This window comes from Trachurus japonicus, chromosome 7, assembly GCF_045865225.1.
Source record: "Trachurus japonicus isolate A0001 chromosome 7, Traja_1.0".
Classification (NCBI taxonomy): Eukaryota; Metazoa; Chordata; class Actinopteri; order Carangiformes; family Carangidae; genus Trachurus; species Trachurus japonicus.
The window spans coordinates 15468527-15540615 of record NC_140913.1 but is presented as its reverse complement, the minus strand read 5'-3'; the positions used below and the strand labels follow the sequence as shown (position 1 = coordinate 15540615).

Genomic DNA, 72089 nt, shown 5'->3' with positions numbered 1-72089 from the left:
AAGGCTTCAGTGAAAAAGATAATACTGTATATTAGGAGGCTAGTTAGCAGCTAGCAGCAAGCCGGCTTGCTAGTCTAAACATAATATCCCGTGCGATAGATGAGTTATTTCTATAAAGAAAAGTACAGAACGACCTTTGAAGAGAAACAATGATTATTAAATATAATGTGACAGTTGAGGTTACAAGTTTCAGGTATGGAGAAGAAAGAGAGTGACAGCAGCAAGCGGCCTCCTCTTTGTCCCACTGGCAAAGGCCAGAAAAAAAACGCAAGTCTGCCACTAAAAAGGCAGACGCAAAGAGGAGATGCAACAAATTGAGGGCTCAAAGCCGAGTAAAAATCAGGTCATCGTTTGACCGATGGAGAAAGCTCCACCAAGATATTGGTGACTATTAAGATATTAAGATTGTGACACGTGATTCCGACATTACTCCGCATTAAAAGCTGGCGCCGTGTTTGGTTTCTGCCGGCTGGCTTAATGCTCTGCGGGAGGGGGTGTGTCATTAGGAGGCTCCGAGAGGAGAGCGACACAAGCTTTTTTTCAATTCTTTCTCATCATCTTTCTCATCGTCTTTATCAATGTCGATTAGCCTAGAAATCTAGATGCATCATGCACCCTAGCGGCAGCAAAAATATTTGCTCCGTAGGTGGGTCTAGAAACGAGCCATAGGAACTTTTTGAGTCTCGAACACCGATTGTGTTCACCAATCACAGCGCTCTATCTGTTTAGAGAGTCGTTGGGCGGGCTTAACGCGATGGCAACATACATTTTAATTGGCTTGTCAGGCTAACGTCATCCTGCTCTTTGCTCTGATTGGTCGTAGCGCTACCCTATTGGTGCAGAGGCAGTTTGAAAGACAGCCATCATCCCGCCCCCTGGATTGAGCCAAGGTCTACCGGTCGTTTCTAGACAATACATTTTAGTGATATAGTCTGGCTTGTCAGGCATGTCGATCACTTTAAGACCTGAATTTTCAAAAGCTCAACTTAAAGGTTGAATATAAAGAATGAACAAAGAACAGACACACCCAACAGAGGAAAGGAGGAGAAACTCAAAAAACACTAGGAATCCTGAGGTACTCTTACTTGAAATTATGTCAATGTCATTATGTTTTCATGTTACTGCTTATTTTATACTGTTGTTCCAGCAGGAATCAAATGACCTGTCACCGAGGAGGACGAAAAATGGGCAAAGAATGAGTTGAGGTGGATTTTTAGTCCTGAAACTTTATGTCTTTATCACACACACGCAAACATCTATCTATTTCAGACCAATGCCCTTTAAAACCTTTTTTCTTCATCACCAGCACTCACCCAATATGAAACTATGACTAACCATCACCCTTTTATTTAAGGAAATTATTTTCCTGGATACCACTCACTTTTGTGAAGACATCAATAACCTCTGTAACCATATTACATATAATATCCATCACAAAAAGTTTTTTAAAAAACAAACAAACAACTTGTATGTCTCACCTGCAAACCACAGAATTATCTCAGAAATTTGGAAAATAAAAAGATTTGGAAAATGTGAAGTTTTGCAGGAAACAGGTGGCTCATCAGAGAGGGAGGTTTTCACCAACGCAGTACCTATTTACCCCTCTCGGGGGAGCTGGTGCTTCAGTGGTGGAAAAAGTCCCTCTTCACACCTGGAATGTAATTTACAGTCCTGTAACTGAGCCTTAAGCTGCTGCTTGTTTTCACAACTTTTCTGAATGACTGTAGATCATCTCAATAGCCTGAACTGTGAAGGCCTCTGAAACTAAACTATCAGGCCTGTCAGGACTAAAGTTTGAGTCGTTTTTGAGAGGATGTAGAAGTATTTTGGATCTTTCCAGGCAACCGAAAATTATAAAAGGAATACAATCTATTAGTGAATGTAATTTAGCTAAGGTTGTTGTCATATGCAATAGTAACCTCTACTAGAATAGGTTGCCTTTAATGAGGTCTCAAAAATGCATTTCGACAGTACAGTCCTTCTAAGCTATGTATTGCAAATGAGGTTGTTCCATTTCTTTTTCATTTTAAGTTGTTGTATATTTTATTCTTTTGTGTATTTGTATTCTATTGTTATAAAGTTTAATCTTAATGTGTAGGATGAAGAGATGTGTTACAGGAGTTTAGAAGTCCCCCTCACACAGTGAAAATTGTTAATTACAGGGACGTTTTATGGTGTTAACATTCAGGAAAAGCAGCATAAATAGTCTAAACACATAGAGTACAGTTAGGAGGTGAGAAAAGTTCAAAGGCTGCTTATGTTCTCACCTCCATACTGAAGGTGACCATGTTTGATGGATTGTTTCAACAGTTTCACCTGATCAGTCACCTTCAGTCCTCATTACATCCTTCTGTCTCTCCCCATCACTCTGCTGTTCACTCTCTCCATCTTTATCTTTCTTACATTATGTCAGTCCATCACTTCATCACAGTTCATCTGTTCCTTCATCTCAGCACCGACGTACAGTCCAGCAGTTGTCAGACATGATTTATTTACTTTTCCTTCCAGACGGAGGGAAAAAACTTCTGTGACTTGTCCTGTGTTACATAGAGAGACGAAGCCTGGTCAACGGAGACAAATAAATGGGTGAGTGAATGCAGATGCAGTGTTCAGACTCCAGATCCAGGGCACATGTACATACGAGCACGCGCGTGTGCACACCCACACACACATAGGCCTACACACACATTCACAAATAAGGCAAAAACCTAAAGTGTTTTCATTTTCAAGATGATACTTTATAGAGTACCTTATGAATGTATTTAATCTAAAGATTTACTGGTGTTTTCCAAAGTTTCCCAAGTTTTCCAATCTGCAATTCAACCATCGACATTGATTTTATCTGCTCCACTTTTACTTTTAGAACTACTACAATTACACAACATGACCAATGATTTTGACACCGGTTTCCTTCCCACAGTGAACAGTCTCCAAACCAAACACTGAGAAACAAAATGGCAAATATCCTGAACATTATTCAATAATTCCAGCTCACTGTAGAAACTCTTTTTCTTGCCCAGGGGCCAGTCCACCACTATAAACATACAGGGTGGTGCTCTTAAAATAGGCATCGGACCAACGTGTATTTTAATGTCTCTGACTACAAAGTCGTGGCTTAGGCTAGGGCTGCTCGTTAATACATCTTCCTAAAATTTGAAACCACTCAACCAAAACTTAATATGAATGACACATTTCACGTATTCATGCCCATTCTTTACAACCAAATGTATGTGCAAGTTGGCATGTGTGTTCAAGTCTGTGTGCATGTGTGTGAGCAGCTGAAAGTAGGCGGTAATGAATTACACCCATGACGGACAGGCCTGAATGGAAGTTGGGAAAACTGAGAGCTGAAAGGAAACGTCCTGGACAATGTGGCAACCAGCTCTCCAAGGGCCTCTTCACACAAGCTGCCTCATTGTTTCCAAAAACCTAATTCTTGACCAAATCTTTGAAGAGGCTGAAAAACTCACAACTGAACATTTAGTTCGACAGACCCGTTTGATCCATTCACAACCTTCACTGTTTCTGCTCTCTCAGTCCAGACCATTGATCTGCTGCTGCTAATTGACAACACATTGGCAGCGCCTCACATTCGTTCTGCCTCTGAGGATTTGTTTTGATTAGAGAGCTGCACATTAAAGACGGAGCTGAATGAATGAGTGTTTGTGTGGGTTCGATGAAGGAGACAAGGGACTTTGTGTGACAGAGGAAGTGACTGGTTCCTCCTGCACAGATCAAACATCTCTCTAAATCTATGTTTCAGTGCCTTTTGTGTTTCATTTAAAGCTTCTCTCCGAGTTATTGGTCGTGATTTAGATCTGTCAGCTGTTGGAGCTCAACAGTCATAGCTGATTGGCTGAATGTACAGAAAAAACAAAGACCACTCAGACATTTGTGTCACAGCTCTGTTGATTTAGGGCAGACGCCAAAAGCCGACACAAGCAGGGTGGAGATGGTTTAAGGTGGTTTCATTTAAAATGGTGAAAGCTGCAGACTGGAGGTGGCTGGCAGAGGAGATGAGCAGGGTTAGGGAGGTGTGAGCAGCACCGGCTGGCTGGGTGTAGGCACCGGCATTGTAAACATGAGGTGATGCAGGAAAGTTACAGAGCTCGAGGAGACAAGAAGCAGATCAACAAGCAGCAGTGACAGAAAACTCAGTGGACTGAAACGACCACGAGTGGAGAGTACGAGTGTTTGAACTGCAGCTTGATTAGTAGATGAGTTGCAGGTGGAGCTGGAGGTGAGAGGCCACGCCCACATGCAACACAGACACACAGGAGGGCAGCAGCTGTAACAACTCACCTACCTACATACAGCGAGACACTCATCAGGATCTTTATGGTTGACACAACTCTTTTCCCTTCAGTCAGATTCAGAGTAGATAATTTAGATTTGAGATAATTATGGTTATACACATCTTCACAAAAAGTGCTCAACGACTGTCTCACCAAACACTAAATATCACATTAAAGTCACATTGGTTTTTAATTTGTACCATGTATTTTTAATTTATCATTAACATTATCATTGAACATGTATTAAGATTTTCCGAGCATTTGATTGGTCATCAGCTTCAGTACTGACCAATGAAACCGCTCAGAGGGGTGAATGAGACCTGAGGACAATCCAGACTGTCCTCTGAAGACAACCTGGTCTGTGCAGGTGAAAGGGCACAACAACACACAGCAGATTTATTATGACAACAGATATTAAATCAGCAGAAGGAATTTACACCCTGAAGCAACTTAGACTGAAACTCAGCAACAATCAAACAAAGGAGAGACTTTGACTCGATCATATTTCCAATGATAGTTTGAGCTAATACTATATATGGTGTAAAAATGCATGGAAAAGGAAATCAAAGTGAAGAAAGTGAAAGCTAACCTCAAGAAGCAAAGAGAGCTTTTACAGATCTATGTTTGCATATCTGCCAATCTGAAACCATAAAAATTCCCCTTTATAGTCGTGTTTGTGGTGAAATGTGGTCTGAGTTGAAATACAAGCATAACATCCTGCCAACATTTCACTTTGCTTTCTGACTTCAGTCTGCTCCCTTTTCTGTCAAAACTAAATATTTAAACTTAAACATGTCTCTCAACATGAACCTGTATGTTCATTCAGAGCATTGAGCTGTGGTGATTTGTGACTTCGCCGTCTGTTCTTGTTCGACCAGGCCCGAAGGTTTACCAGACCCGGCCTCATTCATCAGCAGGGTCAACTATGTGAAGTTCACTGATGGTTTAACAGTTAAAAGGAAGCTGTGATTTACTAAAGTGCAGTAAAGTGAGAACAACTGAAGTATTTAAAATGTCTCACTCATTGTGTCGTTGTGTTGACCAATGCAGCCTGGACACACACAGTCAACTAGACTCTTCGGTATGTGGCTATCACGATCTGTGTGTGCGTGTGTGTGTGTGTGTGTGTGTGTGTGTGTGTGTGTGTGTGTGTGTAAATCAGTGTGTATTAATGTATACGTGTGTGTTTGTACGTGTGTGTGTGTTTGGGTATATAGCTTCAGGATCCAGTGTGTTGTGTCATCTAATACTTTGCTAACAGAGATAACACTGTGTGTGTGTGTGTGTGTGTGTGTGTGTGTGTGTGTGTGTGTGTGTGTGTGTGTGTCATTTAATCCATCCTCAGGTTGCTCTGCTCCCACCCTCTGCGTCCACTCTGTCTCTCGTGGACCAATCATAATCCACATTCCTTCACCTTCCCAGGATCCTGAGGACCCAGGGTGCACGGCTGCAGGGCGTTACCATGGCACTGGGGTGATGAGGTCGCCCCCCCTTCGGTACTTCAGTGATTAGATGTGCTGATGGCATAAAATAGGAAAGGATAAAGAGGAGTAGTGGGGGAAGAAGAGCATTAAAACACTACATGTTTATACTTTTGTAATCGTAAGAACTCTCATTTACTTAATTCATTTCCTCATGTAATGTTTTTCTTTGGTTTATGCGGGAACTAACGGGGGTCTAATGATAGAAGGTAGAACAGAAAAACTTTATTATCATTGTTCAAAATATGTAAAGAATGTGTAAGCGCCGCCTCAACCAGTGAAAACAGGAAACAAACGAAGAATTTAAAAATCACAGGACTATGAAATTGCACTCGGGTGATAACCAAGTCTGCTCTCGCTTTACTCGCCCCCTCTCTTCGTCTCCCCTCCAGTGAATCTATCAGGAAACCGGTGCTCAAACATTCTTCAAGAATCTGGGCTCAGTTCAGAAAATATTTTGTTTTGCAGAGCTTCTTTTTCATGCCATTGCATCTAACTTCTGTTTTAAGCCTTCAGTCCAGGATGTGATGTTTCTTGAGTGGAACAGGAAGGGCATTGTGTATCTTTTCACAGATAAGACTTTGGCATCATTATTTTCAACTCTGTTAAGACATATACCAGATCTTCCAAAAATAGGCCTTTTTCAGGTATTTATGAGTGAGATATTTTGAGCTTTTCCATCTTTTCCATTCTGCTGTGCTATCTGACCCTTTACTTGCCAAAGCAATACTCTCATTAAAATCCATCCCACAAAAAGCTCACCTCTGTCCTCTACAGCTAGAGAACAAGTTTAGGGACGTCTTGGGAGGAAGAGTTAGGTTTGACCAACAGCCAACATCTCTATGCATGTCATTGTACAAAGGGCTCAGATCTTAAAAAACAAAACAACTTTCTTTATTGTATTCTGATGTGTCCCAGCCTCAACAAATAGGCAGAGGTTTCTCAAATCTTGAATATGAGGCTGGAACCAAATGTTATAGTTGCACTGTTTGGCATCACCAGGGATGGGGTTTACTTATCTTCTAGAAAGTGTTGTAGCTTATCTTTGACTCCCTTCTGACAAGTGAGGAGATGTTGCCCCTCCTTTCCCCAGTGGTTGATGGATCCCATGCCCTGTTTAAAGAGAACTGGAAATCAACACCCACAAGAACTAATTCAAAGAGGTAAAGTTTGATGACTATGTAAATCTCTCTGCTGGAGCTTTGAGTCTTCAACGTCTCTGTTTCCTCCTGTGTCTGTTTGTTATATGACCCACTCCATTTCTTTATAGGCTCATCACACATGTTTAAAGTGTGGAGACGTGGCCGCCTGCTAGGGAACAGTGAGGTTATCACAGAGCCAACATGTGTTTCCATGTAGCTGCTGCGTTGTTCATGTGAGGCACACGCCAAGAACATACAGCAGTGACCTTTTATTTATGACTACCACACAGACACGCACACACGCACGCACGCGATGAGAAACAGAGTGCAGACAGGGAAGATAAAGATGAGAGGTGAAGGGTGTTGTTGGATATATGACCAGGGACCAGATGTATAAATGATGCATATTGCACTAAAAACATTTGTTGCCATTTCCCACACATGAAAACATTCCCGTGTTATGAACACACCTCACATACTCCAGTGACCATGCGAGCACAAATAAATAAAATTAATAAAATGGAATAAAATAACCAATGTCAGCTTCATTCATTATCACCATTATCATGATTATCATCCACAACATGTTTTTAGTCAAAAATATATAAACTGATTTTAATATTGATGTTTTTATGCCCAGTGAAACACTATGTGACTGTAGCAATGTTTTCACTCTTTGGGTCAGAGACTCTTCACTGAGAAAACATGATTGTGTGTTGATGTTTTTATTCAAATTGAATAAGGTTCATGTCCTTATCCATTTATGGATAATCATGCATGAGGAAATGAGGCGTGTGCTCATGCACCCAATTTCTCAGTGACTGAGATTTATAAGGTGGAACCAAGTGAATGCATGGTTTTATGATTTTGATGAAACAAATGTGTTTGCACATAGAGTCTGTGTGTGTGTGTGTGTGTGTGTGTGTGTGTGTGTGTGTGTGTGTGTGTGTGTGTGTGTGTGTGTGTGTGTGTGTGTGTGTGAGTGTGTGTGCAAGAGCGAGAGAGTGAGGGGGAGAGATAAACACATTGTCTTTTCTGCAGACCTTTCATAACTACTCCGTCCTTCTCTCCCTCTTCTCCCTCTCTCTCTCTCTCTCTCACACACACACACACACAGGCTCATGTTGATTACCCGTGTCGAGACACAGTGTGTGTGATGAGGGTCGCTTGCAGCCTGCAGGTAAAGAGTAATTGGTTCCAGATTGTGTGTGCGTGTGTGCGTCTGTGTCTGTGCTGGTCAAAAGTGCAATAACAATTATCACTTCATTAACAGTTATAATGGAGCTGATACTGATCAGTAACAACTGGAAACTTGTCGACTTTCTCTTTTTATTTATTGTGGAACTTTTCCTGTGGTCTCTGTTGCCATCTTCTCGGTCTTTTTTCAGTCGCCATTGTGTCATGTTTCTGTAATATTGAGTAATATTGATTATTGTGTTGTATTATTTCCTCCTTCTACCTTAACACTTGTGGTGGAGATGTTTCCAAACCTTCACAGTGTTCATCGCTATGAACACAGCTCTGTTAATCTAACGTATCGCTACACTGAACCATGGATTTAAACCCCTGACCTGAACCCTCACTGAGGGAGTCGGACTCTAAACTGACCTTTGTTCCCTCTGTTCCTCTGTGGCCTTCAGGCCTGTGGAGACACATGTGTCAAAACAACATTTATCACCTCTGAAACATTTTATTCCCTGAGCTCCTCACTTCTTCTCATCCCCCCTCCCAGTCTTCGTTTGCTCTTTTTTGTTTCAGCCCAGTTTCATCACTTCTTCCCTCGTTTGTCTTCTGTTTTCCTGATCCTCTTCAAACCAACATCAGTGCATCAAACTTGTTTAAAGACTTTTCACATGTTCAAACTAACTTGAAACAGGTATAACACAAGTTATACATGTAATCCTGTTTTCTTTTCTCCTCCTGTTCATCTCATTTTCATCTTTCCTCTCACCTCTCCACACCTCCCTTCTTCAGTCTGACAAGCATCCTCTCTTTTTCCATTTTATCTTGTAGGTTTCCTTTTTTCTGTCCCACTCTGTTCTGCTTCTCCTCCTGTGCTGTGGAGAGATGAATCATGAGGTGATAAATCAGAAGAGCGGTGCTGAGGGTCAAAACTCCCTCTGGGATTACCACATTCAATTTACCATAGACAGCTCTCTGTCTCTTTATCCTTCTCTCCTCCTCATCCTTTGTTCAGTGTTTCTTTCCTCTCATTAGCTATGTACTTTAACTTGTAACTTTTACTTTCTTAATTCTAATTTTCAATGGTTTGTGTAAAGGTTAGTTTCTTCTTGGTTTGATTATATCAGAGAAATGTAGGACAATGTTTTTTGTTCAGATTCACGGAGAAGTTCAGGACAAAGCCAAAATCAACATCAGCTCCTGTTGAGCACAAATGTTGGAGAGCAGGACATAAAGGCCATGTGAAGGGTTAGCGTTAGCAGCTGTGCTAACAAACATGTTAGTCTCTTTCATGTCAGAGATTTTGCTGATGCTCACATCTGTCTGAAACTGGTTTCTATCAGTCACTTCTGGATGACCTGAAAGAACCAGATGAAGTAAGAGCACTTTGGCTATTGTGTCATATCAACTATAACAGGTTTTTGAAAATACATGTCACATATTTTACAGTCTGTGAAACAAATATCTTATATGGGAAAATCAAAAAAGAAACAAAAATGTACATAGAGATGCACAGATATAGATAAAATCCAGTGAAACAACTTTGAAGAAGTGAACACAACAGAAAAGCAACAAAAGATTTCATGAGCTCATACTGTAACAGGATGAGCAGGAAGTCATCAATCAAAGCTCCAAGGGTGAAATGACAAGATAAACCTGTGAATGAAACTGTGATAAAGAAGTGAACTGAGAAACTAATGTACTATAAATCAACTGACCAATAAATCCTGAATATACAACCTTTAATAATGTAACGAACCACAACACAAGAACAATAAAAGTTCAGATCTGATGTGCAGAAATGTCAGTACTTGGCCGCTCAGGCCATAAATCTGTTCAACTAATGATTGATTTGTTCTGTGGGAGTAACCCCCCAACCCCCCAGGACAGGCCGACGTACCCAGGGAAAGATTATCATGTTTCTGAAAGTGTGATTAATGTCCCACCTGCAGGCTGAAAGCAGCAGCGCTGGTGCTGTAGATGGTTTGTGGGGAGGGCTGTCTGGGGTGTACAGATGCCTGCTGGGTATTTTCATCTCTGTCTAAAGAAGGAAAACATACAGACTTACATTAGATTCTCCTGAGCAGTGATGGGAAGATCATGGTGGAAAACTTCTCTGTGTTTGTGTGAGAAGCTTCTAAAAACAGCTGAGAATCAGAGAATCTGCTGCTGCTCAACACAAATAAACTCTGAGACGTTTCTGTTGGTTTAAATGTTTCAAGGCAAATTCCTGCTGAACTCAGAGACGCCCCATACCAGCTCTGAAATATGTTGGTCCTGAGACTGTGGACAAACCGCTCAACCCATGGCCTTGAAGTTCTCTCCTTACAGACAGACCACCAGGGGACAACACAACGACGACACCAGGGGACGACACCAGAACATGATTTTGCTGACGCTCGGCTGAATATCTGAAAAATTGTGTCATCATGTGTCAGTCAGAGAGCGCTGAAACTCTGAAACAACCACAACTTTGATTTTCGATTGCTCCTCCCACATGTAATAAACCTGTTATAACATGTTATGAAGCCTAATGTGTGGTCAGGGTCAGGGGTCAGAGGTCAGGTTCAGTGTCAAGATCTGGGTTATACATAGAGAAACAATCAGCAAAGAAAACTTTCCAGTGGCAAAAGCTGAGGAGGTGACCTCTGACCCCAAACTTGGACAAACTGCAGCTCTGTTTCATCGACAGACTCGACTCTGAAGATTGTGTTGATTTTATGTGACGTGAAATAAAAATGCATGTGTGACTGAGTCAGACTGAGTTTATTGAGAGAAGCTTTGATGTGTGAGATTCTCTGGCTCAGATTGTGTCTTGTTCAGCCATGGGAAATGTCACCGTGACAACAGGCTTCCCGCTGAGCGCAGCCAATCACACAGCTCCGGTCAGACTCCACTGTGTGTGTCTGCATGTGCAAGTGCATTAATGTGCGTCTCTCCCTGTATATGTGTGTGTGTGATAGTATGTGAGTATGCAGGTCACACACACACTGGTCTGGATCATCTTTAACACGCATTCCTGCTGTGATTTGAGTGTGTGTGTGTGTGTGTGTGTGTGTGTGTGTGTGTGTGTGTGTGTGTGTGTGTGTGTGTGTGTGTGTGTAGCCTTGACAGACTGCCTCTTTGGCAGAGAGATTTGTCACTCAGCAGGGGGGTCATGGTAGAAACACATTGAGCAGAGTTGGTTCAGTTCTGGAGGTGATGACAGAGACGAACAACTGTATGAGGGTGTGTGTGTGTGTGTGTGTGGGGGCGGGGGGGTTACTTCATATTTTCAGGAAGTTTCTTCTTACATAATGATAATGACACAATGATTATTAACAAAAATCAAATGTGTTCATATTCATCACATTTTCTGGACAAGAATTGATGTCAGAGGTAATCAGCAAACTAAAATAAAGTCATGACTGGATTTAAAGTTCACAAAAATGTTCACACACCTTCCACTTTGTTCTCTTCCACCTCTTTTTGTCTTCATCCTCCTCTTCCTCTCCCTCTTTTCTTTCCACCTCACATCCCCTTCCACTCATTCATCCTCCCCTCCTTTCTCTTCCTCTCTTATTTCCTCTTTGTTCTCTTTCACTCAATTGTTTCTTTCCCTGATTTTGTGACAGAGTGTTAAAATCAGCTGTTGAGTTTCACTGTGACAGAAAATTAATGATTTATTGAGAATTATTGATTTATTGAAAATGAACAAATCAGAAACACAAGAACATGAAGGAAACAGATGGAGCTCATTAGTGTCACCAAGGCAACATCACTGTTTCATCATTAACAAGAGTCTCTGCCCCTCGAGCGGCAAAAACACGTATGTAAATGACCCCAGGGTGAATTTGCACGTGTGTGTGTGTGTGTGTGTGTGTGTGTGTGTGTGTGTGTGTGTGTGTGTGTGTGTGTGTGTGTGTGTGTGTGTGGGTGGGTGGATTCTGGAAAAGAAAAGGGAGTCGTCAGCGAATAGAAGTGGAGGAGGAGACGAGTGAGAGAAAAGGAGGAATAAAGGGAGGAGGAGGAGGATACAGGATAGCATGAGGCCCCATGTCATGAGATTCTCATTATCTATTTCCATGGAAACCAAGAGTCTTCCACTTTCTTTATCCCTGCTCCTATTTTCACTTTTCCTCCTCTGCTTTTTAACTTTTTTCCCTTCCTCCTCCTGTTTCGATTTGTCTCCCTCACTCCTCTGTTCCCCCCTCTCCCTCTTCTCTCCCTGGATGTGCCACTATGAATAAGAGTGGGCTCCCCCATCATCATCATCATGCAGACAGTCATTACAGAAGCTGGAGACGTTAGACTCTGGCATGAGGTGTAAGGTGTAAGGTGGTATTGTTCCAAGCTCACAACAGAGACCACCTTAAAAACCCACCCTGCAACTGGATATGGTAAAAATAATAATGATTTAGTTTGTTTTAAACTTTCACCTATATGTATGAAAAACATTTCTTTAAATTGTTGTGCGTGTTTCACTGCCTGTGGTGAATAACCGACCACCTACATGTGCTGTTAATCCTCAGCCACAGTGGAGGGACTCTCTTAGTGAACCCCAAACCACGGGGCAGATTCTTTTCTCCTTGGCCATTGTCCATTTTCAAGGCAGAAAGGTAATCCTTTAAAAGAGGGAGGGGTCACCTCTCTGTCCTCAGGAGCTGAACCAATAATCCTTTAAAAGTGGACGAGCTCTCCTTCTTTCGCTCTCCTCATCTTCTCAAGTTAAGAAGGAGCCGTAATCTGCTTTAAGTTCGAATCGATGCTGGACTTTCTCCCAACGAGCGCCAGAGGATCTGAGAGTAGGTCTCTGAGGGAATGGGTGAATAAGTCTTGGACGAACTGAAAGAATGACTGAAAAGAAAAGAAAGTGAGAAGCAGAAGGAGACCAAGAAAGAAACTGACACAAAGGAAGTGAAAGAGAGAAAAAATGACTTGAAGATGTTAATGAAACTTTTTCTCTCTTACTCACACACACACACACACACACACACACACACACACACACACACACAATGATGACTGAATGACACAGTGGAAAAAAAACAGAAGCTTTTGTGTGAAAAGGGAGAACGTCTGTGAACCAACAGACCTACAGGATATTGAGTTGGAGGAGAGTGATTGTTATAAAGTGGTGAAGAGGCTAAACACACACACACGTACACACACACTTTAGGAAACCAAATCTCCCAGTAGGAGCCAGTGTGGATTTAACCTTCGACCTTGTGACCTTGTCTTAGTTACGGTGCAGTTAGCTTAGCCGCTGTGCGAGGGTTAGGGTACCAGATACCTGTGGTAAAGCTCTAGCTTCTTAATGAGGCTGAAACTTACTCTAACTTTTTACTATATGCCATTATCATCTGAATCTGCAGTTGAAAAACAAGAGCAATGATGATAAAAACATTTAATTTCATAATCATTAGCATTAGTTGTCGTTGCCATGTGTGTTTACTGTTCACATCCGTTTGAAGCAGCAGAAACAGGAGGAGGGAGGTGGATGGAGGATAAATAACAATACTGGAGGAGGCAGATAAACCCACAGATCAACCAGTCAACACACAACAGCTCAGATGTTGTAGCTAGGTGCTAGCTCAGGTGATATCAACCTGGCTGCTGGTAGCTACTAGTTCAGGGTTGTGTTTAAAAGCTGTTAATAAACAAAGCTATTCATGAACCTACTGCAGGTAGAGACCAAAATATCCATCCACCTCCACTTAAACTGCATGACTGTACAACAATGATGCATTATTGATGTCAATCAATTTACTGTAGCCTACAGCACTTTGGAAACCTTTGTGTTTATTTAAATGTGCTTTATAAATAAAATGGATTGGATTGGATTGGATTGGATTGGATTGGATAGGCCTTTAATTGATTTGATTACAGAAATAATGGAAACCAAGGGCAACAAGCACACATTTCCACACATCTGAACGCCTGTGAAATTCAACCACAACGTTCACCTCCTAATGGGTTTAAACAGGATTCATTAAACCACAGGAAGAGTCTGGTCTAAGTTGTGTAAAGCCAGACTTCAAGTAGAAGTGTGCATGCATGTGTGTGTGTGGTGGTTGCGGTGGCTGTGGTGGTGCAGGGGGGGATTAGAGGTGGGTCTGTGGTTCATCTGAAGTGGCAGAATCAGAAGAAGTGTCAGAACCACATAGAAAACAACCCAAACAAACCCCACCATTAAAAACACATTCATGTTTATGTGGATAAAACCATCATCATTAAAAACAACAGTGGAGTTTATTCAGTTCAACTCACTCATTAAAACACGGTCTTGTGTGTTTATAGGTTAAAGCCACTAATTAAGGTTTTAAGCACCAGCAGGTTTTTCTTCACATTATAACTACTTTCAGTCAAATTATTAGTTTCCACTAAAGAGCCTGTCTTATCAAAATAAAACTACATAATGATCTCACTTAATCTCATTTCAGTTTAGGCTGCATAAAATATAAAATACTCAACACTTTCTTATCAAATTACCTTTGACATAATTATGGACATTTTTTTACCTGAAATGGATATTGATGTATTCTTCTATTTTTCCTGCTCAGGAAATCATCCACCACATTTGTTCAGCACTTTACTTTATTCATCAGCGTTCAGTTAACGGAACTGGACTGAACTGATCTCTGGATCCAGTGTTTTAATGTGCAGACATGGTGTCTTTTCATAAATGAAAATAAACAATAATTTATTGAAAATGAGAGAAGACAGTGTAATTCAATTGATCTATTGTCAGAAATGGCAGAAACAGAGGCTGTTAGGTTTTAGCTTAACTTTAATACCAAATTATTTTTTTTATATTTAGTGTGAAGGCCAGTCATTAACTCAGAGACTCTGACACTAACATTGTCTTCACTTTCAAACATCTCATCACTTCTCCAGGGTTTCATTCAATCCTCACTCATTCTGGTCATGTCTATCGCTGATTCATCTGACAACCTATTTCTTTATTCCCTCTCTCTGTCCTCCCTGTCACTCTCTATCCATTCTCTCAGTTTTTTTTTTACCTCCACTCACCTTTGTTTCTTTTTCTCTGCTCTGCTTCTCCTCTCACCACTGTTCTAACTACCCAACCTCCACAGCCCCCATGCAGCCCTCCAACCTTAACCTATACACCATCATGGCCGCCGTCTCTCAGGTGCAGTAAAGTGTGTGTGTGTGTGTGGGGGGGGTTAAAGAGAGAGAGTGATGTGGAAAGGTATTGGACGAGACACTGATTGTAAATCACTGAAGGTTTAGATTTTTATAAAGGAAGAAAAGCTCCTTTTTTTACCATCTCAGTTTCAAGGTGTGTAGCCTATAGTGAACGCACACACACACACACACACACACACTAGTGCAGTGATTGGATACATGTGGTGTAAATTATCAGTTCAGGTGATAAGGAGGAAAAAGATCAGAGAAAAAGAAAGTAAGGAGTAACAGGAATAAATGACAGAGCTGTTTCTTGGTTGAGGTCTGAGTTTTGGAGCTATGAGGACTCAGGTCACGGTCACCTGGTCCGGCTGCTCTACATCAGCTGATGCAGTCAGTCAGTCAGTCTGACTTCCTCCCTGTTTGATTTTGTCTAAATCTCCTCTTAACTTGTGTCACATGAACTTTTCTTTTATTAGAATCCAAAGTTGCACAAAGGAGAAAAAAGAAAGAAAGAAATGTGTGTGCATGTGTGTGTGTGTGCGTGCGTGCGTGCGTGCGTGCGTGCGTGCGTGTGTGTGTGTGTGTGTGTGCGCGCGTGCGTGTCCAGACAGAGCTGGTGGAAATTAGACAGAGGTTAGATCACAGACTAATAGGAGCAGAAAAAAGAAAGGAGCTGATAAAAGGGAGGAAAAGAGAAAGAGACAGAGGGAGGAAGGAAATAGTGACGACACCAGTGAAAGATGTGATGAAAGGGGGGAACAGAGTCAAGGAGAACAAGAAGGAAAGATTATTTCAGAAAATGAAACAAGACACTCTGAACTTAAGGCAATAGTGTGGAGGAAGCTAAAACTTTCAGTGATTGAGTCACTGTGTTTATCAGTTCCTAATAATTTGACCATTTCCCAGAATCGTCACATGTTCGTCACTATTTCCTCTTCTTCCTCTCTTTCTTCTTCTTACCATTCTTCATTTTTTTGTCACAGTGATTTTTCTAAAGACACATACTGTAATATGAGTAATATAATAGAGTTATAGTGTTCATTTGGGTCAATGTCACTGGGAACGTGTGAAAGAGTCTGCAGGTGTTACACTTTAAAAACATGTTGATTATTTGGTCAAAGAGTTGTGAGTGCTTATTTTAAAGAACTGAAAAGCAAAATAATCTGAGGACAAACAAATTCAAACAGTGCAAGTCAGGAGAGGGAGAGAGACATAGTTTGTCTGTCATCAGCTAAACATACCGGTGATGTGAACCTCTCGTGACCCGACTCCACCTACCAGGCCCCTGCAGAGAGGCCTTTTACCTGGAGAGGGTCGACACACAATGGTCTAGGGACAGGGTTTACACTGGGTCAACAGGAGAGTGTACCAACCCCACAGAGTCATGTGTTATTCAGTGGGTCAGTGTTCGTAGTTAGTGTTGGTGTTGGTCTAAGTATTAGTGTTGGTGTAAGTAGTGTTGCTTGTTGTTGCTGTTGGTTTTGGTGTAAGTATTAGTGTTGGTGTTAGTGTTAGTTCAGCCAGACAATTCTGGATTGAAATCATATATTAAGAACATAAATATTTACATAACTGAAGCAGGGCATAAATAATAGCATGTCTGAAGCAAGATTGGCATCAGGCTCTGTTCATTACAGTAAATTCATTCCCTGATAAATGATCGCTTGACCAACATTACAGGCAGCAGACCGACGCAGGGGATCATAGAAACAGAGCCCACAGGTGGATGCTCGGGAGTTGGTGGGATTGAGAAATTCATAGGTAGCCAGAGCAGCAGTTAGCAGCAGCAAGCAACTAGCTCTGCAGGCTTCACATCATTGTTGGTGTTGGTGTTAGTGTTGGTGTTAGTGTTAGGGGGCTTTCACACCTACCTCGGTGGGCAGGACTTTCAGACTTTTCCATTAGATCAGAACCAAATTCACAGGTATGAAAGCTCCCGTGGACCACGGTCCAGACCAAAGACCAAAAGAGATGGACTTTCAGGTGTGAAAGCGCCATTAGTGTTATTGCTGGTAGTTAACATTAGAGTAGTTAGTGTTAATGCTTCTCTCTTGGCTGCGCTGTCGGACTGTGTTTTTCTTGGTGGATGGAACAGCTGTGGGTGAGGGTCTCACCAGGTTTTGCCACTGACTCATAGAGTTTAGAGAGTTTCTTTGATTAGGCTGCGCTGCTTCTGCTGCGGCTGCTGTGGTTGCTTTCTTCTTCTGTGATGTTGGCTGCAGTGGCTCTGCCATCACTGTAAATCCCTGTGACTGGTGACTGGAGCCAAAACACCAAAGAAACTTGGCTGGAAACTTAGAAGTCATGACTCTGAGGCTTTAGAAACCGTTTTTTAACTTTTTAGTGAAACTGTGATCTGCCAAACAGGAACAGTTGGAGGCTGTAATCGAGCTCCACTGGGAATGCTCCGTCATATCCGGACTCAGTCGACAAGGGGAGGAGGTGACGGCTTTTTCAAGAAAAGGAAAGACTGAAGCGCTCAAGTGAGCATCAACGAAGCAGAAAGACTTTTATATGAGAATCACAGGAGGGGGGAGGGGGGTCGCAACATGGAGAGATGGAGTTTTATTTCTTTATTAGATCACTGCACTAGGTTATTTAAGTTACGTTTTGTAAAACTGCATTTTCGTCCTCACTCCCAGTTAAATTATTGAAGGTGTTTTTACATCGGACCTGTCTGATTTGGGTTCAATGAATTCCCACCTGGTGTGAAATCTATTGATCCGGCCGTGGTGTGAATCAAACCAGACCCTTGACCCCAGGTCCCTGACAGACAGACCCGTGTCTGTAATAACCTGTAATAACCAGAGAAATAATTTTCCTCATTTATTTCATAACTGATTTGCAGCCAACAGTAATAACACCATCATAAACTGTTCCTCATGAGCTCTTTTGTGACAACCCCCCCGAACCCCAGCTACAGATGTTTTACACTATCTTTTCTCTACTCTCATTACTGTAAAACCAATTTTCTATCAGCTATTACCTGCTGCAGAAACCCATTAAAGTTTCACACACTCTCTGCAGCTAAAAAACAGTCATGTTGTTCTTGCTGATTATTTCTGATAAGACCTAATGATGATTGAGTGACTGGGATTTAATGGGAAGAAATTTAATGTAAGTTTTAAGGTGGCACCTTGTTTTTCCTTGTTTCAGAGGTTAAAAAACCACTAGGCACTGAGGGTTACGCTACATTAAACAGGACACCTAAAGGAGTCGTGGCACAGCAGGAGCTGCTGTTCATCATCACAGGATAATAACATATAAAGAGAAAAGTTTTATACAAAAAGTTCAATAATAATAACAATAATAATAATAATTATTATTATTATTGTTATTATTATAATTGGACGTTTTTAAAGTTTGGTCTTGATTGTTTTCTTTTTGCACTCAGTAAATCAATTGATTTGTCTGGCCTGGAGTCTCGGGTTGTGTGTGTGTGTGTGTGTGTGTGTGTGTGTGTGTGTGTGTGTGTGTGTGTGTGTGTTCAGTTGCAAGCTCTGGTTTTAAATATGTCTGGGAACAACCAAAGAGAACAATGTTATTTTACTGAATCCACTTTGACTGTTAGTTTAGGAAACATGGCTGCCAGGTGAGGCATTCAGGGTGATGAATTAATCCAAGTTTATTCATACAGCACCATGAATGAAGGAATCAATGAATGAATGAACAAATGAACAAACAAGCTTCATTCATACATTGATGCAGGTAACAGAAAGTTCTTCACAGTTTAGGAACAAAACAAAAAACAAAACAAAACCTGGCTTAAAACAATACAGGAAAACTCTCTCTCTTTCTCTCTCGCTCACCTCCTCCTCCTCCTCCTCCTCCTCCTCCTCCTCCTCTTCCTCCTCCTCTTTGACAGTGATGATTGATGCAGGGAACCAACAAATAAACATCTGACATTGTGATCTATGGGGTCACAAGGTTATAGACCGTGGCCAATGTGTGTGTGTGTGGGTATAGGTGTTAATGACACCATCATACTGATCAGCCACATTAAGGGGTCATGACCTCCGTTGCAGGTCTTGACCTTGACGTGCTGCAGGAACGACACAGAGCGAACACCCACACACAAGTGTTGATTGGCCGTGTGTTAACTGTGTTTTTAACAACCGGAATCGAGCGCACTAATCTGACCGTACATGCTGCCTCTTGCATCGACCACAGTCTCTCTCAGTTTTTAGCACTAACCCGTTCAGAGAGTTGTGACTCATGCTCATGTCAAACCAATGCTTTTCCAGCCGTGACGAGTCTCAGTGTTTATTGTTTGAACGGATTTATTTCAGGCTCAGGACCCGAAGAAGCAGGAATCAATTTACTATAATCACTATTGGCTGCTGTTCACTGCACCTCATTGGCAATGACGCAGAGAGGACCAGTAAAACCTATAGCCACTATACAGGTCCACTGTCTCCATGAGTCACTTAGTCCTGCCCTGTGTTTCTGCCCTCGCCGACTCCATTATGTGGTTTCAGGGCAGATGAAACTTTAATGTCCCCTCAGGCAGAGACGCAGCAGCTCTCTAACCCACTGTTTCTCTCCTGCCTCCCACATTGTGAATTCATGAACCTCTGCGCTGCCACTTGCAATCACCACTCGAGGAGCCGCGGTCTGATTCGTCAAAGTGACACAATGTCAAGATGCTGGGAAGTGTTTGTACGTTTGATCCCCTCTGACAGATTGAAGAGCATCACTCAGCCTCTGGAGGTACAGACGGTCCAATCAGGAGCTCTGAGGAGCCTTCACCCCGAATTAGGTTGTTTGAGAGTGCGGAGGACGAGTGGTGGGATTGTTGAGAACAAGCACCATGTTTGAAAAGCACAGAGTGATTCTGTGATTGGAAGTGACACTGAGGAATTTATATGTTCATATTATTCAATCAGTTTTATGTTTGAAGAGCTTTTTCTCTCCTAGGTCATTTCACTAACACACACACACTCACCAGGAACATGGCTGCTGCTTCACACACCACTTCATCCAGCTGAGATCTTCACTCAGGGTGAAGTGGTCCATTCCTCACGTCTTAAGTCTCTGGGGGTGGTGGGCTGGGGTCTTCATCTCAGATTATTAATGCAGTTCAGTTGAACTATCAACAACCTAAACTCTGATTCTCCTTCTTCTCTTCATCACATCTGGACATTTAATCCTCCAGTTCAATCTTTTTAACGTTTATCAGTCAATGTTTCTCTGAGCTTCTTCTACATTAACTATGTTTTACTTCCGGATGATTTTGAAATGATGAATCCTCTGTGAGCGTGTAGAGAGCTGTGTGCATGAAGGAGGGGCAGGTCTCTCTCTCTCTCTCTCTCTCTCTCTCTCTCTCTCTCTCTCTCTCCCTCTCCCCGGGCCAGTGGAGCAGCAGTGGCTCCAGTTTCAGAGCGCAGTCGGTGGATAATTGGGCGGAGCGGCGGTCGCTCCGGGGCTCGGACACTCGGACGTTTTTTACGCATCTAAGGAATCGAGTTGATTTTTGTCGCCGTGAGAGGAGCTCGAGATTTCCCCCAAAACATTTGCTGGAATATCGTCAGCAATCGATCAGGATGAAGTTTAGGTCTTCGCTCCTCATGGTCCTGCTCTTCTTCAGCGTCTCAGCGACCAAGTTACACGTCCCGCGACTGAGGCTGTCATACAAAGGTAATAAAGTGATTGGCTATCTATCTATCTATCTATCTATCTATCTATCTATCTATCTATCTATCTATCTATCTATCTATCTATCTATCTATCTATCTATCTATCTATCTATCTATCTGATATCAGAAGTGATGGGCGTCTGTGAGGAGTCTCACCTCTGTGACGCATCAGTCAACTTGTTAAGTTAATTAGCAGCTGCCTCGTGTTAATTATCTTGCACAAGCTTAAGTTTAATAAACACTGATCCTCGATCAGCTGATTAAAGCATTTCATAGGGCAACTGAGAAATAATGTAACATAATAACGGTGATTGGGTTTGCCAAAACTTTTCCATGTGTGTGTGTGTGTGTGTGTGTGTGTGTGTGTGTGTGTGTGTGTGTGTGTGCTCATTGTTTGGTGTAATCATCATCGGTGATTGTATCACACAGGATTTCCTCCGTTCAGCTCCAACAGAAAAGTTACTGGTCTTCCTGTTGGAGAGAGAGAGAGAGAGAGAGAGAGAGAGAGAGCCCAGGTTTCATCTTCACACTTCATGATGAACAGATTAGCGTGAAATCAGCTCAACATGTTTGTGCTTCCATGGGAGTTTAACATCTTGACCCTTGACCTTTCCCCTGAGAAGCAGAGCAGCTCCAACAGCTTTGGTTAAACATCAGTGACCAACTAAATTTAAGCTGAATAAGATCCCGAGAGTCAATTATAATTGATCCATTTTTGGGGGATTACTGATCTGTATGTAGGGCAGAGGCTGATGTGTGAGTCACTAGAGTTTCTTCTTCAAGGAAATAAAAGCATGCTGAGGAAAATCAGGCTCAGACTCTCAGTGAGGTGACAACAGGTTCTCTCACCCGTCCAGGTGACCTCCCACCTGATGCTGCCGCGTCCCTCTCATGTCCTTGTCCTCTGTTCGATGCTCTGTCTCTTCTTACATCTCCAACCACCCCCATCCCAACAACGTGTGTGTTTTCAAGAGCCCCCTGTGTGTGTGTATGTGGTTGGCAGGACTCCCAGCATCTATACCATCCTCCCATCATGCATCTCTCTGTGTCTTTCATTTGTCTTCTTGCTCCTTCAATCTGCTGCTTTTATTCATTTGAATGCCCTGTGTCACACGCACACACGCACGGACACACACACACACACACACACACACACACACACACACTTCAGTGAAGAGTGTTTGTTTTCACTAGCAGCCTGTGAATTAATGAGTTTGTTTTCTCAGTCGGCGCTGCCCTGCAGCAGACAGGGTTAGTTGTTCTGAGGTGGGCGGAGTCATCTGTCAGCGGCTGGAATGTAGGACGTCCTCTCTTCTTTCTTGCCCTCTTCCTTCTTTTCATCCATCTGTTCATCACTCATCTCACTGCTGCACAACCCCGACGACCCCCTCATCCACACATCGGTCTCCGTGGAGGAGGGGTCAGGGTGCCTGGGGTCACAGGTCAAAGTGTTGTAGAGGAGGGGTCAAGGTAACAAGGTCATAGGTCACAGTGTTGTAGAGGAGGGGTCAAGGTGACAAGGGTCATAGGTCACAATGTGTTGTAGAGGAGGGGTCAAGGGTCATAGGTCACAATGTGTTGTAGAGGAGGGGTCAAGGGTCATAGGTCACAATGTTTTGTAGAGGAGGGGTCAAGGTAGAAAGGTCATAGGTCACAATGTGTTGTAGAGGAGGGGTCAAGGTAACAAGGTCGTAGGTCACAATGTTTTGTAGAGGAGGGGTCAAGGTGACAAGGTCTCTGGGGTCATCACTTCGCTGCTAAGAGTCAACCCTTCCCCCAGTCTGGGTTAGGGTCATCAGTTACACCACCATGAGAAGAGAATAAACACTCAGCTGTTTGAACCAGAACAAGGGTAGGGTTAGAGAGAGAGAGACAACAGTGAGTTTAAAAGAAAAGAGATGGAGGATGAGATGATGAGAGAGAGGCTGTGGTGACTGAGAAAAGAGCGGAGGCTGAATGAGAGGAGGGAGGAACCTGAAAGCTGAGAGACACTGGTCCCTTTGAGAGACAGAGGTTGAAGGCTCAAGTCCCAACAATGTGTCTTTGACCATCTGTCATGTAGATTACTCACTACTGCACCTCTTTGTGTGTGTGTATGTGCAACTGGTTTAACATGACCATCTCAAATCATAGAAGTAAGTTCTCAGTGAGGGGTGGGGGTGGGGGGGCAAAAAACTATTTGCCTAAACTTTGTACACTGAGCCTGAGCCCCCCCCCCCCCCCCACCCCCCACCATGCTTCAGTAGTTCACAAAGTCAATGACTCAGTTTCCAATGAGCCTCCACTGTCGACTGCCATTAAATAAGAAACAAAAAAACAGGAACAGGGAAATCAGAGTCACAGCAATGCTAACATGCTAACTGTGACAATCAGGGCCGTTGCTAGGAATTATGGGCCCCCTGAAAGAATACTAAAGTGGGCCCCTGCCCCCTGACTTTTCCACTTTTTTTCTTAGACTATGTATGTATTATCACGTTTTATTAACTTTGTTTTGATGCTAATTTACTATGAGTATTAGTCAGGGTCTTATGCAGAATAATTCAGTCATACAAAGATTAGACTACTGGGGTTTTTGTGGGCCCCACTGGGCGCTGGGCCCCTAGAATTATCATCACCTTTCTCCCCTATACAAAGGCCCTGGTGACAACGCTGATATGAGACTTTCCCGTGCTGAAGAGGTGTGAGGGGAAGGTGGAGGTGGGTGTGTGGAGACGCTGGTCTGAGCTAGGGCTGACAGTGGAAGACATCAACAGAGTGACATCCACATTACAGTAATGTGGACAAATGAAGTGAAGGAAGGATGATGGATCAGTCAGAGGAGGGATATAAAGTGAGAGACGGGTGGGTGTGTGTCATGGGGAGGTGGGGATGGGTAAGCGCAGGGTGGATGTGTGTGGGGGGGAGGGCACAGAAGTGGATTAAAAATGGGAGGAAAGATGAGAGAGGACCAAAAATTGTGATGGACAAGAAGAAACTGGCCATGAGGGAGGGACGGAGAGAAAAGGCGAGTGAGAGATGATAAAATGAAGGGAGGAGGAGAGGCAGAGGAGGGAGGGAAGGGTGAGAGGGTGAGTGTTGACGAGGATCGAGGGTGATGAGGTCACACTCTACGCTGTGTTTTGATTGGCCCAGGACGGAAGATTTGGTAACAAGAACTCTGACAGCCATCGTTAGACAGCTGTGTGTGTGTGTGTGTGTGTGTGTGTGTGTGTGTGTGTGTGTGTGTGTGTGTGTGTGTGTGTGTGTGTGTGTGTGTGTGAGGAGCAGGAACAGGTTGCAGGAAATCCCTGGATTTACTGTGTCATGGCTGATTTGGTGTCTGAGGATGAATTGTCCCGTTTAAACTCTGACATCTGGACGTCAAACGACCAAGATCTGTTATTGATTAATGACTGATGATTAATTATACATTAATTAACTATCTAGGATCAATTATTTCTAAATGAACACTATGAACACACCTGAACAACATTGTATGTCGTATGTATTGGCTAAACTGTGCGACCACAGTTGTTTTCTGTCCTCTGATAACGAACACAGCAGGTGCACCAGGTGTTTGCTGTCATGGTTACATCAATAAACCGTTCCGACTCGATAAAAGAAACAACATAGAAAAAATATTTTCACCATGAAAAATCATTTCGCAGATGAAACACAGCTGTCCTGGTTGAACGAGGCCGCCATAACGATGGTGTCTTATCAAAAACAAGAGGCCGTGAAGGTTTTCTCCTGCTCACATGGTTCAGGGTCCGAATCAGGACGAACCTCTGACCCTCTGTCGATCAGTTTGAGCTACAGCGGTGACACTGACCTTCTGATTTTAAATCAATCAATCAGCTCAGTGACGGAAAAACTCAGGAGGTCAGTCCAAGAAATTTGTGGCTGTCAGCTGAGGATAATTTACATCACGAGATTCATTCTGTGTGGAGATGAACAAATTAATATCTGCACCAGCTGTCATGGCAAGCGACCAAAAGGTTTTTCTTTCTCATATAAAGTTGGTATGAAAAAAAAAAGAAATATATAAGAAATAGAGCCTAGCCCCAACACAGAGGAGACCCTCACTGGGAGGATGAGAGGGAAATGTGAGAGCCACAGGAGGATGAGGAGGAGGAGGAGGAGGAGGAGGATGAAGGTGGGGGCGTGGGTGGGGGGCTCTGTGAAATGACTTTTTGTGCGTGTGTCAGATTCCAGAAATACTTGGCACTGCAACAATAAACAGGCGAGATGTAATGAAACCCTGGGAAGTGTGTGTGCATGTGTGTGTGTGGCTTTTACACGCTGCCTGTACCCAATTTGTACATTAGAGATGTCGGCATGAGATTTGAACTTTTTTTACTCCGTAAATCTTTTCCTCTGCTTCAGCCTGTCCCCCTGATCCGCTGAATGCATTGGGCAGAGATCTGGTACAGTGTGGACACATAAAAACAAACCTCTAGATTCAATGTGGGTTGAACTTCTCACAGAAAAACCTTTAACCTTGATGACAGAGCAGATCCAAGTTTGCTGGGAAGAAGAAAAGCTGCTGCTGCTAAATGTAAATGTTTTCCTGCCTCAGGTGCACGACTCTACAGCTTTTCCTCTTATCTTTAATCAGGAGTTTGATTACAGTTCATTGAGCCGTGGTGATTAGGGGACCATTTCGGATCCAGCTGCTGTGAATCCACAGTCCAAATGTCTTATACCAGGACAACGCCTCTGCCTGACGGACAGTGTGAACACAGTAAACGAACACACTGGTCTCTGTAGTGGCTGAGACGACACGATGTGATGACTGAGCTCTGACACCTACAGTGAAACCAGATGCCGGTTCGACTGCCGCTGTGGTTTGGCTGCTGTTGGGCTGCTGCCTTTTAGCCGTGTCGCACACATTGGAGACAGATGTGGAAACGCGGGGGGAGCGAGACGCAGAGACATGAGAGGTGAAAGTGAAGACACCACAGAGGAAGTTAAAGATGGATCAAAAGAAGATAGAGGATGTGATGGAGAGAGAGGGAGGTTGAACTGATAGATGGAAGAGAGGAGGAGGTGACAGACAGCAGGAGAAGGAGATTGGTGTGGTTTCACCATGAGGTGATGAGCTGCTGGAGTGATAACAAGCTGTTGGCTCACCTTTCCCCTCTGTTTGTGTGTGTGTGTGTGTGTGTGTGTGTGTGTGTGTGTGTGTGTGTGTGTGTGTGTGTGTGTGTGTGTGTGTGTGTGTGTGTGTGTGTGTGTGTGTGTGTGTGTGTGTGTGTGTGTGTGTGTGTGTGTGTGTGTGTGTTGTGTGTTATGAGTGATCATTGTTAAATCTCTCATAAAAACTGTAAGAGTTCAGATTCTTCTGCTTAAGATACTTATAGGAGGACGCTCATAGCTCTTGTAGTTAAGACATTTGTAGCGTGGCGTGGCTTTAACTCCACAGACTATTTGTTTCCATAGTCAGGGCTGGTGTTTTTCAACCATGGCTGTGATCTAAAAAACTAAAATCAAGCATTTTACTGTTGTATCCACGGCAAACATGATTCACTTTTGACTGACACAGCAGATGTGGACGAAGCAAGACTTGTGGTTTCATTGTGTGAATCTATCTGACCCACTAGACAAGTCAAAGTTGTGGCAGTTTGTCTCTTTTTAACGTCACTCTGAAGATTGTAATGAATTTAACATTCTTCAATTCTCCGGCTCACATCGAGTTTCTGACACACTCACACACACACACACACACACGTAGCTCTGATCGCTACAAGCTCAACAAGCGTAACGACAACAAGGAGTTCACAGTGTGCAGCTTCTCCTGCCAGAACAGAAAGGTGTGAACATTAAACCCTGAAGAGCTGCAGTATCAGCTACACGCTCTGCACACACAGGGTCACACAAAGACAAACATGCAAAGCCATATGTTCTTCGTGCAAAGACACACACAGATACACAGCGGTGTCTCAGAGCTGTGATGGAAAGGCTGATCAGAAACAGGAACATTTCACATGTCTCTAAACAACATTTGATATGAAACAACATTTGATATTAAAATATGTTATGGTGGCAGCGTTCTCCAGGATTTGAAGTAGTAATGATACAATGCTGTAAGCTCGCCCTCCACTCTTCACCCCCTCTCAACCCCCTCCTCGTGTTTCTCTCCTGCCAGTCTCAATAAATCCATCAAACGTCACGACCCTCTCTCTGCCCGTCTCCTCCATGTTCATTATTTTCTGACTCTTACCAGCTGTCACCCCCTCCACCCCAGCCCACCCTGTTTCTTCTCTTTCCTACTTTGTCTTTATCATTCTCCACCTTCCTCTCTCCTTTTCTCTCTCTCTCTCTCTCTCTGCTCGTGTCTCATTTTTCTCTTGTCAGCAGATTTAAAGTTTCACATACTGTCGTTCTCATGAAACTGTTCACTACACTGGTTCAAGTGGTCTGTTGTGTGTGTGTGTGTGTGTGTGTGGTGAGAGGGACAAGGTGTCACTGCTTCGCGGGGCCCCTGTGCTTCCCACTGTCAAAATCCTGAGTGGAGAGTGACTGGTGCTACTTTCTCAGAGCGAGAGAGAGAGAGGAATAACGGAGGTGACAGACGAGTGATGAGAGATAGACGGAAAACTGCTTCAGCCAAATGACTTTACACCAAGAGTTTGACATTCCAGAAAGGACGGGGGTGCAAGTTTTTTTTATATGCGGTATATAGTATATTTTTGGGGTGGTTGTAGGTTTTTAATTGAAAGGAGAGAGACAGGAAATGGGGAGACAGAGAGAGGAGGAATGACATGCAGCAGAGGGCTATAGTCTCTGTATATGGGGCGCCTGCTCTACCCAGTGAACTGAACGACGCCCCGGGGTGCAACATTAAGGATAGGACACAGGTGAGGACAGTGGACAGGTGAGCAGGTGAAACAGGTGTAATAAGAGTTCAGCGCTTTGAATCTACAGACACTGAAGACATTAAAGACGCAGTTGTTTCAGTCCAATGATGACATTTAATTGATAAACCATTGGAGGTGATCAGGACATTGTTTTCTTCTTCAGCTTGTGTTTGACACCATCTTCATGTTCTGCTATGAAAATAAAACATTTTCACAGATTTCCTTACCGCCTTCTGTTTTATCCTCTCTTCTTCTCCTCCTCATCTTGTCTTTTTTGTACACCGTCACTCATCATTTTGTCTCCTGTCTCTGCAGACCTGCTGTCCACCAACAGGTCGTCTGTCTTCAGTGGTCACCATGGCGACCTCTCTCTCACTGCCATCTTCCTGGATGAGTACCGTGACCGCCTCTTCCTGGGGGGGAAGGATGTCATCTACTCGGTCCTGCTGGGACCTGTGAGCAGAGAGTCCAAACAGGTGAGTGTCTGAGGGTAGTGATGGACAGTCAGTCACCTCACTGCAGAACATCTGTTTAAAACCTTCGTTTATACTTAAACTGAAGCTGACAAAGTTTATCTGATGACAATATGGGGAACAAGTAACACAGCATCAATGGTCCATTCACTTCAACTAGTCCTGACTTCCTGGTAGAGACACTTACTGTTGGATGCTGTGATGTCACCGTCCCTGCACCTTAATCCGTGAGCATCAACCTTTAAACCACTTGTCACTCAAACTTTCCCTGAGTGGAGTCTAACAGCTCGGCATCGATCAAACCTCCTGTTGAACCTCCAGGTGTTTGAAAATGTCTGTCCTGTTTCTCTGTCAAAATAAAACTTGCTGAGTTTGAAAAGAATCACACACTTTACTGGTGAAAAGTCATGAACTGAGGCCTTTACATCTGTGCACATTATCACCATGATAATTATGGATTGTAAAGGTGAGGCAGGTATATTCAGACAGGACAGAGGTAATTTAGCCAACTCCCTTGTCTCTAGTCCTTATGCTAAAATAGGCTAATCCCTGCTCCATTATGAACATAGTCGTCTAAATGTTTGACTGCTATTTAAAGCATGTGTCTTTTATTGAATGTTTTTATCTTACTCATAATTTCTCACTCACATCATGAGAAACGCAATTATTTCCAGGCAAATAATAATTTTTCTTCATCCATTAAACTTCTGATTTAATAAATTTATGTTAATCTTGTACAAGAAGACATTTTCATAACCAGAGTGAAACTGTGAGAAACTCAGTTCACAACATTTGGCATAGAAATCTTTCCACTATAAAAACCTGAGCAGTGAAATAATAAGAAGGAGTGAGTTATAATTCTGAACACATTAAATCAAAGCGTCCTGAGCTCAAGCTGGATCAGAACCAGACGAACATTTCACTTAATGATAATTGCACATGAGTGTTCAGGAAACACAAACAAGCAGCATTCAGATCATCGGAGTAGCAAATGCAAATAATGTCTGAGAGCAGAAGATTTAAGAGTAATCTGAAGATACCCCACGGTCTCAGGAGGATCCTGGGTGGAGGAGGTTGGCCGTGGAGAGTGCTGAGCAGGGCTGTGGATGATGGATTGGACGTTGCAGCGCTGAATGGAAATGACTACGGCCGTTGGCAGCCAGGTTGGAGGCTGAGCTTATTTCACAGTGTATCAGTGTCAGTGGTGCTATCAGGCTGCTTCAGGTCAGACTGTGTGTGTGAGCCGGGCCCACATTCATATCAGCTTCCTGCCAAAGAAACCGCTCCAGAGATGTGAACCACCTCCAGCCGAGCTTCAGCCAAGCCCTGATTTCTACATCCACGTCAGTCGGCCTGAAACAAACGACTGTTTTTAATGGATTCCTGTGACTGGGAGCCAAGAGCACGAGGCGGGTCGGTGTGCGATGGTGTGGAGCTGGACATCAACAACACATTCACAGGAGAGTTGATTTCACAATAAAACACTGATACTGTGGCTCCACTGAGTGTGGTTTAGTTTCCTCATAAAATGGTGAAGTAAATCTCCCTTTAGTCTGAGTTTAATTTAACTTTCTCTTTGTCCAGACTTTGGTTAGTTCTTCTCGGCAAACTCTACATCCATTCGAACAGAAGTGGAGACTCAGCAGAAACTTGTGTGTGATACAGTGTGAGACAGTGTGTGTGCAATGGGTCTGGATATCAGTGTGATGCAGGAGGTGAAGGTCTGACAGACTGAGCCTCTTACAGTTTTTCCCATTCTAGTATTAGCATTAGCATCAGAGCTCAAACAGGCTTGTCAGTGTCACAACCTTTAATTTACAGAGTCCTGCATGTTAGGACCCCGACCCCTGACCCCTGACCTGTAATCATTAGTTCCTGACCTCAGTTCAGGGTGTGAAGAGTAAACAACTGAATTCAGCTTCTATTGTCTCTACATCTGTTTCTATTTCATACTCAGTGTTTAACACCAGCACACACACACACATAATAAAGGAGGTCACAACCAGAACGGAACCAGCTCCGTCTGGACAAAGAGCGATTGTCTCAGAGAGACGACGTCTGGTTCTGAAACACTCAGCCCCTTCAGTCCGTCAGTTCATTTTACGCCTATCCCAGATTCAGCTCAGCTCCCACTTGGTTGTGCAGCCTCTGGGCGTGGCCTGATCAGATCATGTTCAATTTGAACTGTGAGAACCAGTGTTATTTATTTATTTATTTGGATCCTGTTTTTTTCTGAGCTCCAGATGTTCTTGTACAGAGGAGGGAGGCTGAGCAAAGGTCTGATTCCATCTTTGGATACAGCACAGAAGATTGACCGTGGAGGGGGGCGGAGCCTCAAGTTTATATCTATAAACGGTTTAATGACTTCATTATAGAGAATCTGTGTGGGTTGTGACAGGACAGTGCAGCAGAGAGCTGCTCATAGACTATTGGTCTGAGATTATGAAACCGTTTTTACTTCATTAGTACAACTGTGTTAAAACAGGACAAATCAACATTGAGCCTGTGTGGCTCCCACAGAGGAATCGGGTCGTTTTCATCTCACTCTTTCTCTTTCTCCATCTCTGTCTCCTCAGATCTACTGGCCTCCGTTACCTGGCAACAGAGAGGACTGTCGTGAAATGGGGAAGGAACAGGTGAGTTCCTGTTTCGATGATAAAACCTGTTGCGCAGTTTGTCTGTCTGTCCCTTCATCCTACCAGTGACCTGAACAGTTCAGTGTAGTGGGACAGTCTCTGTTCGACAGAGGGAAAGGGAAGGAGTTAACCTTTGACCTGTTGAGCAGCTCTCACCTTCAATAATATCACAACATTGTTTCAGCCTTAAATAAACTCATTCAGACCAGGGTCTTAAGTGTCATCACATACAGTAGAGTTGAAGATAGAGCTGGAACAAGGAAAAGGCAAAAGAAAGAAGAAGTGGCAGAGAAAAAGGAGAAAAGTAGAGAAAGGAAGGAATAAATAAAGAGGAAGAGGGGGAGTTTCTTTTCTTTGATGTTTTCAGAAATGTCAGTGGTTTAGTGCTGCTCAGAATAAATGGAGCTAATTATTGTTGGACACACACACACCTAGTGTCATGTGAGCCTTGTGAGCAATGTGCAGAGGAAACACCAAATAAAACTGATATAAGAGATGCAAGACACACCTGCCACTTCAAACACTTCAAACACACACACACACACACACACACACTCACACACACACTCATACACTCACACACCTCCTAACCTGTTCCAGATGGACGGGGTCTGACTTCAGGCTTCTTGCCATGAGCACAAGAAGATTTATACCTCTCAGAACTGTGTGTGCATGTGTGTGTGCTACTGTACTGTCCACAGTGGGGAGGAGGAGTCACAGTACATTATTAGCCAGGTCTAAGATGACTGTATGTAATGCTAACCTGTGCCAGAAGAGCCATAAAGTCTGTGTGTGTGTGTGTGTATGTGTCTGTTGTAGGAACAGATAGAGATGTTTGACTCCACATTCCTTCACGTCTCGCACTTTCACATGTTTCACAGGTTTTCTTTCTTGTGTCAGATTAGATGAATTACACGCACACACACAAACATCTTTTCTGTGTCTGTTTAACACAACAGTTTGACAAGAAGTTGTAAAGGTCAAAGGTCCTCACATAGTGTTTGGAGCTTTGTGTATGCATAACTATCCTTAGTCTGTCCTCAGTCTGACTGTCTCTTGATGACTGTGTCTGTCCCCTTAGTGTCCTCTGGATAACCCTCTTTCCCCTTAAACGTGTTGCTGCTGATGGAGTCTCCTCCAGGGCTCTGAGCAGTTCAGTTCTTCTTGGTGGCTTTTTATTGCTTCTGTTATATTGATGAGGAGAGGACACACAGACAGAGCCCGTGTCTCTGGTTCGTCCTCAGATCCTCTAATGCTCTGATGTGGGTTAGTCCAGGAGGTTTCTGTTCGGCCGCATGTGAAGCAGCAGCCAAATGTTTCTCTAAGGATCAAACAGCTGCTGAGACCAAAGACCTGATCCAGCTGTGAACGGCCTTCATTGTGCTTGTGTGTCTGTGATTGTTGTGTAGGAGGTCCTCCTGTTGACTGTGGTCTGGTTCATGTGTACATAACATGAATGTGTTTGTGTCTGTGTGTGTGTTGGTCCTCATTTCCTGTTTGTACAGAATCAGACTTTCTCCACTGAGCTTCACTGTTTATACTGGAAACAGCTCTCGGTCCAAACCTGCCACTCCTTCTCCATGTTCTTCTCTATGTCTCTATGTTAGCTCCGCATTAGCTTTTATCAGCTCCATGTTAACTCCATGTAAGCTCCAGGTAAGAGGGTTAGAGGTCAGAGGTCAGGTGCCTTGGCTGTGTTCCTGAGTGATTGTGGCGTTGTGACGTTATACTTGAACTGTGTGGATGGAGCAGGGTGTCGTCGCTCGACTACGCTCAGCAGTGAGGGCTGATAAATAGACATTGTTCTCTCGCCCCCCGCCTCCCTCCCTGTTTCAGTCCTAACTGGAAATTTCAGAGTTTTTTCTGAAAGCTCCAGCGAGTTGGTGATCAAACCGCTCTATGTTCTGTTTAACTTCCTCCACTTCATCTCAGTCCAGACCACACACACTCCCAGGGTGGGTGGGTGGGGGAGACACATCTGAGGCAGATTTCTGTCCTAACTCGGGACACAAAGACACTGAGTAAATCCAGAACTGGCGTGAATCAATAATCAATAATCAGGTTTTGTCAGTATAAACACACAGTGTTTCAAAGACAGGCAGATAATTAGGGGGAGATTTAGATTCTGTTCCATTTGTGAGTTTGTTTGAAGAAAAAAATCTCCACAATGATTTAAAATGTTTTTGTTAGAGAGAGACTTGTTTACATCAACACACACACATAGACAAACTGGGTTTACAAAGAGATCCTCCAGACGCTCAGTGAGCTCAGATGAGTTCGACCTTTTGAACTTAAGAGAGCGAGTCGGCCGGTCCCGACACCGCTGTCAGACAGGAAGCAGGAAGTAGTCGAGTCTGTGCTCCCTCTGGATGTCTTGTTTCCTCCGCCCGCGCCTTCTTTGTTCTCACTCTCTTGTGTGTGTGGGTGTGGTTGTACGTGTGTGTGTGTGTGTCACTGAGCCACTTGAATCTCTTTCACTTGTTCACTTACAAAGTTAATCATCTTCCTCTTCATCTTTATCAATGTGTGTGTTAATCTATGTTAATCTATATCATGCAGACGGAGTGCTCCAACTTTGTTCGCCTCCTGCAGCCCTACAACCGCACCCACCTCCTGGCCTGTGGCACCGGAGCCTTCCAGCCCATGTGTGCCTTCATCTACGTGGGACACCGGGGAGAGGTGAGCGGGGTGGGGGGGCTCATATAAGATCGACTGACGTTAGCGCCTAGGAGAGATCAGTTGATCCGGTCTACACTCTTCATCTTTGGGCTCTGTGCACAAAGACACCTCCACTCTTCCATCGGTTAGCGGTTAGCAGCTAACTGCTAACAGGTCAGGTGTTCTTCAACACCTGTCTGGGGTTAATGGAGGCGGATTGTCACAGTGGGGTCAGAGCTGCAGGTGATGTCATGTATCAGAGGGTCAAATGGTGAAGGTCGGGAAACGAGTGGTGCTATAAAGGCCTGTGTGTATGTGTGTGTGAGAGAGAGAGAACGTATGTGTCTCCGCAGGGAGTCTATCCATTTATTTAACACTCGACAGTCTGACCTCTTCAAGCTGTGAATCTCAGACTGGACTCTGGGTGGGATGAGCTTTGACCTCGTAGGTGTTTCATCTCAGCAGCAGACATACACAAACTCTCCCTCTCTCTCCCTCTCTCTCTCTCTCTTTCAAAGTTCAGATCAGACCAACGTTTCTTCATGGTCTGCACACAATCTACACACACACACACAAACTGGAGTTGCCATGGTGAGTGACACAGCGCGATAGATGTGAAAATAAACCACATTACAGACCCAGACCACACACACGCACACACACACACACACACACACACACACAAGCGAACAGTAAACTAAAATAAATGACACAAACTTGAACATATAAATATTCAGAAACCTGATGAAAGACGAGAACATTCAAACGTAAATATATAAAAACAAATGTGTTGATAGACAGAGATTTTATGACACACACACACAAATGGTTCAGATTCTAGGAAACCATTGTAACTGAGCTGACACCATCACAGAACCTCTTAGTGTGAAAAATCATGAGAAAAAGGAAAATAACAATAATAAACATCCGTTTATTTATCAGTTCATGTTGGCTCCGAAACAAACTGATTTAAATTAACTCTTAATCTATCCGTCTATTTGATGATCAGAACTCATCATCGCCATCCTGTCAGACTGTCTGTCCTCAGTCCGTCTGTCCTTAGCCTGTCCACATCCTGAAACAAATCTAGAGTCTCTGCTGAGATGAATTAGAGACAAACACACAGATTGAGAGGAAGATATACAGAGTGGGTGTGGCCACGAGGCCCTATGAGATTGGACAGAGGACATGGCCAAGTGAGTCCAACTGTGAGAAGGGTGGACACACCGTGAGACATTTAAGTTTGAAACTTCAGGGTTTTATGGACTGTGTGTGTGCATGCATCACATTTGGAATAAATTGAGCAATAATGACTCCGCTGTGTCCATACATGTGCATGTTATGTGAAAGATGTAACTTGTAACATATTACATGTTACCAAAACGTGTGTGTCGTGCACGTAGCCTGATGAGCTGCTGTGTTGTTGTCTCCTTCCCTGTGGTCTCTGCCGGGACAATGGTCCATTGTTTGTGAGAGGAACAGAGTCGGTTCACGGTGAGGACACGTCTCACGGGGAGGACGGGGATCAAACGCCACCTAGACTGTTGCTCCTTCACGCAGACACACTTCTGTCTAACTAAAGCCTTTGTTTCCAGTGACTCCGTGACCTGGACCAGGTTCACTTGTGACCTGGATCAGTGACACTGGGCAGATTCACCAGGTGCATTAATGTGATGCACTGCAAATACTCAAAATCTTTCCAAGAATATTTGTCTTATTTCTTGTCAAAATGTCTCATTTCTAGTGAAAACTAATCTCTTTTCGCTTAAAATAAGACTCATCACCTAAAAAATTTACTTGTTTTTAGATCATTTTCACTTGTTTCAAACTAATTTTCACTTGAAATAAGTAGAAAAATCTGCCAATGAAAGCAGGTTTTTTTGTGTTTGTAATAAGAAAGAAAAACTTGCTTTCACTGGCAGATTTTTCTATTTATTTCAAGTGAAAATATCCTTGAAAAAAGTAAAAAGTGTCTAAAAACAAGCTACTTTTTATTTGATGAGTCTTTTTTTAAGTAAAATGAGATTTGTTTCGACTAGAAATAAGACAAATATTCTTGGTGAGATTTTGAGTTTTTGCAGTGTGGACTCTTTCTCTCTCTCTCTCTGTCTCACTATAACCCAGTGTCTCTCTCCCCTAAGCACGTCTTCACGATGGATCGTACAACTGTGGAAAATGGACGGGGCAAAGTTCCTCCTGACCCCGGCCTCCCCTTCGCCAGCACCTTCGCTGGTTTGTCCACACACACTGATTTATTCATCAATACATTTTATTGATGTAAGTCGATTAGAAGACACAGAGATGCTGAACCACCTCAGGTGTAACCGTCCCTCCCCCCCTGCAGGCGGGGAGCTGTACACAGGCCTGATGGCCGATGTCCTGGGCAGAGACTCTGTGATACTCAGGAGTCTGGGAGGACGCTCCACCATGAGGACAGAGACGGACGAGAAACTTCTTCATGGTGAAGCTTCAACAACAATTATAATTGATTCATACATAGAATTCATATTCTAGGCGGTGAAGCTCAAAAACACTCTTGATTATTATAATAATTGAGCTGTCTCACCACACCTCTAGACTGGTGACCATAGACTGTATATAAATATTGGTGAGAGGAGAAGAGAAGATGAAGAGATGTTTTAAATCAATGGCCTCTCTTTATCCTTATCCTCATCCTTCAGATCCCAAGTTCGTTGCTGCCCACCTCATCCCTGACAACGACGACCGAGACAACGACAAAGTTTATTTCTTCTTCACTGAGAAAGTCTCAGAGGCCGGAGACAGAGAGGGAGCCATCCACACACGGGTGGGACGAGTGTGTGCGGTAAGACAGAGACACGCACAGACACAAACACAAACAGACAGACAGACAGAGAGGCTAAAGGGTCGGGGGTCAAAGGTAAATATCTGTTTTATCGGTGTGTTGGTTGTTTGTTTGTTTTGTATCAGAATGACGTGGGAGGTCAAAGAGTCCTGGTGAACAAGTGGAGCACGTTCATCAAGGCCAGACTGGTCTGTTCTGTGCCAGGGCCTCACGGCATTGACACACACTTCAACCAGCTGGGTAAGACACCACACATACACATACACAGACACACACACACACACACTCTCTCTCTCTTACACACACACACACACACACACATACTCACTGTTTCTCCATTTGACAGAGGACGTCTTCCTGCTAAGGACAAAAGATGAAAGGAACCCAGATGTTTACGCCATCTTCAGTACAATCAGGTGAACACATCTGGTCCTCTCCACTGTCATTTCTTGTTCAGTTATTATCAATTATTATCAGTCATTATGTGTTATTATCAGTTATTATCTTTTATTGATGTTTTTTAAGTATATATTTTTAATCAATAGTGTAGTAGTAGTAGAGAGAGACAGGAAATGGGGAGGCAGAGAGAGGGGGGCGCCTGCTCTACCAACCGAGCTAAACGACGCCCCTTATTGATAATTTTAAGGAAATGTCTGTTACATCCTCAGGTGATCTTCATCAGATAAAAACAGTGAAGTCATTGACCACTGATTAGTACTGATTTGCGGTGAAGGCTCAGTAGATGTTCTCACTTTGTTGCAGCTATCAGACACTTTGCCTGTTGATGCAGCTTGTCATGTTGTTCTTCTTCTCTCTCCATGTTGTGTTTCTGTTTCTTCTGTCGTTCTCACTGTAACCCATGTCTGATTTTCTCCACAGTAATGTTTTCCAGGGTTTCGCGGTGTGTGTTTACCGTATGGCCGACATCAGAGAGGCCTTCAACGGACCCTTCGCTCACAAAGAGGGTCCGGAGCACCAGTGGGCAGCGTATGAAGGCAGAGTGCCTTACCCAAGACCTGGAGTGGTGAGTTCACCTCATCACTGCACTTACTGACATTATAACTGACTATGATGAGTCTCACTGAGTCTGGAACTATGGGATTTATACATAATGATATTACAATAACAAACAATGGTTCGCAGACACACACACACAGGATCACAGCAGAGAGCAGAGAATGAGGAGAGGAGTAAATGTGGTCCATGTAATTTGTTGATTTCTTAGAGATGATGAACTGAATGTGAACTGATCTGGTTGAATGTTGAGTGTTTGATCGTAAAACTATTCAGGTCTGTGAGTCACAAACTGAACTCAACGCCTTCAATTTGTTTTTAATCAAAGTTTTGTGAGACTTTTATTAGATTTGTTTCTCCACCTGGAGTCTCTGCTAATCTGTCCTCAGCTGTCTCTCCAGTTTTATAACCCTCCGTCTTCACCTGGACACTTTTCATGACATGGACACGTTTCCTGTTTGCTCTTTACGTCAGTGGTTGTGAAGCCACCGTCATTGGCGTTATGGTCATTCAGATGGTAAAAAGGCCTCAGCTCCTCTGGAGGTTTAAACTCTCTCTGTCCTCAGTGTCCCAGTAAAATCACCAACCAGCCAGGCCGAGAGTTTGGCAGCACCAAGGACTTCCCCGACTCAGTGCTGCACTTCACTCGCAGCCATCCACTGATGTGGCGCCCGGTGTTTCCTGCCCTGCGCCGGCCCACACTGGTTAAGACCAACATCCCCTACAGGCTGAGACAGATCGTGGTGGACCGGGTCGAGGCAGAGGACGGGCAGTATGATGTCATGTTTATCGGCACGGGTGAGATCAATGATCAAGTCAAACACCTGGTCTCACCTACTCGCTGCACCTGCAGCTCACAGTGTCTCCTCTTGTCTCTCAGACGTTGGGACGGTGTTGAAGGTGATAGCTCTGCAGGGAGGAAACAGTCTGGACATGGAGGAGGTCACACTGGAGGAGCTGCAGGTCTTCAACGTAAGTCTGATTCCACCAGGTGTCCCTGTCAGAGCAGCGGCCATTTTCTTTCCAGGTCGTCTGTGTCGTTCTCGTGGTCGTCTCAGTGACACAGACAGTCAATTGAACTCTTAGATGGAGTGATTCGATTTTAGTGGACAAAGGTCAAAGTCAGTGTGCGGTCCCACAGTTGGCCAGTGACCAAACTTCATGTTTTCTATGACTGTGAGAACAGGCAGTGACTGAATATGAGAGGGGGGCTAACTCTGGTTCATTATTATACTGTTATTAATCTATAATATTAATGTATAATTAATGTTCATATTATGGCCACAGTGAAGTAGCTTCCTTCCTCACCACTTATCATGTTTGTTTACATCTGAATTGTTGAGTTTCTCTTTGTTTCACCATTTCCTGTTTCAGGTCCCGACTCCAATCACCTCCATGGATATTTCTGTGAAGAGAGTAAGTCCCAATGACTAATCGCTCATTTTGATACTCACTGACTTTGTTGAGGTGACTGGTCCTTATCACCTGTCTCCTCTTCCTCCTCCTCCTCCTCCTCCTCCTCTGCAGCAATCCCTCTATGTGGGCTCTGCAGCAGGTGTGGCGCAGGTGAAGCTGCACCGCTGTGAGACATATGGGAAGGCGTGTGCCGAGTGCTGCCTGGCAAGGGACCCGTACTGCGCCTGGGACGGGTCCTCGTGTTCTCGGTACACCCCCAACAGCAAACGCCGCTTCCGCCGGCAGGATATCAGGCATGGGAACCCGGCACTGCAGTGTGTGGACCAGGGTCCCAGCGGTAGGTGTGGCCTCTCCTCTTCTCTTGGACTTGCTGTCATATCACACTGCAAAAACTCAAAATCTTTCCAAGCGTATTTGTCGTATTTCTTGTCAAAATGTCTCATTTCTAGTCAAAACTAATCTCTTTCCACCTAAAATGAGACTCATCGCCTAAAACTTAAAGGGATAGTAGCATTTTTTTAAAGTGGGGTTGTATGATCTACAAATAGCCCCTAAGTACTTTAATTGCAGTAGAAGACTCTCTGCACTCCTCCCGTTAGCAACGCCAGCCCATAGCCCTGCCCAGAGATTTACAACATACATTGTTGTGAATGGACCCAAAGAAACTATTTTCGTGTCCTAAAAGAGGTTTTACCTGAAAAAAAAATACACAGTTCCATTTTTAGCTATAATATAATTTTTTCCAGCCCTTCAAAGTGCAGGAAAAACACAATTTTTATTTGGAGCTAACCAACTGCTGATCGGCGGGCGCTAACCCTGGGTGGAGGGATACGTAAGTTGGTTAGGTCCAAATAAAAATTGCGTTTTTCCTGCACTTTGAAGGGCTGGAAAAAATTATATTATAGCGAACAATGGAACTGTGTATTTTTTTCCAGGTAAAACCTCTTTTAGGACACGAAAATAGTTTCTTTGGGTCCATTCACAACAATGTATGTTGTAAATCTCTGGGCAGGGCTATGGGCTGGCGTTGCTAATGGGAGGAGTGCAGAGAGTCTTCTACTGCAATTAAAGTACTTAGGGGCTATTTGTAGATCATACAATCCCACTTTAAAAAAATGTTACTATCCCTTTAACTTGTTTTTAGATAATTTCACTTGTTTCAAACAAATTTTCACTTGAAATAAGTAGAAAAATCTGCCAGTGAAAGCAAGTTTTTTGTGCTTGTAATAAGAAAGAAAAACTTGCCCCACTATCAGATTTTTCTACTTATTTCAAGTAAAAATATGCTTGAAAGAAGTAAAAAAAAAAAGTGTCTAAAAGCAAGGTACTTTATATGTGATGATGAGCCTTATTTTTAAGTATAATGAGATTTGTTTTGACTAGAAATGACATTTTGACTAGAAATAGGACAAATATTCTTGGTAAGATTTTGAGTTTTTGCAATGCACACGGTTTCCTGGCAACCAGAAGATGGGAAAAAAATAGTTGAACTGATGGAAGAGAGGAAGAGGTGATATAGTCAGTGGTGATGAGCTGCTAGAGTGATAATAAGCTGTGAGCTCACCTTCCCCCTCTGTGTGTGTGTGTGTGTGTGAGGAGAAGGTGTCGGGGCAGGTACTGAGATCAGGTGGTCACGTGATCAGGTGATGAGAGATGCATCCATCGAAACCTCTGTATGAACCTAAGAGTTTCTTTGTGACGACGTGTCAGCTTGTTGTTACAGTCTTGAGAACTGCAAGTTTTTTCCCTGACACTGAATCATTCAGGTGTGTCCTCACCTGTCTTCACCTGTCCTCACAGGACAGGACAGGTGAGCTCGGTGGAGAGCAGACATGTACTTTATTTGCTCTCTCCTCAACAGCTCAACATCACCTTCAAGTCTGCACGCTACATGTAAAGTTATGGCTGATCAGGGTTAGCTTATTAGCTTAGCACAAAGGCTGAAAGTGGGCGAAGAAGAAGACTGTAAGAAAGAACATGATCGCATGTTAACATTATACATACAGAGAGAGAGGAGCTGCCACTTCACTGTCTCTTGTTGTCTCTGTCTCTGTCCAGAGGACCTGGACGTGGTGGAGGACAGACTCGTCTATGGGACTGAGAACAACAGCACCTTTCTGGAGTGTGTCCCTCGCTCTCCACAAGCCTCTGTGACCTGGCTTGCCCAACACAACGAACATAAGGAGGAGGTGATATCACACTCAGTGTCTCAGTGGAGGGTGTGTGTGTGTGTGTGTGTGTGTGTGTGTGTGTGTCTGTCTGTCTGTCTGAATTTAATTAGGAAAATAATAAAATTCCTTGTCATCAGTTTTATTCTCTCAGGCTGTGCCCTAAATATAGTGGACTACATAGTGACTATTTTGTAGTGCTATCTGAATACCCTATAGTGGACTCATAGTATCCCACAATGCGGTGTTAAAAGTAGTGTACAACCAATGGTCACTAAGCAAGTAATACCATAATGCATTGCGGTCATGCATCGCGGTTCTGATCGCGATTGGCATTCATCTGCAACATTTTAATAATGCAACGTAAAAATGTAATTAACTGCACGGCGGAGAAGTGTCCGAAAGTGTTTTTTCATTTTACCAGTGAGCTCACTTTAGTCCTCTATATAGAATTCACTATAGTGAGTAGGGAGGAGTGAATGAGTGAGTGATTTCGGACACAGCCTCAGTCCTTCCATCACAGCTGTTAGCATGCTATCTTCGGTAAAAGAGCAGAGAGCTGCCAGTGAGTAAAGTTGCTGAGCTAACAGTTAAAGCAGAAGTAAGCGGAATTTTTGTGTTAATATAAGTCTTAAATAGTTATATCTTCCGACAGCAATCACTTACATAGAGTGTTTGGTCTGAAACACGGGTCTGTCAGTCACTCTGCTCTGCTGTAAGCCGAGGAGAAAACTTTCCTCATATCCTACAAGTTTTATCCAATGAGGAGAGAGAACGGCATGAAGGGCTGTGTGCAGTCAAGGGATGCGCGTGAATGTGGTGACGTAGGGACAAGGACCAATAGATCCATGACGAGGGCGGGGGCTGCTAACTCCATCAGCTGACAAGAAGTTATGGTGCGTTCAAGGCAACCCGTAACTCGTGTTTTTCCGACCTGTGAAGTCGTACCAGTTCGATCTGGTACGAGTTCACGGGTCGGAAGTTACGAGTGGTCGTTATAGTGCACTTTCACAGGCAACAGGTCGGAAAAACACGAGTTGTGGGTTGCCTGGAACGCTACAAAGTCATAAGTTGTGACTTGAAGCTGTAACTTACGGTTTCAAAAGCCTGCCTGGAACGCAGCATTAGCCAAAACGACCGGATCGCTTACTTCTGCTTTAACATGACTGATGCTAACATGACGAGTCCGTATCTGACTGTGCACCTTGAATTTCGTTGTACACACAAGTACAATGACAATAAAGTATCTTGAAATCTTGACTATGTAGCATCAGCAGCACTTCAGGCACGTTACACTCTCTCTGCTCCTCAGGTGAAGCTGGACGACCGGGTGATGTCCACAGAGCAGGGCCTCCTGTTCCGTAATCTCCTCCGTGAAGATGAAGGCGTGTACGTCTGCCGATCGCGCGAGCATGGCTTCACTCGGACAGTGGCCCGCATCACCCTGCGCGTCCTCCAGGGGGAGACGGTGGACGAGCTGATGGTGCGCGACAGTGGAGGTCTCTACGACTCCTTTAAAGACCGGAGCACCGGAGGCTACAGGGCCTGGATGCCGTGTAGCACGTACAGCAGGGGAGCCTCGACCGGCCAAGTCAGCCAATCACGAACGTGGTTCAAGGATATCATGCAGCTGATTGGGCCCTCGAACCTACCGCAAGTGGAGGAGTACTGCGAGAGGATGTGGTGCAACGACAAGCTGAGGAGGAAACATAAGAGCATGCTGGAGAAGTACCGGCAGGCGCAGGAGAGCGCTAGGAAGGCTCGCAGCAAGAGCTCCGGAGAACGCAACCGGACGCCACGCGACCTGAAAGCGTGGGAGGAATAACAGAGGGGATGTGGGCGGGGCCAAGAGTAAGAGACATGACAGGACCAACAGCAGCCTGGTAGTTTGACTTTGGCAGAATAATCCAAGGCCATGAAGTCAGAGGTCAGAGGTCAGAGGTGTATGGAACAGAAAACGCCTGAGGATGTTTCTAAATAATCTCATCATGTAGATGTGAAGCGTTATGTCTGCTTCACTGACCCTCTGAACTGTTGCGTCACCTTCGTGTTTGTCATGTAAATATTCAGATTCATCATGAGAAACTCACTTTACAAACTCTCCTGTTCTTCACAGACAGGTCAACGTGTCTGAAACCACTGGATCCACCTTCATCTTCATCTTCATCTTCATCTTCATCTCCTCCATCCTCTCCATAGTCTTCCTCCCCCTCTGTATTTAATGATCTGTCTCTGTTTCCTTCTTCTTCTTCCTATAAACTCCTCATATGAGACTCAGGTGTGTTAGAAGACACATGAAGCTAATGGAGCTCTCTCTCTCACACACACACAAACAAACACAACCTCCTCACTGACCCTGAGCCAGAGATTTAGGGGAGCTGATTTTGTCACTGTTTGTCACTGATTTTATTATATTTTTAAGTCTCCATCAAACACTCAGATGTAGAGTTGTTGTAGTTCCGTGGCTAACTGGAATCTAACAAAATTAATAAATAAAATCTGTAATTTATGATAACAATAAAAAACTGGAGAAACCGTATGTAACATCTGACAATAAAAGAAAAAGAAAAATTACTTTTTATTTTGGTGATGAAGAAACTGAAATGAAATGTTTCCTGTTTCTCAATCTGTTGTTCTGTGACCCCAGTCCTCCTCACATGTCTATGTCCATATCCTCTGAACTCATTTTCCCACAGTTCCTTTGTGCACTGCAGGTTGACTGACAACATAGGAATAACAGAGGAACAGTTTCTCTACTGTTCCTCTGTTAGACCTCTCCACTGTTCATAGTGGATTCAGCTCTGGTTTCAGGAGCTTCATGGTTTGATTGATCACCTTGTTTTTAACCACTGATCAGAGCAGAAGCTCAAACTCTGATCAAACTTGACCTCATGTGAAGTAGTGTGCGTGTGTATGTGTGCGTGCGTGTGTCTGTGTGTGCACGCATTCGTGTGTGTCTTCTAGGAGCCATTTAATTACTTCAACTTAGCCAGGAAGTAAAACACTAACACTAATGAACAGTGTGTGAACTTCAGGGCGTGAGAATGACCTCAAAGGACGAACGAGGAGAGAGAGAGAGGTCAGAGGTCGAGATGAGGGGAAGAGACAGATGAACTTATAAAAATTATAATAATCATACCATCTCTGCTAAAAACACATGATCATTTCATTCATTATTTTTTTTATTTGGAGGTGACATTTTCAAAACATGTTTTACTCCAGCAAAGTTTCTCAGTCCAAGGATAGAGTTGTTAGAGGAGTTAATGCGTCGTTAGAAAACGGTGAGAATGAAACACAGACAGTAACAGAACGAAACCACGATGAGTTTGATCTGTTGATTCTCTGAAGCAAATTCTGTTTTTATTTCATCAAAATTCTGTTTAAACTGCTACAAACAAGTCTGGACCGGTCTGATCTAGTCTGGTCTAGCATTTGAGACTGAGCTTCACGTTAATTTAATGTTTCATTATTAACTAAATGTTTCATCAATATTTATAGAAAAGGATTCAAAACAAACAGCTGCTTTTCAGTTGTTTACAGTTACATGTTGTTATTGAGCTGCTTGTTGTGCTCACTTTGTTTTAGTGTAAATAGAATTACAGCTGATCGTTCAGTCCAGACGATGATCCAACAAACAGGAAGTAGTTTTACTGTACAAACAGCACTGTGTGACGTGTCTCTGTAACATGTGACTGTGGCTCTGACACAACGAGCCTCATGTAAAGTGTATTTATGTTTATTTAAATGTCTGCATGCAAAACAGCAACAAGTGCTTTTGTTGTTGTTTTTTGAAGTGTCTCCACGCTGTGTAGTTGTGATGTTAACAACATTAAAGGTGATTTTCTAATATTAACCTGGTTCTTGACTCAATATTGTTACTGGATGTTGGGTGGGGGGACAAACAGCTGATACTTTACAAACCAACATTTACTCTGACAGAAAAGGACCGCAAGTCGGTCGGATTCAAACCCACGGCTGATGCGGTTGGAGCCACTGGGCGACCCCTCCACCACCCTGACCACAAACAGAGCAGAGTTTTAAAGCTCTGAGTAAAATACATTTATTATTTTCCTCCACGACATGAAATTGTATCAACACATTGTGAGTTTACAGCTGGAGATACCTCACAATCCTCTGCTGTGTAAACAGTTTATACTCAGATGTAACAAACATAGACCACTGAGTTTTCGCTGATGTTTACTTTTACGCTTAGTTTCAGATGTGCATTTCCTGTATTGTTTCCCTCTTTATATTCACACACGTCACATTGTGCGACTCTAAATCGGACGTAGATGATCAGTCAAGATACAAGAGGAGGTGGAAAGTCTGGGCTGCTGCTCTGGGATCAGTCATTCTCCACCTGATGATCCTGGTTCCTTCTCTTCTTTATTAAATTATATGATGTTTTTTATATTACATTTATTTTCATGCTCTGCTTTCCTCGCCTGCTGTTTGACTTGGTGGAACTTATAGCTCATCCGCATCAACCACAGGGAAACACACAGATGTGTTCACTGCCAATCAGATTAATCTGGTATCTGGTTAGGTAAGTCGGGTTAAAGCAGAAGTAACCGGTCGTTTTAGCTAACTTCTTGTCAGCCGATGGAGTTAGCAGCCCCCGCCCTCGTCATGGATCTATTGGTCCTCGTCCCTACGTCACCACATTCACGCGCATCCCTTGGCTGCACACACAGAGAGGACCGCCCCTTTATGCCGTTCTCTCTCCTCATTGGATAAAGGTTGTAGGCTACAAGGAAAGTTTTCTCCTCGGCTTACAGCAGAGCAGAGTGACTGACAGACCCGTGTTACAGACCAAACACTCTATAGAAGTGATTGCCGTCGGAAGATATAACTATTTAAGACTTATATTAACACAAATATTCCGCTTACTTCTGCTTTAACTAAGTCTGATTAACTGAGTCTGATTAATCACTTCCCCTTTGGCATTGTCTCATCTGTATTTACCAAGGAAATGTTTCACTTGCTATTTTTATGTGCATTATTATTATTATTTAAATTCAGCCTGTTGACAGCAACTGAGGATGATCATCATCATCATGATGTCACTTCTTGGCATTAGCCAGATCCTCCTCAACAATGACCTAACCTTTAAGCAGAAAAACATGTGTGTTTACCCAGAGCGGAATAAACAGCTGAAAGCAGCACCTGGTTATTTAGAGACAACGCAGAGAGACGCACACACACACGCACACAGTGCACTTCCCGTTCCTGTTTAGGAAGAATGCTAAAGTTGGATTTGGTCATTTGCCAGATTGTCTTGATTATATGGTACTGACCAGTGTGTGTGTGTGTGTGTGTGTGTGTGTGTGTGTGTGCATGCGTGTGGGTGGGTGTGGGTGTGTGTGTGTGGGTGTGGGTGTGGGTGTGCGGGTGAGTGAGTGAGTGAGTGGGAGCCCTGTCTCCTTTGTGTCAACAGGCTTTCTAACTTGCTAAGGCAAATCACTGTGGCAATTATTGTTAATTAGGCTCATTAATCATTTGACATGTCAGTCTGTTTAACTGCCTAGTGTGGTGTGTGCGTGTGTGTGTATGGTGAGAGTGTGTGTGTGTGTGTGTGGGGGGGGGGGGGGGGGGTATATGTCCTTACCAGTAACTGAATTAACTTATTTTCACTGTGTTTGGAGTTAAATCCTATTGGATATTACAATTTTTTGCATAATTTCTTACATAAACTCCAAGACGACCAAGTTAGGCATATTGTGTTTGATTGGCTGAAAGGGCAGAGCCTATCTGGGGGCTTACATCTGGTAAAGGTGTCAAACAGACACAGGAACAGGATCAGTCCTGTCAGGTGACTCCCTCTCCTCTGTTTCCTGCAAACACTTCTTGTCCAACACGTTTGTATTTTGTAGTAGAATTTTTTTTAACAAGAGCCTCAGTATCAGACAGTGAACAGACCAACAGCAGAGATTTACATTTACCTTGGAGACCTAAGTCACCGTTTTTTGTTTTTTTTTACCCTGTGGTCATTCATGTAAACACTGGTTATAACGATGCAGAATTTCTGCCCCCAAAAAACTGGAAAATGTCGTTCATGAAACATTTAGTCCAGAGGAAACAGCAGCACATGGAGCAAACTGATGAGAAAGCAGGTTTCAGGTGAGGTCCTCATAGTTTTTAATTACAGCGAGGCGTGAGCATTAAAGTTAAACAGAGGATGTTACAGTAAATGAATAACTTTAGAAAGCTGTCTGAACTAGTTGGTTTTAGTAAGATCCTGTTCCCTCTGTTTAAAACTGACCTCTAAAAACAAATGACAGGTTTGTATTTTCCTGATTCAAAGCATCAAATCGTTACACAGTTTAAGAAAATGGACGTGAGGTGAAGATGCAGCAGCTTCAGGTCTTAAACTGATGTGATGAAGTTAAAGTTGTAATGAAATCTGATTTATGATGTTAGTGTCAATTAGTTTGTTACGTATTATAACATAACTGACAGAATAATAATGCCTTCTTTGTTTTGGAGGCTCTTTTGACACAGAGACCACTGCAGACCCCTCTAACACAGAGACCGCTGGAGACCCCTCTACTTTAAGGCCTTTGGGGAACTGGTGTGTTGCCAGTTTGAGTAATATGGACCCAATTTCATTTCCTGTGTTTATGGCTGGTGACCACATACTACGTGTGTGCGTTTGTGTCTGTGAGAATTTGTGTGTGTGTGTGTGTCACTGAATACTTAAACATATGTGAATGTTTTTCATGTGTAAAGGAATGTAAGTGGTCTCTTCTCACTTAGGTGTGTGTGTGTGTGTGTGTGTGTGTACATGATAGACAGGTCATGATGATAGCGGTTTGAAGAATGTGGGTCTGAATGTCAGAGATGGAGACACTGATACAGCGGGAACAAGAGGAGGCTAAGAGAGATGGGGGGAACGGGTGGGGGCATTAATACAGGCATCAACCCTGTGGCTGGAGGGAATCATTAAATTGAGGAATTTCTTCCATTTCTTTTTCTGAAATCACTTTTGTTGAAGTTTAACATCCACATTATTTCTGTTCTAGTACTTAGCTTTTACCCTTTAGCACTTGGCCTTCAGGAAACGGGGGGAACTCTCAGTAATGAATTTAGTAGAAGCCCTGTGTTCTTCCCTCCACACGATGAGAAAACAAGTGACTCCTTCACACCTGGGCTGAACAAGTCCTTCCTGAACAGGAAGTGATGCGTTACCTGACAGGAAGGGATGTGCTTGAACTTAATAATTAATCACTATTAAAGAATAACAACATCTGTGTGAGACAGGAAGTGTGAGTAGTTACTTCAGACGTGTTTTTGTGAACATCCCCCAGTCACTGAGCTGCAGCGTCTGTTCACCTGGTCAGATTATTGTAGATTATTGCAAATGAGAGAGAGGGGGGAGTTCCAGTCGTTGGAACAAGGGACTGTCCTCTGACAACTCTGAACTGTAAAGTAGGAGCCAGTATTGAGGCAATGCTGCCCCCGTGTGGTCAAAACACACATGACATAAAACTAGAAAATTAAACCGTCTAGAGTAGACCAGTGGTTTCCAATCGTTTTTGGTTCATAACCCATTTTGACATCACAAATTTCTGGAGGCCACGCAATCACATGCAGTCCTGCGATTGTGGGGTCGCCGTCAATTAAGATGCGCCAGCTCAGATATTTTATATGCTGCATTTTATTTGAACTTGATTTATATTTGAGAAAGTGAATGTATAGAATACAGTTGTTTAAGACTGTGTGTGGTGTTTTTAATCATAATTTTAGAAAGTAATTTTTTTTTTTCAAATAGACATTGCAGGTGACCTCATTTGAATTCCAGGCGACCCCACATGGGGTCTCGACAAACACTTGTCTAGAATTAATCCTGTAAAAGATGTCATAACTCAGAATATGACTCCTCCTCATCATTATTATATTCAGAGTAACAACACAATGATTTATCTTTAAGTAACTGAATATTTTTATTGTGTTAATCAAAAACAATCTGACTCGACATTTCACAGAGAGAAAGACAGTGAACGCATCACAGCAGCTGCTCCACACAACACATACCTGTACCTGTGCCGGGTATACAGAGCTCTGCTTTCCCCCAAACACATACACACACACATGCGCACATACACACACACACACACACACACATAGGGGTGCGTCACATGGCATGGGATACATCAGGTGCTGATTGGAGGGCTGTGCGAACAACAAAGACTCTGATTGGACACTGTCAGGAAGAGTTTCCCCATTGGCCATTAAGTACAAAAGAGTTGAGGATGAGTTTTTTTCATCAGAACATGAACACAGATGTAAGAAAAATAAATTCCACCACAACACATCAGCTTATCTTTGCACATAAATACACAGGAATAATAATAATATTCAACATTGTGCTTTCTGTCTCTCTCTCGCCACCGTCCGACGCCTCCGCCTCTAACATTGGTCAATCAATAACCAGTCTACATTGGTCATGCAGTTTGAAAAAAGCACAGACAGCGTCTGAAAAGGGAGACTCGTCACGTCTGACATCACGGTGTCAGTCATGTCTCATTAAAGAAGAAGCTCCACTCAGCCAATCAGTGGTCATGTGGTTTAAGTGGCGCATGCACAGACCAACAATATGTCCCACAATTAATCTCTTGATTAATTTTTTTTCTCTGACCCTGAACGTGGCATCAGAGTGCAGAGTGCCCCTTTGACAGAAACACCTGATCAGTTTAAAGAGTTCATTACATCTCTATGAAGAAGGAATATAAATAACAACAATGACTAACCCACTCACAGACCCAATTTGTGCTGCTGCCTCATTCTGATCCGGTCTGGTTTCTGGACTCAGTTCTCTGTGAATTCACCAAAGACAAATGTAGAAGAACATGACAATAAAAATCTGGGATCTTTTTAAAGCCTTTGAGAAATTTTCTGGCAGCAGCACAAATGAGATCCTTCTTATTTTCCACCATAAAAATCAAAACGACTGTAAAACATAAAGTCGTGTTTCATTTAACAGGCCAGTTTCTTTCTTTCTGACTATGATATAATAACATATGGTACCACAGCAGGCTCTTCATCTGAGCCCTACACATGACAGACACTAGGGGGCAGACTACACACACATGTAAACACAGACCAACACACACTTCTTTACACAGAGAGAGAGAGAAGGAAGAATGGTCGTTAGGAAGAGACGACGTCGTTAAGCAGCAAAGTCAGTGACAGTAACGATGTTACACGACATATGACCACATCAGAGAGTGAGGTCAGATCAAAGGGGTTTTTTGCTATCCATAAAATGCATTGTGGGTAGATGAACAGTTTTCTGTACATAGTTGTGTTGATTGAGTCGTCGTGTCATAACATCTGCATATCATCTGCATAACATCTGTATTTATCACAAACAACATTATGCAACAACAGTGTAAAAGAGAAGGAACAAGAAGAAGCACAAAGGAAACTCATAAATATCATGCTAATATATAAACTGTACCGAACTCTTTCTCCTCATCCTTTCATCATCATCATCATCATCATCATCTTTACTGTTATTATTATTATTATTATTGTTATTATTCTGCCTCCCACTCAAACCACCATGTTCTTGATTTGTCTTGAATGTTGATGTAAAACTTTGAACAGAGTCAAATCAAACCAATAATCAATTACTTTGATCATGCTGTTAATTCACCTTCAGTTCTAATGATCAGACGTGTTCAGAGCTAATTAACATCTGTCCAGATGTCATCCAGGTCTCATGTGGACTTCCACTACTGGCATCTTCAACATCTGTAAACATCTGTCAGTGGATCGCAGACGAACCAGCTGTGCATCAACGTGTCATCGCAGGCTCTCCACAGAGTTTGAGTTCAGACATGGAGCCAGTTTGTATCTGACCTGTGACCTCATTAAAGCAGAAGTAAGCGATCCGGTCGTTTTGGCTAACTTCGTGTCAGCCGATGGAGTTAGCAGTCCCCGCCCTCGTCCCTACGTCACCACATTCACGCGCATCCCTTGGCTGCACACACAGAGAGGACCGCCCCTTTATGCCGTTCTCTCTCCTCATTGGATAAAGGTTGTAGGATACAAGGAAAGTTTTCTCCTCGGCTTACAGCAGAGCAGAGTGACTGACAGACCCGTGTTTCAGACCAAACACTCTATGTAAGTGATTGCTGTCGGAAGATATAACCATTTAAGACTTATATTAACACAAACATTCCGCTTACTTCTGCTTTAACAACATTGACTGTGTGTCGTATGGAATCACATGACCAGCGAGCACATTATCAAACTTTACCTAATGTCAGAAGCTAACATGCTCGGCCTAGACCATACGCAATAAACCAGGAGGCTCCGCCCCCCCAGAGGTCAAATCTTATGTCTCCACATGTGAAAACAAACTTCCTGCTTCAGCAACGATGACCTTCGTCCTCCTGCTCCTCTTCGTCAGCAGTGACATTAGAGCGACAGTAGAGTCTCAGTCTCTAGTGGTTCGAACCAGTGAAATAAAACGATCACATCAGACTCACTGTGCATCAGGCTCCGCCCCCTCACGACTGCATCAAGTGACACACACCAACCATGTGACGTGAGATGAATGGAACATGTGCAGCACAGGAAATTAATGATTCATGTGTGTGTGTATGTGTGTGTGTGTGTGTGTTGATGTGTGTGTTTGTGAGAGCATGCCGTGTATGTGCTTCTGTAGTTGCATATAAATAGTGAAGCGTTTCCAGTTAGAGACCATCAGTGTTCCAGTTCACGCCGCTGCACTCGTTCACACCCACAGTCTGTTCACACCTGCTGCTACATGCTAACATCATGTGACGTCATGTGAGGAGGCGTCGGCTGCTCCCTGTACAGTCAAGTGAGTGACAAGTGAGTGAGGCGAGGGGGTGGGGGTCACTCCCACTCCCACACCTGCATCAACACTCAACTATTCTAGTGACCAGTGTAAAGGGATCGTGCAGTAAGGCAGCACATGCAGGGGGGGGGGGGTACCATATAGTGGGGGCATCCATAGGTAAATATACACAATAGAGGAGGTGCCTGTGTGTGTGTGTGTGTGTGTGTGTGTGTGTGTGTGTGTGTGTGTGTGTGTGCCTCTATATATGTGTGTGTGTGTGTGTGTGTGTGTGCGTGTGTGTATGTGTGTGTGGACACCTCCAGGAGTCCTTGGTCTCAGTCTCTTTCTCTCTCTCTGATCAGTTCTTTCCTCCCTCCATCCTCTTCCATGTCGTTACTCCCCCGCACTGCGAGGAGCCCGCGGGTTCGGTTTCCCGTCGTGGGTCCGGCGGTTCCTCCCCTTCCTGATCTCCTGGAGATGTTTCCACTTCTTGTTGGCCGGGCGGACAGCCGGGCCCAGAGGAGGGACGTCCTTCCCTGGGGCGGGAAACTGCTTGTCTTGGTCGGCGGCCCCGTTCTTGCGCGCCCACACCTGCTCACAGATCTGGTCGACGGTGTTCAGGTTGGGGTGGTCCACCAGCTGCATGAAGTCCCGGTACCAAAGCTTCTGATTGGTCATCGGGGGTCCACTACGGGGGTGCGCGGGGGCGTCAGAGGGAAGATTTGAGACAGAGGAGGACGTTGATGGTACAACCTCCAAGGTGATGCTGAGTAAGGTCTGGGTGAAGCCGTGCTCCATGGCGTGGCACTCGTAGACACCGACGTCTCTCTTCAGGACTCGGCGAATCAGAAGGCCTCTGTCGGTCTGCAGGACGCGGTCGTCCAGACGCACCTGGAGAACAGCGGAGAGATTCAAGTATTACGCTTTCATGATAAGGAAGTGAAGACTGTCAGTCGAGGTCACGTCTCCTCAGCCTCTCACCTCCTCGCGCGGGTTCTGTGGCTGTTTCTGGAAGGTCCAGGTGACTCTGGCCTGGAGGGACTTGGGGATGCACTCCAAGAATGTGCTGCTGCTCTCCACTCCATACAGCTTCCTCTCTGCCACGCGGTGCTTATGGTGGTCTGCAGAGGGCAGCAGAGGAAAAGACAAGAGGCTGAAGCTCAGAGTGGGCTCTCAGGAACAGGATGGAAAAACGAGGAGAGACAAGAAGAGACAGGAAAGAGGAAAAAAGAGGGAGGGAGACAAGAAGAATAAAGAAAGGACAGAGGGAGGATAGAGGGAGGACAGAGGGCAACGTGTGACAGTTCACCACATACACGTCCCTTTATCTTTAAACTAGCTCACTCCAGTCTCGTGAGTAAATGTATTGTAAATGTATTGTCATACATAAAATATGTAACCACATCAGTTCTCTACATGAATCAGAATAAAACAACGATCAGTGATTACTGACATCATGATAAGAATCTGTGCGTGTCTGTGTTTTGTGTTTGAGCCGTCGGTCATGTGTCTTATCAGAGACTTTTATTGTGACGCAGCAGCTGAGCTCACAGTGAGTGACACGATCACAGCTTCTCTGACAGAGAACAGACTCTGGATCAGGATGTGATGTCTTGGGCTACGCCTGATTCACTGCTGCAGAACAAAAGCACACAGAAGCTGCTATTGTGGTCGAGCAGGACAGAGGTCACCGGAGGTCACGGCAGGGGGACGTGGGACAGTGAGACATCACAGACCAAGAGTCTCTGTGAGACTTTGTCTTTGTTCAACACAAAGTCCTGTAAATAGACGGATCCAACAGGTGGAGATTTACTGATGCACCATAATGTGATGATGGTGTGATTGATGTCTTGGATGTGATGGCTGTGTTTGACAGATTAACTTTCCATGTGAGAGATTTGACTCAAATACCTGTAACTGTTGGAAGATGCAACAATGAAGAATGTATAACAACCAGGTAAGTTATACCTGTTGCTGTAATAGCAACACATTTTATAAACACAGTGAATCTCACCTCCAGAGCAGAGAGTGTTGGGGTCTCCGTTCCTCACGTCCTGGCGACGGAAACGTCTGAAACATTGTTAAACCATTAGGATTTGTGTTTTCGTAGTTTCATTGTTTTGTGATGTGGGGATGAACGTTAATGTGTCAGCCACTATTACTGTCACTATCACCATCACTCTCACTATTGTTGTCACTGTCATTGTCACTTTTACTGTCACTGTCTCTATCACTGTCACTTTCACTAACATTTTCACCACTGTCACTTTCTCAGTCACAGTCACTATCAGTCACCTCTTGGTGTTGGGCAGGTAGCGAGTGCACGATGTTCCATCCCAGGCACAGTACGGGTCTCTGGCCAGACAGCACTCAGCGCACGCCCTTCCGTACACACTGCAGCGATGCAGGGGAACCTGAGCGAGGCCGGTGGCTGAGCCGACGTAGAGCTGCTGCTACAAAGACACAGAAGGACAAGTTTCAGACTGTGTCCCAATCAGACTGTAATTGTGTCCTCATTACATTTTCACGTTAGCTGCCGAAAGAGTTCAGGAACCAGGTTCTTACCCGTTTTGAGGATATTTGCATGTTGATGATGGATGACGCATCCTGAGAGACAGAGGACATATAGTTTGTTAGTTTCCAAACTGTGTTATTATCAAAGACAAGTGAGCAAATCTGTGAGAGCTGCTGATGTCTCTCTAATCTTACTTTGAAGACCTCCAGCTCCTCCAGCAGAAGCTCTTCCATGTTATTCCAGCTCTCCTTGGGGACGTTGATCACCTTCAGTACTGTCCCTTTGTCTGAGACAACAGATGCCTTTCAGTATGTTTCACTGTTATTGTGTTTAAATGAGCAGGAAACAGTTGGACACTCACCTGTTCCTATAAACATGACGTCGTACTGTCCATCGGCGGCGTTCACTCTGTCCACAGCGATTTGGGTGAAGCTGTAGTCCACGTTTGTCCTGACGAAGACAGGCCGCCGGCTCATCGGGTACACTGGGTTGTACATAAGAGGGTGGTGACGGGCGAACTGGATCACATCATCTGGGAAACCCTTTGTAGACTCAAAGCTGCCGAACGTCTTACTGGGACACTGAGGGAGGGAAACAAAACTATAAAAAACTATTGATCAAAGATCTTCACAACAGCAGCTAACAGCTGATGGCTGCTGTTCCATATCAGAGACAGATTCCTCTGTTTGTTCACCACAAAGATGGTTCGAATTATTACTATTATTATTATGATTGACTGAAACACTGTGTTTTTACTCCCTGTCTCTAAAGTTTGGGTTAGCTTGTTACAATATGTGATTAATGATAATAAAGTAACACAGTCGCACTTTCTCTTGCTCTGATAAGTTCTGGTGGTTTTATGATGTGTGAGGTGATGATGTGTGAGAGCCAGTTCACTATCGGCCAAACACAGAAGCAAAGTAACACAAAGGAGACTGTTGTTGTTCTGTGGTTGGAACAGCTGAAGCTCTGCAGAACAAACCTGCTGAGCTCAGCACCGCACGCTGAGGAGTCCAGTCTGATATCAACCACAGACACTGAATACTGTACAGTACGTGTGGCCTCATCACATAGAGGGCTATCATTTGTTCAGTCAGAGCAGTGAGATGCAGAGCCTCACAGAGAAACAAACAGATTGACTGTCCCACTAGAAAAATAATAACAGGACCATCACAAAAAGCTGTCATCATCATAGGATTGATTATTACCGATTATTATCACTATTATCATGGATGCATTGCTATGCACACAAGTTAAAGGTGGTTCACAGTTGTTCATCATCATTGTAAAATAAAGTTATAAACTTGATTCTATTAGTTGATGCAAAATCTGAATGGGCAAAGTCACTCTTGCACACGTGATTATTACAGTGTAATTGTTAGCCATGTTCTTCTACACGTGATGTGGTTAACGTACCATTCCCGGGCGTGGGTACGGGACCTTTCCCTGGAATGGGACCCACTGGTAGTTGGGCCCCTCTTTGTGAGCAAAGGGCCCCAGGAAGGCCCTCCGGATGTCATTCATAGAGTAGAGACACACTGCCGAGCCTTTAAATACACTGCTGCTGGCACATGGAGAGACGGGTTAGAGATAACAACACACACACACACACACACACACACACACACACACAGACAAAATGTGTGGACTCTGACCTGGACGTGGAGAAGATGGTGTACACCAGAGGATTCTTTCTGTCCCTCGTCTGCAGCAGGAACACATCGCCTGCAGACACACACACACCACACACACACCACACACACACACCCACTCAGGTCAGGTCAAAAGGTTGAGACAAAGACAAACAGCCTGTGGACATGTCCAACTGTTTCTAAAGGTTGTGACCTTCAGACCTAAATCACTGCAGCTTCCTCCTGATTTAGACTCAGTCACAGGTTTTTACTTCTGTTGGTTTGTTTCAGTTTAACGGCTCCAAACAGCATCAACTTATCATTATTAATAATAAAGAACGGAATTGTTTTTATTATTTCAGCTGCTCACAGCAACACGTCTCTGCATAAACACAGGTCAGAACGCAACTGTGATGGACAGATGTGTCCTCAGGTGGATTCTGAGTCTTGACTTGTTTCAACACATTGTTCACCTTTGGCCTTTGGGTCACAGACCAGCTCACTGACCATCAGAGATCAATCAGAGATACATGTGGAGAGTTTCTTCAGATGTGAGACATACTGGGTTTGCTTAGCATGGTCACTGCTTAACTAGTCATGCTACAGAAACACACACACGTTTGATATGACACACTACACACATTTAACATTTGTTTAATATTTATAGTTCAAAGATCAGATTCAGTTTTGTTTTTTTTTGCCTCCTAACCCTAACCCTTATGTCCCAGCCCTTGATTCAGTGTGTCCTTCCGGCATGGTGAACTTACGCAGCTCATCAAAGTAGGTGTCACTGCCATCAGCTCCCGGCACCGAGCAGATGAGGCGGGTCTTGAGAAACGTGGTCCACTTGTTGACCAGACTGCGCTGGCCACCCATGTCATTCTGGGTCAAGACACAAATGTTACATGTTACATACGATCAGGACTCTTAACTACTCTAAGAACTTTAAAACAGTGAAGTGGACATTGTAGCCATCTCACCCTGCAGAGCTGCCCGATGCGAGAGTATGTGGACTTCCCCAGACCCTGACCCTCCACTGCCGTCTCTCGGAAGAAGAAGAAGATCTTATCGTCGTCAGGGTTCTCGCTCTCAGGAACCCAGAAGGAACCAACAAACTTTGGCTCTGATAAAACAAAGAGGAACAAGGGTTATACAGACACATTCACACACACAAACTCTCTCACACACACTCACCATTAGGGGTGGGAGAAAAAATCGATTCACATAAGTATCGCGATATTTTTTGACGATTTTTAAATTGATTTTTTTTTCAAAAACTTTTTTTTTTTTTTTATTGTGCAATGAGCATTTGTTCGCCTTTTTTACATACAGAGAGTCCCGATTTTGAAAAGGATTTAAGTTCACTTTATAATGGAGTATGTTCATTTATAGGCTCCTACAGTATTTGTGTGCAGATAAATGTTAAAATGTAGCAGTTTACCTCTATATCTCATTTTGTCAGAAAGGTTTCAGAAGCCTGTTTTTTCTATACGCTTTTATTTTTGCCTCTTTTATGCAGTCCAGGCTTTTGAAAAGAGAGTAAACATATATATTGCTGCTGAACAAATCTTAAAAACTGACTTACTTACATGATGTGTATTTTATGGGGAAATATGGTTCCTGGAATAGTCTGTAGACAATCATAATCATTCAACTGTTTCACTGGTGTTAAAAATGCAGACTAAAAATCGAGAAAATCGGCAATATCGTAGAATCGCAATTTAAATCAAATCGGCATCCCAAAAATCGTAGAAGAATCAAATCGGGAGAAAAGCATATCATCCCAGCCCTACTCACCATTGAGCCAACGTGAGTCGTGCTGCTCGGTCCGGATCGAGGGGCGTCTGCCCAGACTTCTGAAGATGGTGAAGTCACGGCCCATCAGGTCTGTGGCCACGCCCGCATACAGTTCGTCACCTAGGAGACAAAATTGATCAATAGCTCATCAATTAGTCTTGAACACTTGGATGCTGACTCCTGATCTGATGCTGATCCAGTCTGACCCAGCTTTGATTTGACAGAACCTGATTAGAGGTTAAAGGTCAGTTACCGACAAGCACAGAGGCAGCGTTGTGACGAGGGTCATACGGACTCTTCCCCTTCCCGTCCTCCACTTTAGACGGGTCGATCCGGAACACGTGGTCCTGGTGGACGGAGAGGGAGTGAGACCAGATGTAAGGTCAGGGAGTTGGATTTGATGATGTGTTCAGTGACTATAGGGATAGGGGATGTGTTCCTCACCTCCATCCTGTTTCCCACCTCCACGAAGGCACAGGTCGGGTGGAAGGCTCCAGTCCCACAGGCGTACAAGTGAGTGCGATTGTAGTGGTGAACGATCTTCACGTAGTTCACACAGTCAGACTGGCACATGTACACAAAGACACACACACAACAAGGTAAGTTTCGCCATAATGCACACAGGGAAAACATTCCTGCATGGAAACATTCTTTTCACATGTCCTGCATTATATACACCAAGGAAAACACTGACACACACACACATACACACACACACACGGTCCCCTCGGTGCATTAGAACAAAGGCAGGTCTTTGAGCCTTTGAAACGTGTTAGAGCTGGAGATGTTGGTGTATGAGGTTTCAGTGTGTGTGTGGGTGTGTGTGTGTGTGTGTGTGCGCTAGCCTAGCGCATATGTGAAGGTGTTCAACCAATCTGAGCTGATTAAGCCGTTAACAAACACAGGGGACCCCTGTTTCCCACGACAGAGGAGGGAACACACACACATACACACACACACACACACACACACACACACATACCACGTTCCCCTCTGAAACTCACACTGCCAATTTCCAGTCTGTGTTTTTGTGTGAGGGAGTCAGTGGTTTGACCAAGTCAAGTCTTTGATGTAACAAAAGAGAAAGAAAAGGAAGGAGAGAGAGGGTGAATGCGTGTGTGTGTGTGTGTTGAAGGGTTCACTGGCTGACCTTTGACCCACTGGCTCATTAGTAGAAACAGTGAAGCTCTATTGTTCTGTTGTGAACATCTCTTCACTCTGTAGTAGATGATTAACCTGCTGCATTCGCTGTCCCGTCCTGCATCTGCCTCTGTCCCCTGTCCGCTGTCTGTCCTCTGTCCTATTTGTTAGAATCTGCTGTTTCTTGAATCTACCAGGCTAAACAGACATTAATCCGTCTGATGATGAAGATCTGAGAGACTGTAAGAACATGAGAACCCTTTGGTTCCTATAGAGTAAATAAAACACTCTGAGAAGCACACTGGTGTATAATTGAGGTCAACGATCTGAGGTCGGCGACTCGGCTCAGTTCTCGGACTGAAGAAGAAGAAGGAGTGTTTAACAACGAAAAGAGCAGCAACGCAACCACACACACACACACACACACACACACAGGCACTCAGACAGACTCCTGGTCAGGTGAAACTGGAGCCTGGAGTTCTGTATGAATAGAGCTCGTTGTCTGCTACAGCTGTAATCACATTGATGAAGGGTTTGTTTTACACACACACACACACACACGCACACGCACACACACAGATATATAAAGTTAGCTAATAGTTTGTGATGTAACCTTGGGTGGTCTATACAGGCTCATGGTCAGTGCAGTGTGTTAGTGTTTCTGTGTGTGTTGTAGGTGTGACCTTGTGGGACATTGAAGACACTGTCTCACCACAGGTCCAGGACCGGCTCCACCCGACTTACATGATGTCAGTGTGTGAGGGCGGAGCTTCTGTCTCATGACGACTCCCATGATCCCAGTGGAGAAAAAGGTGCCATTGTACAATTTCCTCCTCAGTCCTTCCATTTAACTATGCGTTCAGCGTCTGTCTGTCTCTACCTGTCTGATCAGTCATCAGGGAGGTGAGGATGTGAGAAGTGATGAAGAGACTCACCGTGATGTCTTTTCCCGCCCAGTTACACTCCTCCCTCCAGTCGACGGGCGCCGGCCAATAGATCTGCAACAACATGTACTCATGACAGGTGCCACTATGCAGTTTACTCCACAAATCCTGACGGTTGATTGATGGAGCTTCTGACCAACCTTGTGCTCCTGCTTGGCGATGTTGTCCAGTGAGAGTGACAGCAGGAAGTTCTTGGCCCCGACGAAGAGACGTCCTCTTTCCTCATCCAGCAGCAGAGCACTGAAGCAGCAGGAACGTTCCAGCTCGAAGCGCCGGACACCGTGGAACTGCTGCAGCTCTGAAAGACACAGGAGGACAGTGAGACAGAGGACACACAGCTGGTGGACAATGTGTGTTCTCTGTCTGTCGATGAACGTACAGAGACACTGAGCAATGTCTCGAACACAGAATCTTTGTCTCCATTTTGTACAAATGAACATCCTCCTGTGTAAGTGACAAATGGTTTGATCTTGTTATGCCCACGTCGCCTGGTCGAGAGGCTTTAACAGACTGAACAACGAGGGACCACGTGACCCGGATGTCAACACCAAAACCACCTGAGGTCAGAAGATCCAGATCAGCTCATCGGGGCAGTAACGAGTCATGGGGCTGATCGAGAAGATAATTGTTTAATTTTAGTGTTTAGATGTCGACTGTAAGTCCTAAGGCCAGGCACGGTCCGGACTAATTTCTGGGACAGTAATGGACTGGTTTCAATGGAAAAACTGAGCATTGTTGCAGTTTCCAAACTATTGTGGGGGAACAGTCCAGGAAAATCAACCCCCACCCCCACACCCCCTTAAACCCAGAGACACACAGGACCAGGACTTTATTAGTCTTCCATTGTTCTTATTTGAATTTATGACTTTAATTTAGGGTCTGACGCCGCCCAGCTTCCTGCATGACATCAGAGACCTCAGGCCTCCTCCTTGTTTTATTTTCATCAGCTGATACATTCATGTTGAGTTCACTTCCACCCAGGCCACAATTAAACCCACAGAAGAAGAGTATTAGACATTCAACAAATTAAACTGCAAGACATCTAAGTGAATCCAAATGTTTGTTGTCTCTTCTCAGTGTGTTCACGAGTTACTCTCACAACAAACGGGCAACTCACGCACACACACTAGTCTCCACCCACTGTGAGCGATCACTGCCTTTATAACCAGCTCCATCTAATGTGTTACACCGTAACACACAATGCTCAACACACATGATATGAGCCTATTATTGTGGAACAAACTGATTTATAACTAACTAATTAGTACAATTTAAATATACATGAAATGTATACAAATTGAATTAAAAATACTTAAGTTCTATTTTAATTCATATATACTGTAAACAAACAAGGACAAAATTTGCAAGTTTAGAGACATGCTAACTTGTAGCATGTAATGGTAATATTTAACATGAAGATAGTCTTTCATTGAATGTTATGTGAGTGCTAACATTGCTAACAGCAAACAGACCAGCTGATACACTGGGATAGTTAGTTGTTAATGACTTAAACCAGCTTCCTGGGACCTGAAGCCTGGCGTCCAGGGTTGTTCTAATTGTTAATTGTTATGAAAGATGTTAATTGATTGTGAACTGTAAATGACTCCCATTAGCCAATTGTACGCTACAACTGAATTCTGGTTAACAGTCAGCCGCTGTTGTTCAGACCTGCTGGATAAATAAAATCCTATTTCAGAGATGTATCAGCTCATCTTTTCGTCCTTCATGTGTCAACAAACTAAAATATTCTGCTCTTCCCTACCCCCCTCCCAACAATCCTCCCTTCACACACACACACACACACACACACACCCCGACCTTCAGCTGTATTACAGAAGAACCAATCTCAGCTGGGCAGACGCCTTCACTCGCTCGTGTCCTTGGTGAGTTTCAGTGATGGAACACATCCATGTGTGTGTGTGTGTGTGTGTGTGTGACAGCATCTGTTTGTGGCCGTGAATCACAGCTACCACAAATTACGCCTGGCTACTGTTCAAGACTGTTCACTGTAAAAAAAGGACATAACGGAATCACATAAAGCAGAGAAAGTGTGCATGCGCGCACACTTTGGATCTTACCTTTGTACGAGAGCTTCATGCGTGGTGATGAGGAGGAGGAGGAGGAGGAAGAAGAGGAGGAAGAGGAGGAGGAGGAGGAGGAGGAAGATGAAGACGAGGTGCGGGTCATGGTGCTGGAGGAGGCGTGGGCGGCAGCCAGACCCAGCAGGAGCAGAGAGCTGCAGGTGACCATCATGGCCACCATCATCATCATCATGGTCATCATGTTGAAACAGAAACTGTGCAGAGGATTTAGAGAGAGAATCGCCGCTGCTCCTTCTGGTCCAGTTCAGCCCAGTCGGTCCACTCGCCCCCGGACTGGTTTGATTCTGCTTCGAACTGGTGTTAATGAGTCTCAGCGATCAGAGCTCGGCTGCTGGATCCACACAGGAACACACACCTGGAAACACAGACAGTTTTAAAAATGGACCCTAAAAGTACACACACACACACATACACACACACACAGGTCTGAGGTATATTTAGAGCCAGGCTGTTACTGCCTCCAATGTGGCAACAGCTCTAAAGTATAATCTCCTCAAATTACATCAACACTCAGAGAGAGTACACACACACACACACACACACACACACACACACACACGTACACACCATAGAAGAAGACAGTGGATGTGAACAGACTGATTGTATAATCACATTCACACTGCAGCAGATCGACAAGTTGTTCAAAGTTTCACACTGTTGTTCTTTATAGTGTGTGTGTGTTGCCTCAGCAGCAGCAGCAGCAGCAGCACCAATGAGGTCAGTGTTTATAAGCCTTCATGTATGAGAGCAGTGTGTTGTAAAGAAACACACACACGCGCGCGCGCGTACACACCTCTGTGTGTCGGGACTTTGGACCCAGCAGAACAATAAAGTCTTTGAGTGGAAACAGTCCGACACCTCCCTCAGTGAGGAGCTTCTCTTTCTTTTCACTTTCAGTCTGTTTCTCCACCTTCATCCTCCTCCTCCTCACCTCAGATCATCAGAGTGAAGATGAGTCTGCGATCTGTCAGCCTCTGTTGATGAATAGCACTTATGATCATTTTTCTTTATAATTCAACCCACAGGCTCCAGAGCAGCTACTAAAGCTAAGTGAAGCTGATTCTCAAATTGTCCCAAGTCTGAATCACAGACTGTTAATGAAGATGGGCGACACTTCTGTGACTCAGAAAGAGCCGCTCCACCTTCAACATCTAGGTAGCGCATGACACCCCCAAGGCCCCAGCAAATGCTTCGTAGCAGATATACACACCTAGCCTCGTAAACCAGCCGCTCCCGGAAATGCAATTCATTTTATTTCTGAGGGAGAGTCTGGCCTCATCCCCGTTGTAAGCGTTTGGGGTGGGCGGGAGCTGGGCGGGAGTAGTAGCGTTGGCAGACAACCCCATTCAACCAATCAGCAAGTTGGTGTAGTGACGGGGCTTTGCACCAGTCGGTCCCTGATTGGCCAACGCGCTGTGTCAATCACAGCGGCGACGCTGATTGGCTCGGCCTTCTGAGGGTTTCAGGCCAAACGCTTACAACGGGGATGAGGCCAGACTCTCCCTCAGAAATGATATGAATTGCATTTCCGGGAGCGGCTGGTTTACGAGGCTAATACACACCCAGCGGCCCCGCCCTCTATCCGCCATATCTTTAGTGGTCAATAAAGTGTAAACAAGTGAGTTTTATAAACAGTCACCATGAAGGAGGATTACCATAGAGATTGTTTTGGTACCGGGCTGTAAATATGTTTATTTCTGCTGTAAAGTTAGACATTTTAACATGGGAGTCTATGGGGACTGACTCACTGTTGGAGACACACTCTAGTGGTCAGTAGAGGAACTGCAGCTTCTGGTTTCAGGTGCACGCAAGCTGGAAATGTTCTGACTCCCTGTTACTGTCACAGCTGCTACCCATTGAGGCTCCTCACACGCACGCACGCACGCACGCACGCACGCACGCACGCACACACGCACACACACACACACACACACACACACACACACACACACAGTAGCAAGGGGCCTTGTGTTGCACTAATGATGGAATCCACAGTCCAAGCCCAGAACTCATAACTCTCCATCCTGACCTGATACAACTTTACTTCCAGAGGCTGAAGAGATCACTGCTAATCACACACACACACACACACACACACACAGTTTGGTGAATAATGGAGCTACTGAGGCGTGGAGACAGGAGAGGAGGCCACAACAGGAACACACACTCCCACATAGTCTGCACACATTGACACACACAAACACTGACATGCATGCATACACGTTTGTAAAGTCCTTGTCTAATAAATTCACATTTATCCCCTTCAATGTCAAGCAAGTGATTACATCTGCAAAAACTATTCATAAATCTAGAGAGAGAGAGAGTGTGTGCGTGCGTGCGTGTGTGTGTGCGTGCATGTGTGTGTGACTGCGCATGCACACGTGTGCGTCTGTGTGTTCTCAAGGTTCTAAGCTGGGACGCTGCAGTATATTCCAGGACGGACGTCAGTGCTCTCGTCAACTGCAGGTCCATGACACACTAACAGACAAACACACTCTCACACACACACTAACAATTCACATCACGGTCTCTGAGTGACAGGAGCAGCAGTGAAGCTCCTGTCGGATGCTATAAAAGGAACGAGTGTCCCATTGTTCCTCTGAGTCTCCCCAAGCTGAGTGTTGTGTGTGTTTTGTGTGTGTGTCTTCTTTTTAAATCTGCCATTATGACTTGAAGACAGCATTATTGTATCTCACACATCCTGTCTTCTCATCCCATAGCCTCAGTGGATGTACGCACATCACACACACACATGCACACACACACACACACTCTATAATGCATCTTAATAAAAAGCAGTGGGAGCTGCTGACACTTAGACTCAGTTCAGCATCAACAGACACAGAACAACAGCAAATTCAAAATAAAAGAAAAGACAGAGAGAGTCTTTGGGGGTGGAGGGGGGCATCCTGTCAAAAACCAGCAGCCTAAATAGAGACGGGTAGACAAAGAGCTCCGCCTCCAGGGTGAGAGGCTTTTCAGAGCGAGGTTAGAGTGCAGAGTGCATTCCTACAGTACAGCCATGATGACTGAATGGATATGAGCAGGTTAACCTGTGGCCCTTCCCACCACAGATTAGACGGAAGGGGGACTCACAGAGATAAACAGCTAGAGTCAAAGAGTGGAAACAAGAGACAGTGGAAAAGTAGCGGAGGAGAAGAAGAGGAGAGGAAAAGAAATAATGAGGCAAAGGACAGAGGAAGGTGGAGAAAGAAACTGTAAGAAAGGGCAAATTAGGGCGAGAGAAAGAAAGAAGAGAGGAGGAGGCGGGGAAGGGGAAGGGGAAGGAAAAGACAAAGATGTGAAAGAGGAGGAAAAAGAAAGTGGAGGGAAAGATTCAGATGTAACACCAGTTCAGCCCTGCAGCAGCAACAGTCCCGGAGAGAGAGAGAATAGAGGGGGGGGAAGAGGGGGAGGAGAGAAAATGAGCGAGAGGTGATGGAGAGAAAGGAGCTGATTGTTTCGCCTGCAGAGAGAAAAGAGTTTCTCTGGCCTGAGACCAACAAGTCTGAGCCTCTGAGACGAAGAACGAGGGATGACGAGAAAAAATGGGGGGGGGGTCACAGCTTTATAAAATGAGGTGGAGGATCATGAACCAGAGGGGGAGTGAGGAGGAGGAGGAGGAGGAGGAAGCATTATTCTGAGACACAAAGTCATTATAATAATTGTATGTCAGTGTGTGTGTGTGTGTGTGTGTGTGTGTGTTAATGAACATTAACCAACGCTGAGGTTGTCACAGCTTCATCCTCAAAATAATGAAATACCTGAACGAGGAAGAGGAGGAGGAAGGAGGAAGGAGGGAGCAGCAGTATCCAACAGACTCACCTGTGGTGTTATTGTGTGAGAGAATAAGAGAAGTTGAGAAGGTGGAGGTGATTTTTGTCAGTCACAACGTCACACAACTGTTATTTATGTTGTGAGGTGGACCTTCAGACTGTGACACCACACAACGTGAACACACACATACACAGCAGCAGCTAACTCTGACAGACTCTTGGTGCGGCAGCTCAGCTCAGCTTCAGCAGGTTCAACTTGAGCCTCAGCTTCAGCAGCTTCAGGCTCAGTTCAGCATTAGCAGTTTCAACTTCAATTTCAGCTTCAGCTTCAGCAGTTTCAGCCTCATTTCAGCTTTAGCTTCAGCATCTTAAATTTCAGCTTCAGTAGCTTTAGTAGCTTCAGCCACAGTTCAGCTTCAGCTTCAGCAGTTTCAACTTCAGCTTCAGCAGCCTCAGCCACAGTTCAGCTTCAGTCTCAGTTCAGCTTCAGCTTTTTAGCAGCTTCAGAAGCTTCATCAGCTTCAACTTCAACTTCAGCAGCTTTAGTAATGTTAGTAACTTTAGCAGCTTCAGCAGCGTGTGAATTGGCAGCTCATGTGGACGGTTTCCCAACCACAGAGATGTCATTAACACACTAATCAAACTGATCAAAGTCTGAAATGATTAAACCTCTCTGAGATCACTTCTTTGTGTCAGCTGATCACACACCTGAAACCTCACAATATCATCAGCAGAGAAACTCACCTGTCCATCTGTTTCCACAGAAACTAATTCCCAAAAAGTTCAGAGCATTCCTGAGACAGCGCTGACCGCTTCCATAGTAACTGTCCTGCTGTTTAACCTCTGATAATTTGATCCACAGAGTCCAGACATCCTCAGAACAAGTCCCCCCACAGGTAGTCCAGAGACGGAGACAGCAGCAAAAGACGTCCACAGTACGTCCTCAATACGTCCACAGTCACAGAGACGTCCTGCAGCAGCACTGAGAGCTGTGTGTTCCTGTCTGATCCACAGCTACACTGAGCTCCACTTAGAAAAACACACAACTGCTCTTCACACACACACGCCACGAGTTCACACACACAGAGCGAGAGAGAGAGAGAGAGAGAGGGAGGGAGTTCACAGGAGCTGAGAGTCGAAGTGCTCAAAGGGCGAGCAGGCAGGAATAATGGACTTAATTCAAGAGGGGAGAGAGAGAGAGGAAGAGAGGGAGGAGAGAGGGAGGGGTTGAGGAGAGGAGGGAAAGGTGGGAGGTAAGAGGAGGGGAAAAGGGGAGGGGCCTGTGCTGCCTACTGTGTTAGTGTGCCTGAAACACTGCGTTTCTTGGTCGTTATGATCATGATGACGTTCACACCTGGGTCACATGACTCTGCAAAAGTCTCAGGTATAAATCAGCCCCGGCTGCAACAGTGATGTCATTCCAACACCAGGAAACACACTCATGTTCATTTCTTTCCCTGCTGTGACATTGTACACACACACACCTGTCACCTGTCAGTCGCCTGTCAGCTGTCTCCGGTCACCTGACACCTGACACACAGAGACTGAGAAACTTTACCAACAGCAACAACCTGAATAAAAGACAGCTTTATCTTGGTGTGTGTGTGTGTGTGTGTGTGTGTGTGTGTGTGTGTGTGTGTGTGTGTGTGTGTGTGTGTGTGTGTGTGTGTGTGTGTGTGCGTGTGCGTGCACTTGGAAGGTGCACATGATGACATCACTCCCTGCACTTGTGTGTATGACCCAGTCAAACAAACCAAACACCTGAAGCCCATCTCATCCATGACATTTGACCCAGTGACTGATGTTGTGTCTCCTCCTGAATTATTTTCATGGCAGAGTCTGACATCAGACTGATGTATTAGATAACACACACACACGCACACGCACACACACTGATAAGGCTGATTGGGCACCAGATGGGGGATGACATCATCCTCTGCACACACTACAGATGAGGTGTGTCTCTGAGGAAACAGGTGAAGAGGAGAAGAAGTTTGTGTGTCCTCAGTGTTCACATGTAGTTGGACTGAGACTAAAGACTGTCCATCTATTCTCAGCTGCCCCCACTCACACCCTCACATCACTCTCATTCCAGGGGCAGGTGCAGCACTGCGCCTGGCAACCCTCACACACACACACACACACACACACACACACACACACATACAATCACAGTGGAGGAGGAGGGGTCATAGGTCTCACATTAGGAGGTTAGGTTAGTGTGTGGTTGAGGCCCCGCCCCCTGCTGACCTGTCAGTCATAAACCAGTATGAGCCTAACTCCATGTTCATGAGAGGACAGATTGACATATTCTAGATATATTATTAAACATATCTATATTTTAGACCGAACTTATTGAAGCTCATTAAGTTGTGAATATTTCATGATGCTCAACTTGAATTAAATGAGGAGGAGCTTCTCCAATGACTCTGTTTGACTACTAAAGCCCCGGTATGGAGCTTTTAACTGGATACGCAAAAGTCTCTGGTTTCTGCTGATGTGTCTCTGTTACCTACAACAGCAAATGAGCCCATCAATGTGAAGATAGGCTATTTCTAAGTAGTCTAATTCTATAGGCCTCTGGAAGGCATGGTCAGGTCGGACCACTGACTAAACGATACGAATTGATACATTACCTCAACCATATGCACACTGCAGATAGCTGCTTAAAAAAAAAAAGTTTTCAAAGCAAGTCCCGTCTTCTTTCTGACGTTTCCAAAACAAATCTACACGCGCTGGCCAGACAAACGTCTTCACGACACTGGGAAATGCAGTCTTCATTCCGGCAAAACACCACCGCTTTCGTCCACAGGGGCCGCCAAAATCAACACTCAATGAAAAGTCTGTACAGGGGCTTTAAACACACTCACAAAACATGATCCCACCACTGATCCACGACCGACTCCAGGCCGTGAGGCTTCAGGTATGTAGAACTGTTCCACTGACTCTAATGTAGCGATGAATAATTTCTCCAGGTCACGACTCATCGACACTAACGACTAAATAAGCTCAGTAACACGCAGGACGCAGAGTGTTGGCGTCAGAAAACAGAATACAAGTAGTTCAACATGTTCACATGTGTCCAGGTTAACACCCTACTGTCGACTACTAGCAACATGACAGTACATAGTTTTTTTTGAAGTATATTTTTTGGCGTTTTTGCCTTTATTTGATAGACAGGAAAGGGGGAGGCAGAGAGAGGGGGAATGACATGCAGGAAAGGTCTGCCCGATGCAGGATTCGAACCGGGGCCGCCTGAGGGGAGGACTGTAGCCTCTACATGGGGCAGCCGCCTTAACCACTGCGCCACGCTCCGCCCCGACAGTATATACTGTAGTTGATGAACTCAGACTTTTTGATGTCAGTGAGACAATGAGTCATCCCCATGTTTGTGTGTGTGGTGGTGGGAGGGTGTGTGTTTGTTTGATGTTCATATTGTCACATGTGCAACAACACAAGTGAAACATTTGTTCAACAGATGCAGAAACATTTCAGACGCAAGTAAAATTAGCAGCATGAAATACCAACACTCAAGGGGATCATTAGAGCATCATTACAAACGTGGAGCCTAGTCTGCCAGCTGTGCGTGTGTGTGTGTGTGTGTGTGTGTTGATGTAAAACTCATTTAGTAAACTTGCTGTGTTTTCCAGGTGAGGACAGTTCACATGACCACACATCACCTAATGCACTGACAGGAGGAAGAGATGAAGGACGAAGCGAAGAGAAGGAAACAGAAGACACCAGACATTGTCCGCTGACATCCTGACCTCTGACCTCTGACCCCACGGGGCTTAGAGAGGCCCAGAGGAGAGAGTTACAGTCGGAGGAGAGGGGGGTCAGAGAGCTGTAATCCCCCTCCCTGTTTCTCTTTGATGTGACACTCATCTGAAAGGAGGATGCAGGTTAGCGTGTCAGACGAGGAGGGGTGGGGGGCTATGGTGCCAGGAGGCTCGGAGGTGGACACACACACTCTCACACTCTCACACACTTTCAGACACTCTCACACTCTGGCATGCAGTCACACACCATCTGCTCTGAGGGTCACAGAGTGGATAAGACCACCCTCAGACATTACACACACACACCTCAGAGGGTCCTGAAGGTCACTGAGTGGATTACAGCACCTTCCGTGACCACGTTCTTGTTTCATGATCAACCTTTGGGTCTGAAACCTAAAGCTGCAGTTCCTCTGCTGACCACTAGAGTGTGTCTCCAACAGTGAGTCTGTCCCCATAGACTCCAGTGTTAAAATGACCAACTTTACAGCAGAAATACACTCATTAGTCCTGTAATAATCAAAAATATTATAGTGATAATTCCTCTAAGCTCATTTCGTCATGAGCTGTTTGTACCAGAGAACATCAACACATGGTCCTGATGCTGCAGGACCATATCACATACTGTATCACAACAGTGTGGTGGGCGGGGTCACAGCGGCGTGTGAAACATGCTGACATGTGTAGGTGTGTGAGTGGAGGAGCTGATGTTCTGACTCCACATGTTTCACATGAAGCTGCAGATTAAAGCAGCTTCCAAACTGTCAGTGAAACGTTTGGATTTGGGAAAACATTTCTGCTGAAAAGCAGGAAGATAAGGCGCACACATGCACACACACATACACATACACATACACATACACATACACATACACATACACACACACACACACATATACATACACACACACACACTGCAGTGCTGCTGCGCTACCTCATTAAGGCCTGAGACGTGATCACAGGGAGGCGACACAACGGGATGATTTCTGATCCTGATGGGCACTGATCCAACCAGACAGGCTGCTCAGCACCACCGTGGATTAATAGCACATACACACACAAGGAGTAATACACTCTTCCCAGGAGGCTGCTGAGACACTAGATTGTGCAGTTATTAGTGTGTGAATGTGCATGTACGGCCCAGGGGAAATCTGAGAGCAGATTTCACATTAGAGGTGAGACACTCTCTCTCACACACACAGAGACACACACACAAACAGAGTGAGTGGTTCCACTCACATCATATGAAACTGTATTATTTCATTGTATACACAGTTTCTTTATCTTCTTTTTCTTTTCTAAATAATAATAATAATATGTCGTAGCTGTTGTTGTTTATCTGAAGTTTCGTTAACATTCGTCTCACATCAAGTTTCCAAATTTCAACTTAAAATGTGTCAAAACAGCTGAGATTTATCACAGTGGAGAAATTACAGCTTAGGTTAGATCCACCATACACACACTCAAATAAATCTCTGCGTAAACACTGGCAGACCATGCACCATTCACTTACAATCACTCGCCGACAGCGAGGCATGCAAAACATCCAGCTGCTTCCCTCTAACACACACACACACACACACAGACTCACACACACACACACAGACTCACACACACACAGACTCACACCTGCAGACACTTGTCACACAGCCTGTGATCATAGTAGATTACACAAGTGGTTGAAGAACTTTCAGCTTTGCCTTAATTGTGATTTCACTTTTAGACTTAGTCTGTCAAAACAGCTGCTCACACACACACACACACACACACACACACACACACACACACACACACACACACACACACACACACACACACACACACACACACACACACACACACACACACACACACACACACACACAGATACATAACTCAGGTGTGCTGAGCACCGTCTGTGTCTGCAGGGCCAGAATTCCCCTCCATCAACCATAATTGAAGATGATGGAGGAGAAGAGGAGATGAAGGGATGAAGCAGATGATCTAAAGGTTGCCCACCACAGCAGCAAGGCCACCCATAATGCACCTGGAGAGGTGTCTCTTCTAGCCAGAGTGCAGGAACAAAAAGAGGGCGATAAAGGAGTGGAACGAATTTCATCAATAAAAACTAAAACTAATGACAGAGGAGAAAACAGGATATAAATACACACACACGCACTTGAGGCATGGGAATTTCAAGCAAAAATAGTATTTGAAGTTTCTTTCAATTTAATTGATTATTTTTTGAAGCAAACTGTCAGAAATTGAAAATTTCTCTTCCACTCAACAGCAGATTTAAAACTCCTCCAGCCTAACGAAAGCTACAGGGTCATAAACGCCTACAGAACAACCAAGCTGGAGAAAATGAGAACAATTCCTCCTAACTTCTGGTTTCTCATAAGACAACGTATCAGTAACAGCTCAAAAACAACTTTATCGTTTCAGTGCCCTGACCTCAACTAAGCCATGATGATACTGATTATGAAAGTAAATGTCTGAACATACCTGCACAATGCTGACATAAATATTGATCTTTTACTAGCCTATTACATAAATTTGTTTAAGAAAACAAGCATGTCCACATGGTCTGGATGAAATCGGCACCAGAGCCTGTTTACAATGAGTCCATCTGAGTAAAATAGCACAGATGTTGCACACAAGCATGCCTAATATTGAAAGTCGCCGGGGTTATTTGTTTTGGTCGATTTTTTTCCATCAATC

At 44.3% G+C, this 72089-nt stretch overlaps 2 protein-coding genes across 2 annotated transcripts; one reads left to right on the top strand and one right to left on the bottom strand.

Annotated features, from left to right (window-relative positions):
* Positions 1-20598: 20598 nt before the first annotated feature.
* On the top strand, positions 20599-43481 carry sema3g (semaphorin 3G). Its single transcript, XM_085781441.1, has 16 exons — positions 20599-20868; positions 28022-28182; positions 30756-30815; positions 33375-33494; positions 35615-35705; positions 35818-35934; positions 36155-36297; positions 36423-36537; positions 36644-36713; positions 37177-37321; positions 37878-38109; positions 38192-38283; positions 38686-38727; positions 38839-39064; positions 40786-40916; positions 42208-43481. The coding sequence occupies exons 1-16, from the start codon at positions 20775-20777 to the stop codon at positions 42718-42720; spliced, it is 2352 nt and encodes a 783-aa protein (XP_085637567.1). The 5' UTR covers positions 20599-20774; the 3' UTR covers positions 42721-43481.
* Positions 43482-48813: 5332 nt separating this feature from the next.
* Positions 48814-66801, bottom strand: sema3b (sema domain, immunoglobulin domain (Ig), short basic domain, secreted, (semaphorin) 3B). Its single transcript, XM_085781440.1, has 18 exons — positions 66358-66801; positions 61814-62192; positions 59876-60033; positions 59727-59789; positions 58096-58215; positions 57905-57998; positions 57652-57771; positions 56835-56977; positions 56622-56736; positions 55879-55948; positions 55640-55784; positions 54585-54804; positions 54418-54509; positions 54274-54315; positions 54004-54161; positions 53723-53778; positions 52690-52829; positions 48814-52599 (listed from the first exon to the last, which is right to left on the bottom strand). Exons 2-18 carry the CDS (start codon positions 62016-62018, stop codon positions 52102-52104), a joined length of 2439 nt encoding a protein of 812 aa, XP_085637566.1. The 5' UTR covers positions 62019-62192; positions 66358-66801; the 3' UTR covers positions 48814-52101.
* Positions 66802-72089: the final 5288 nt, after the last annotated feature.

Bases quoted from the DNA above. Each gene is read 5' to 3' on its own strand.
- sema3g (XM_085781441.1), top strand. From the start codon at position 20,775: ATGAAGTTTAGGTCTTCGCTCCTCATGGTCCTGCTCTTCTTCAGCGTC. The intron at 35,706-35,817 runs GTTTGTCCACAC...CCCCCCCTGCAG, and splicing joins CTTCGCCAGCACCTTCGCTG to GCGGGGAGCTGTACACAGGC. The intron at 38,728-38,838 runs GTAAGTCCCAAT...CCTCCTCTGCAG, and splicing joins TGGATATTTCTGTGAAGAGA to CAATCCCTCTATGTGGGCTC.
- sema3b (XM_085781440.1), bottom strand. From the start codon at position 62,018: ATGATGACCATGATGATGATGATGGTGGCCATGATGGTCACCTGCAGC. The intron at 60,034-61,813 runs GTAAGATCCAAA...TGTGTCTTTCAG, and splicing joins CATGAAGCTCTCGTACAAAG to AGCTGCAGCAGTTCCACGGT. The intron at 54,510-54,584 runs GTGAGTGTCCAA...CTGTTGTCTCAG, and splicing joins CGTCATGTTTATAGGAACAG to ACAAAGGGACAGTACTGAAG.